This window comes from Dryobates pubescens, chromosome 6 (genome assembly GCF_014839835.1).
Source record: "Dryobates pubescens isolate bDryPub1 chromosome 6, bDryPub1.pri, whole genome shotgun sequence".
NCBI lineage: Eukaryota > Metazoa > Chordata > Aves > Piciformes > Picidae > Dryobates > Dryobates pubescens.
Genome location: NC_071617.1, coordinates 44,920,268 through 44,992,356, shown reverse-complemented (window position 1 = coordinate 44,992,356; position 72,089 = coordinate 44,920,268).

The window sequence follows — 72,089 nt, the reverse complement described above, 5'->3', positions numbered from 1 at the left end:
GAGGAGCTGTACCATAACAATTCTCCCCCTTTCTCTTCTCTTCTGATCTCGTCTGTTTTTGCTTCGCTTGGGAGAGATAATCTGCTTGTTGGCTGGCCTTGGCTAAGTCTAACCCACTGCTTCTCTCTCCACTGCTCTTTCTCTTTGGGAACAGGGGGGAAGGGGCATTGGAATGGCTTCCCTGGTCTTTTGGCCAGGGTGGGTTTTGTGTTGTTTGCTGATTTTAAATATCTGTATAATATTGTAACTCCTGTATATTTTGTACATATTCATTGCATTCCAGTGTAGAGTGTAGACTTTGCTTGTAAATACAGCTTCATTTGCTTCTAACTGAGTTGGTTTGGCAAAGTTAATGTTGAGGGGGAAACTTCAACCCACCACAACTGTGTTTTACTGAATCATTCCTTCAGCATCCCTGGTTTCAGCTTTTGCCATTTGTCAATGCACATGCCTAGCTCCTGCACTCAAAATAAATGTATAGCCGTCCATCTTAAGTGGCTGTCTGTCATCATGAAAGATAGCTTGCAGGATTTAGATCCCTGTGGTACTTTGTCCTGATCTGTTCTTGTTACAGTAAACATTAAAGGATGTCAGACTAGCAGATTTTCCAATCTGCACAATTTCTAGGAAGCTTAAAACAACACAGACTGCTGCACGAATCCCATTAGGAGAAGAAATAAAACAGTAAAAGAAAGGCAAAAATGTCTGCAGACCTCAGCTAAGGAAATCTGAACAAACAAGTTTCCAAACAACAATTAAGAAGAAAAAAAAATCAAGAGGTAGTGGTTTCCCAGCTGACAAGTGCTAAATACTATCCAGGGGTTATTGACTATCTGATTAGAATGAAATGGAGCTGAAGTGCAATTGATTCAGTAATAAACAATGCATCTATTTAGGGTGATGGCCACAGAAAGCATAAATGGTGAAAGAGTCCCCACTCAATTTATCAGGTGTTTCTACAGCAGTTACTTATCATAGAATCATAGAATCAATAAGGTTGGAAAAGACAGTATCACAGTATCACAGACCTCAGAGATCATCAAGTTCAACCTGTCACCCAACACCTCATGACTACTAAACCATGGCACCAAGTGCCACATCCAAGCCTTTTTTGAACAGCTCCAGGGATGGTGACTCCACCACCTCCCTGGGCAGCACATTTCAATGGCAAATTACTCTTTTCTGTGAAGAACTTTCTCCTCATCTCAAGCCTAAACTTCTCCTGGTGCAGCTTGAGACTCTGTCCCCTTGTTCTGGTGCTGGTTGCCTGGGAGAAGAGACCAGCCCCCGCCTGGCTACAACCTCCCTTCAGGTAGTTGTAGAGAGCAATAAGGTCTTCCCTGAGACTCCTCTTCTACAGGCTAAACAATCCCAGCTCCCTCAGCCTCTCGTCATATGACTTGTGCTCAAGACCTCTCACCAGCTTTGTTGCCCTTCTCTGGACATGTTCAAGAGTCTCAATGTCCTTCTTAAATTGAGGGCCCAGAACTGGACACAGGACTCAAGGGGTGGCCTAACCAGTGCTGAGTACAGGGGCAGAATGACTTCCCTGCTCCTGCTGGCCACACTATTACTGATGCAGGCCAGGATGCCCTTGGCCTTCTTGGCCACCTGGGCACACTGCTGGCTCATGTTCAGTCATCTGTCAGCCAGTACCCCCAGGTCCTTTCTGTTTGGCAGCTTTCCAGCCACTCTGACCCCAGCTTGTAGCACTGCATGGGGTTGTTGTGGCCAAATTGTAGCATCTGGCGCTTGGACTTGTTAAATACCATCATGTTGGACTCTGCTCGCCTGTCCAGCCTGTCAAGGTCCCTCTGGAGTGCCCACCTACCCTCTAACAGATCAACACCTGCTCCCAGCTTGGTGTCATCTACAGACTTACTTATGGTGGACTCAATCTCCTCATCCAGATCATCAATAAAGATATTGAGTAGGATATAGGAATACTTATATATATTCAGTACCTTCTCTATACCAAAATGCAGCTTCCTACTCATATGCAACAAGGACTCAGAGCAAGGCAAACAACGTTAGCCTGAAAGCTAGTTTGCCTTTTTCCTCTGTGCCTCTGGCTGGCTAAGGCAGCATTTTCTTGCTCCACTCAACATTCAGTTTACTTCTCCTTGCATATTCATCTTTTTCTTCTCTGCAAACAAAATGAGAAAATAGAGGGAATCGAAGGATCCATGCGAGACAGCTCTTTCTTGCAACTCATATTCTTTGTCTGCAAGACTTTTTAATTATTTTTTTTTAAATTATTTTTATTTTTATTTTTTATTTCTTGTATTAAGACTCCTGTGTCCTCTTTCCTGTGTTCACAACCCTTGTGCCAACACCCTGGACTCGCACAGTTGAAGTAGCAGCCAAGTGACCTGGCAGGTCCCACAGGAAAACAGTTTCACCAAAGCGTGTTTTCAGCTGTATTAGCTGTGCGATATGGCTCATTGTTTAGCTAATGGAGTGCTCATGACAGGTCAAGGGCTGAGCAGGGGCAGGAACCACAGAACTGTCTTTTTCAGCATCAGTGATTGGGTTAAGCCGTTTAAGGTAACTGCAGCTTAAGACTACCAGGAATACCATTGCTACCTGATTATCCAGAGACATACGCAGTATCTAAATGGTGTAGGTGTATTATGCTTCATTTAGTAACGACAGGTCCTACTGCCCTATATTTTCCCTACCCATTTTTATCTGAGGCTTTGTATCTATCGAGCTGTAATTGAACAGTTAAAGGAGAGAAAGGTCTTTTGCTGAGGTGTTTCTTAGCTTTACATTGCCGCATTTATATTTATCTTTAAATTGATTGATATTCTCATCTGCTGGCCCATAAGCTCCTGGGTTTAGTTTATGCTAATGACTGACAAGTTTTGCAATTCATCAAGAGCTAAGAACAGATTGTATTTGGTGAAGAGTTCTGCTAGCAATCTGTATTACTCTCTCTCTGGTCTGTTTTCTTTTGGGTAGGAGAGAATTGGAAAAAATTATGCTTAAAATCTTAACACATCCCAGTAGTTTAGAAAAGGCTCTGTGCTGCCATTGTTGATAGTATTTTCTTCCAGAGAAACAAGATGGAAAAGAAAAAATAATGCAAAGAAGAAGAAGATGCATTTTGCCTTGAATACCTTGACCTTTTGGCTTGTGGTTTGAATGAAAAAATAGGAATCTTATCAACAATAACACAATCTAGCTTTGCCCATAAAAAATAAAGATTAAAAAAACAAGTCGAGCACAGCTTTTATGAAACTGGTTTAGAAAAGAAGATTTTAGCAGACAACTAGCTGGGTGACCAGCTGGTTAGTTACAAAGCAAGCATAAGACATATTTGGGTAGTAGAATTATAAACAGAAGTAAGACCTAGGTTTTACTATCTTTTCACAGAATCACCAAGGTTGGAAGAGACCTCAAAGATCATCAAAGCCAACCTGTCACCACAGACCTCATGACTACTAAACAAAGTGCCACTGTCCAATCCCCTCTTGAACACCTCCAGGGATGGTGACTCCACTACCTCCCTGGGCAGCACGTTCCAATGCCCAATCACTCTTTCTCACCAGCCTCGTTGCCCTTCTCTGGGTTAGGAAGTGTCTGGAGGGCTGAGCCCAGAGAGTGGTGGTGAATGGTGCCACATCCAGCTGGCAGCCAGTCACTAGTGGTGACCCCCAGGGATCAGTGCTGGGTCCCATCCTCTTTAATATCTTCATTGATGATCTGGATGAGGGGATTTGCAGATGACACCAAGTTGGGAGCAGATGTTGATCTGCTAGAGGGTTGAAGGGCTCTGCAGAGGGACCTCGACCGACTGGACAGAATGGCAGAGTCCAACATGATGGCATTCAACAAGTCCAAGTGCTGGGCGCTGCACTTTGTCCACAGCATCCCCATGCAGAGCTACAGGCTGGGGTCAGAGTGGCTGGAAAGCTCCCAAACAGAAAGGGACCTTGGAGTGCAGATTGACAGCTGGCTGAACACAAGCCAGCAGTGTGCCCAGGTGGCCAAGAGGGCCAATGGCATCCTGGCCTGCATCAAGAATAGTGTGGCCAGCAGGAGCAGGGAAGTCATTGTGCCCCTGTACTCGGCACTCGTTAGGCCATACCTTGAGTCCTGTGTCCAGTTCTGGGCCCCTCAATTTAAGAAGGACATTGAGACACTTGAACGTGTCTTTTGTGGCATTAAGGAGGTTAAGATAATCTTAGAGGGTGACAGTAGAGGATTATTTTTATCCAACACAGGGAGGAGCATGCATATTTGCACTTAAAAGATAAAATTAATCAAATTCAAACTACAAAGTGCCTTTTTTCTTTATTTTTTTATTTTTCTTTTCTTTTTTTAAAATTTTTCTTTCCCTTTTCTTTTGGACTGGAAGTTCTATGATGTAATCAGTATTTCTTGAAGTCTTTACATGAAAAGCTCTCTAAAATATAGGCAATTAAATAAAAGCTATGAGACCTGTAAAAGAACTGATTGATAAAATTTTACAGCAATCCTAAGTCAGACTACAGATTCACAGTGGTGGCTTTGAGCCTTTAAGTTTGGGCTATGAAACTGCAGTTAGACTGAAAGAACTGACTTCATTTAGTCTGAAGCGTTGTTCTCAGAACCACAGATATTGTCATAAATGGAATCCTCTCAGTGTCGAATGGAACAGAAAGAAATTGATGTTTCTGGGACTTTTTAGACGTTAGGTTAATGGCAAGATGACAGGGAATTATACATTTTCTGTCTATATAATTTAGGAAAATATCTATAAGCCTGAGGATCTTGCAGCTTTCAATCTTCATTCTGATTTCTTGACCTCATCCCGTGGAGGGATCTGCTGAATTCCGAAGCTACAAACGGAACCATTAGAGCAGCAAGCCGATTTCTCCCTGGATAAACCAATTGATCTTCTATATGTGCAAAACGTACTGCATCTGTGAGCTCCTCACCAGAGTTCTCTCTGCTGGTTTCTGCATTGTGATTTACAAGAACAGGCAAGTTTGGGGTCAGCTCAGCTCCATGAGCAATATGCTGTGAGACTCCAGGGAAGTCTGAGGCTTTGGCCTGTGAGAATGTTGACTTGCTAGAACGTGTCCAGAGAAGGGCAACAAAGCTGGGGAGGGGTTTGGAGCACAGCCCTATGAGGAGAGGCTGAGGGAGCTGGGGTTGCTTAGCCTGGAGAAGAGGAGGCTCAGGGGAGACCTTGTTGCTCTCTACAACTACCTGAAGGCTGTAGCCAGGTGGGGGTTGGTCTCTTGTCCCAGGCAACCAGCACCAGAACAAGAGGACACAGTCTCAAGCTGCACCAGTGGAAGTTTAAGCTGGATGTTAGGAAGAAGTTCTACACAGAAAGAGTGATTGGCCATTGGAATGTGCTGCCCAGGGAGGTGGTGGAGTCACCATCACTGGAGGTGTTTAGGAAGAGACTGGATGGGGTGCTTGGTGCCATGGTTTAGTTGATTAGATGGTGTATGGTGATAGCTTGATGATCTCTGGACTTGATGATCTCTGAGGTCTTTTCCAACCTGGTTAATTATTCTAATGAGGACCTAAAGGGGTACAATCATGCTGAGAAAGTATCATGTTGAAAAAACACAAGGCGGAATGAGAGGGTGGGCCCCATCTGTCAGTGATTTTTTCTGTGCATGTCAATGGCATGTAGCAATTATCCTAGTGACACAGAATATAGAATTTTTTTGGTTGGAAAATCCTTTAAGATCATTGAGTCAAACAGTTACATAACTCCACCACTTCTGCTGCTAGACTATGTCCCTTGGCACCACATCTATGCATCTTTTAAACACCTCCAGGGATGATGATTCAACCACCTAACCCTTTCAGTCGAGAAATTTCTTCTAATATCCAGTTTAAATCTCCCCAGCTGAAACTTGAGGACATTTCCTCTCATCCTTATCACTTGTTACTAGGGAGAAGAGACCAACACACAGCTTGCTACAACCTCCTCCCCCTGCTACAACTCATGAAGCTGAAGAGGCTGCTCAGAGAAGGGCTTGGACTTGGACTTTGGCATCTCTCCCTCCCCTCCTCCACTGGAGGACAGTGCAGCCAAGAAGGATGACCTCTCCTCTATGTCAAAGCTGCAGCAGCCTTCCTCCACAGACTCAAACTGTCTTGGGGGGTGAAGGGTGTGGTAATATAATTCTTTTCCTCTTCTCTCTCCCTCTTCTCTCTCCCTCTGTATTCTCTTCCTCTCTCCTTCTGATCCATTCACTTTATTCTGTTAATAAATAGTCTAGCTGTTGATATTTTGGGCTTGTTTTCTCTCTAGTTTCACACCATGGGATTATTCAAAAGAACTGAGTCTCTTTCCCTCTCTGGAGTGAGACAGAAGGAAAACAAAAGATTATTCTAAACAAATTCGTTGGGTAAATATCTGGAATAAGAGGAGCTGTACCATAACAGTTCTTCCCTTTTCTCTTCTCTTCTGATCTCAGCTGTTTTGCTTTGCTTAGGAGATAATAATGCGCTTCCCTGGTCTCTGACCAGAGGGCTTTATGTGTTGTTTGCTAGTTGTAAATATCTGTATAATATTGTAACTCCTGTATATTTTTGTACATATTCATCTCATTCCACTGTATATTGTAGACTTTGCTTGTAAATACAGCTTCATTTGCTTCTAACTGCATTGGTCTGGCAAAGTTAATGCTGGGGATGGAAACTTCAACCCACCACACTCATATTTCAGCACATTGGACAGCCTGTTCTTGTGCCTTTAAGACTTTCTTTCTGAAGAATGTCCAGCCTTCCTGGACATCTTGGGCCTCTAGGATAGGAAAACAAGATAAGACACATCACACTTTCCCTTATGTACATTATCTTGTATTTGTTTCCAGATCAGGAATTACCTTTAGTTGATTAGATAGTGTTGGATGATAGGTTGGCCTTGATGATCTCAAAGGTCTTTTCCAGCCTGGTTAATTCTATTCTATTCTATTCTATTCTATTCTATTCTATTCTATTCTATTCTATTCTATTCTATTCTATTCTATTCTATAATTCCTGAGCCTAAATCCAATAATTAATTAAACTGCTTACATCTGAGACATAGGTACTTTAAAAGATTTTTAGGAAAAGGGAGTCATTTAACTGGTCCTTAATATGCACTTCAGGCATTTTGTGCCTCATGAAACCCTCCTCTACTTCTCAAGCAGCATGAAAACTTTTCCTTCTAAATGACAATAGGTTATTTTGTTTTTAATGAGAAAAACTTCTGCCACCATGCAGAGACTTTTAAAGCATTATTCTCTCTGAAGGACTTTACTGGATGCAAATGAAAGAAAAAGGATCTTTTCTGAACTGGGAAAAAAAAATCACTTTTGAATTCCAAGTATTTTAATGTTTCTGGTTTTGCTTTTAATCTAAGCTTAATAATATCAGAAAGGATTTCTGTAATGTGGTTGCTATGGTAAAAGCAGACCTGTGTCCCATTACACAAACCTTGAACTGTGATTAACTGTTTCATGTTACTGGAGCAAAGGAAGGTATAAATAGCATGTTAACACCTTCAGAACTGGCAGCTTTTCATCCTAATGGTGCCAGGCAGAGATTTTTTGTTTCATTAGGCAGATCTAGGGATGTTCTTTAGTGCACATCAGGTAGAAGATGAACACTGACAATGCTTTTCAGGCCATCTTGCCGAATTCATAATTTCATCCTTTTAGGGCCAGAAAGATATCTATCCATTATTTTTAACAGAGGTTACACAGCTTAAGAGATTTAACACATCCAAGTGCTGGATTCTACACATTGGCCACAATGACCCCAGGCAGTGCTACAGGCTGGGATCAGAGTGGCTGGAGAGCAGCCAGGCAGAAAGGGACCTGGGCGTACTGGTTGATAGTAGGCTGAACATGAGCCGGCAGTGTGATCAGGTGGCCAAGAAGGCCAATAGCATCCTGGCCTGTATCAGGAACAGTGTGGCCAGCAGGAGCAGGGAAGTCATTCTGCCCCTGTACTCAGCACTGGTTAGGCCACACCTTGAGTCCTGTGTCCAGAGAAGGGCAGCAAAGCTGGTGAGAGGTTTGGAACACAAGCCCTATGAGGAGAGGCTGAGGGAGCTGGGGTTGCTTAGCCTGGAGGAGAAAAGGTTCAGAGGAGACCTTATTGCTGTCTCCAACTACCTGAAGGGAGGTTGTAGCCAGGAGGGGGTTGGTCTCTTCTCCCAGGCAACCAGCACCAGAACAAGAGGACACAGTCTCAGGCTGTGCCAGGGGAGGTTTAGGCTGGATGTTAGGAAGAAGTTCTTCATAGGAAGAATGAGTGGCCATTGGAATGTGCTGCCCAGGGAGGTGGTGGAGTCACCATCCCTGGAGGTGTTTAAGAGGAGACTGGATGAGGCACTTGGTGCTATGGTTTAGTTGATTAGATAGTGTTGGATGATAGGTTGGACTCAATGATCTCAAAGGTCTTTTCCAACCTGGTTAATCTCTATTCTATTCTATTCTATTCTATTCTATTCTATTCTATTCTATTCTATTCTATTCTAAAAATAATCATAAGCTATGTCTGAAGGATTGCTTTTCTCAAGAAATCTATCCAACCTAGTTTTGAAGACTTCAAATGTTGGAAAATTCATTGTGGCCCTTAGAAAAACAAAAACTCACAAAACATCTAAGGGAAAAAGTGAGCTACTATTGTGCTGATTAATTAACCTGAGACTTAAAGGAATGATAGTAGAATGTTTTTGGTTTTCTTATGGCAGTTTCTGCCAGTTGGTGTTTTTGAGCCTCTGTCACACAGCCTTGTTACCTGGAAAATCTAACTGCTTTTTCTCCCTGTTCTTTCTGGTTTCTTTTCTGTATACAAACCTGCAAAGGATATCAGTACAGTGGGAGCAGACTGGGACTTTGTTGCAGTAGATGGCTTCCTGCTATACAAAAAGAGATGGTCTCTGCCCTTGGATGCTTATACACCAGGGACAGTCATCAATCTTAGTCAGCAGAATAAATCACTATTGTCAGTTGCTGTATGTGGATGCTGACAATTGCTTTTGTGTGTTGATGACTTTTTTGTTCATTTGGCTTTAATATGTATATTGAATTTATTTAACAAAACCCAATGATCTAAGGAGAATAATTGATGCCATTTTTCCAGCTCTTATAGATCAGCACAGCTCTATAGATTGCAATGAAATGACATAAATTTCAGCTAAGAGTGTCAACTCTCCCCTCTTTGAGGAGGTAACATCTTTTGAAAGGGTAGGATGAAAGGCTTCTCAGAGTACTTTATTTAAAGTTAGTGTAAATTCACAGGAGCACCTGGCTGAGAGCTCACGAGTGACCAGACATTTTACATGGGTTTCGTGCTTTAACATAAGGTACGGGTTCTCCTAGTGTACAGCCAAATATCTCAATTTATGAGGTGTATATCGCATTTCTTTATACATTTAATCATCTTTAAATAGAACATTGATCTTGAATTGCATAAAAATTGCAGCCTCCACCAGTGATATCTTGCTTCACGTTCCACCCTTTGAAATGGAATTAATTGTTTAGTGTTGTAATCTCTGAAACAGTGCATTGAATTCCTTCTCTGATTATAGATTTCTATCTCTCTTCATATAACTCCTCCAGGTTTATTGCTTTTTTACACAGCTTTATTCTACTCCTTGTAGGAACTTTGCTTCAGGTGTGTTGAATGAGCTCCACTCTAGCTGTTTATTTCTGGGCAAGGTTTTAGCACTGCTTAACTGAAAACCATGTTCAACAGCCTGCAGCTGAAAGATCAACTGAAATAGCAGGTCTTAGACTGTATTTGCCAAAGACTGAAGAAATAGGAAAGGGACAAGGGAAAGGGAGGCATAACACAAATTCTATAAGGAACATGTAGAAACTGGGTAGGGAAACATGAAAACCAAGCACAAATGAACTGTGGTAGGATAGTAATTTTCTGACTGTTTTTTAGTTTTAAGAGGAAAAGTCTCTGGAGACTTTAAAATGATGGTGGTCCCTCTGAGTGAGCCCATCAAGTTGTGGTCTCACCAGCTCCATTTGCCCAGAGTGCTGGATTGATATTTTCAAGCAAGGGCAAAGCAAACTGCATAAAAGTATTATTTTCTGTCTTTCATTAGCAACTGGGTAGTGAATAGGGGCCCAGGTAGAGTGAGACAGTGAACATGACTATGTGTTTAGACCATCCATGTATATGAGCATAAGAAACACACCAGGGATTCTTAATAGGTTTATTTTATAGTACCTTTGGCACTTTTTTTTCTTTAAATAACAAGTAGTACTTGAGTGCTGGACATGGATTACCCAGGTTATTTCACTGCTAATACATGCCCTGGCAGTTTTGGCTTGTGCCAGTTTGCAGTCACTGCAGTAATACCAGGGCACAGGCTGTTGGTACAGGCTGTGCCAAAAGCTATTTCAGTAGCGTGGCCACAGCACTGTCCACTTTGGATCCTCCCTTTCTTTGCAAACATCCAACCTCAGGATGCTCTGTGCCTGCAGACCCCTGTATTTGCCTCCATGTTATAACCAGGGCATGTAAAACATATATTTCTTACTTACTAATGTAAGAAATATATTTGCATTTGATTCTTCTGATGTGCTCCCTGTGTTTCAGACTCTTTTAAGTTGGAAGAAAAGGAAATGAAGCAATAATTGTGTCTTGTGGATCCTATGTGGTGCTCTGAAGCCCTAGAAGAACCAAGATTCAGTGCCATGAAGTGTGGACATATACACACAGCCAGCCTAATTTATTTGTCCTCAGAAAACCTTTGTTTATCAGAATGGGCATAATCACTGCCTTAAATTTGGGTCCAAATTTGAGAAATACATGGGGAAGATCAATTTATTTTTCTTCTGGTTGTAGTACGATTTATTTTTCTTCTGAGCTGGGTTGTGCTGACAATTTGTCTGCTGATTAATCCACACCACGAAGTAGGAAGTTTAGTCCTGAAGTCATTTCAGAAATACCATAGTGGCCACATGACCAGCTAAGAGATGAAGGAAACTCCTGTACACATATGCTTGTATTCCTGCAGTCATATTCTCCCCAGCTGCACATAATGCCATTCTAATGTACCTTTTGCTCTGGGCTTGACAGTTAGGCAAGAGTTTGCTGAAAAGCCATAATGACATCAGCTTGTGACTGCAAGCATCTCCATTATGCCACTGTTAGAAGACCAGGGCTGGTGTAGCAATGTAGAAAGCAAAGATTTAGAGGAACACTTAAAGCAGTCCAGCAAAATATTGCAGGAATTCCTTCCTAGGTATTTCTCCTTGATTTTTTCAGTCATCCAAATGAAAGCAGCTACCCTTTGTACCCTGGAAAATACAGTTAGTTTTGCAAGAGAAAATAAGATTTGGGGAGGGACATTATTGTGGGAGCATGCTGTATAAATAAGCTTAGGCAGTAACAGGTGCACCACTGACAAAAGCCACGGGTGAAAGGCCTGCTAGCTAATGTTGGTGAATGAGCAGAAGGCCTATCTCATTCAGTTTGAATTTGGAGAATAGTTAAAGGGTGTTATTAAATGACCAAGGTGGAAAAGGGCCTGCAATAAAGGCCTGAGAACAGATGGGGATTTCATAAAAGGAGGAGGATGATGACATGATGAAAATTTGTTTGAAACTTTAATACTTGTGCAGCATTGCAGGGGAAAGCTGAATGAGAGATGAGAAATTGTTCACCACAAGATGGCAAACAGTCACAAATTCAAGACTATCTCAGATGGGGAAGGCTGTATCTTTCTTCCCTTCTCAGGCTAATCATGGATTTTTCAGAGTCAATTCCCATAAAACAATTAGGATAGTCAGACACTGCAGGGCTTGGTGATATTGATGCAGTGTGAAGCTCACTAAACAGCCCAGTATATGAGTCAGCATCAAGCAAGGACTCTGAATGTACTGAAACTTCTGCAGTCAGTGACGCTAAACTCAATAGGCTTTTGACTTGTAGCCTCAGTAGCCCAGCAAAGCATGTTTACCAGTCACTGTGTTGCTGGAGCAGTCTCAAGTGAGGTATATGTCTTGGCTAAGGGCACTCTTAGTCTGAAAATTGACCGTTAGCTTTTCTCACCATAAGGCTTTCATTTGAATCACAGTCTGTGCTGTTCCACAAGAAACGATGACCACAGCAGAAGAGGAGGCTTGGGGAGACCTTATTGCCCTCTATAACTTACCTGAAGGGAGGCTGTAGCCAGGTGGGGGTTGGTCTCTTCTCCCAGGCAACCAGCACCAGAACAAGATGACACAGTCTCAAGCTGCACCAGGGGAAGTTTAGGCTGGATGTTAGGAAGAAATTCTTCACAGAAAGAGAGATTGTCCATTGGAATGGGCTTCCCAGGGAGGTGGTAGTGTCACCATCACTGAAAGTGTTTAAAAAGAGCCTAGATGAGGTACTTAGTGCCATGGTTTAGTTGATTAGATAGTGTTGGGTGATAGGTTGGACTTGGTGATCTCAAAGGTCTTTTCCAACCTGGTCAATTCTGTATTCTGAAGAAAGGTCTTCACAGAGAGTAATTTGCCATTGGAATGTGCTGCCCAGGGAGGTGGTGGAGTCACCATCCCTCGAGGTGTTCAAAAAGGATTGGACGTGGCACTTGGAGCCATGGTTTAGTTGTCATGAGGTGTTGGGTGACAGGTTGGACTTGATGATCTTTGAGGTCTTGATTCCGTGATTCTATGATTGCCCCTCCTTGCGGAAGCGGAGGACTCGGCTATATGTTTTACAACCTGGTTACTTCTGGTTGCCAAAAAAAAGTATACTGTTCCTGAGAGGGACACATTTCAGCCCAGAGAAAACAATATGCAGTTATGAGCTCTGTGGGCTTGATATCATGTTGAGAAATACACGTTAAAACATGTGCAAGTAATGCAAGCTGGGATGTCTTCTTGTGCTCTGAAAGTCTCTGTTGAAGGATTAAAAAACCTCATCAACATGAGCCACACTGGAGAAAGTGAGATTCTCAGGTGAGGATAAAATACCTTACACTTAAGTTCAGTAATACTAGTAAATGAAAATAATAGTAAACAAACAAACAAACAAACAAAAACCCAAACAAATGTTGCCCTTACACTCTGCTCTTCCCAGCTGCAGAGCACAGCTGTCCATTCAGATCTTCTGCAAACTATTTTTTTCCTTAAATGAACTTACCGTCTGCCCAGTGTCTTTGCCTGGCCACTAAATCAGACACTAATGAGCATCTCCAAATCACACCATGAGATTAGAATGGTTCTCACTTGATGCCACCTCCACTGGGATTTCTTCTGTTCTGTAATGCTTGGCAACTGAGATGTGAAATTTGCTACTTAGCCAAGAAACCACCTCCTTGTATGCTGACCAAACAGACATCTGGTTTGCAGTGATGTAGTGGTTTTGATTTTGGTGTGTTTTTTCCCCAGCTTTTAATTTTATTATCCAGGGATTAGTAACCAGCTTTTATCCCACTGGCGTGGGTCATACTTCTAAACAGGTTTTGAAAGGAGCCCAGGGCAAGGGTTAAGGCACTTAACAAAAGAGAGGTTAGAAGGAAAATGAACTAGCTCAGGGATCCTCCAGAACCACTGCCTCACCACAGGATTATTAGTACAAACCCCCTGGGTACTTTATCAAGTCAGGAGGTCTTTTGCTTTCAAATAATGAGAAAGAACCCATGGAGCAAAGAAACAAAAGCTCCCTGTTTGCATTACTACAAGCAGTTAAATGTATTATGAGAGCTTCTGCTTGCCAATCTCTTTCCTACAGACCAGCGTGGTGACAGTGGTGGTGTCCAACTCTGAGGGAATGATCGATTCACAAACAAGGGCTAATTTTCTCTGCTACAGTTGGGGGATGCTAAAACTGTGCTTCTGATAATAAGGTTTGAGTGCAACAGGAGAGGCAAGATGTCAATAGCATTATAAAAACAGTGAGGCACTGCAGCAAGCAGGGCTTTTTGTCTGATAAAGTGCAGTTTCCTGGGAGAAGTTGGAAGCTCTGAAATAAGCGTGGTATGAGATTGCCACTGCAGACTGTCAATTTATTAACTCAGTGTGGCTTGCTAGAGAACTTAATTGTGCCTTGCAAAGCAGAATTTACACTTTAGTGCATATTACTGAAATATATAACATATTTACGTGATATCTTTCATTCTGAAGGGACTCTAAACTCTTTGCAGATTGTCTATAATTGAATCACTCAACCAGAGGTGACGTATCGTCGTTTCTGGGGCACAATGAAGCAACAGAACTCTCCTCATAGGGGGAAAAGCATAACTTCTGTTGAAAGCACAAGGCAATTCTAGGGGCTTAAAGGTAATTACGGCAAAATGAAGATGGTTGTAGACTGCAAAGAATACTTAGTACTTTGGGAACAAGAAGCCAAAGTGTCAGCTATGGCACACTTTATTGATGATCTGGACAAGGGGATTGAGTCCATCATCAGTAAGTTTACAGATGACACCAAGCTGGGAGCAGGTGTTAGAGGGTTGGAGATCTCTGCAGAGGAACCTTGACAGGCTGGACAGATAGGCACAGTCCAAGGGCATGAGATTGAACACATTTAAGTGCCAGGTTCTACACATTGGCTACAACAACCCCATGCAGTAATACAGGCTGGGGTCAGAGTGGCTGGAGAGCAGCCAGGCAGAAAGGAACTTGGGGGTACGGGTTGATAGAATAGAATAGAATAGAATAGAATAGAATAGAATAGAATAGAATAGAATAGACCAGGTTGGAAGAGACCTTCAAGATCATCATGTCCAACCTATCATCCGACACCACCTAATCAACTAAACCATGCAACCAAGCATCCTGTCAAGCCTCGTCCTGAACACCCCCAGTGACGGCGACCCCACCACCTCCTCGGGCAGCCCATTGCAATGGGCAATCACTCTCTCTGTGTAAAACTTCCTCCTAACCTCCAGCCTAAACCTCCCCTGGTGCAGCCTGAGACTGTGTCCTCTTGTTCTGGTACTGGTTGCCTGGGAGAAGAGACTAACACCTGCGTGACTACAACCCCCCTTCAGGTAGTTGTAGAGAGCAATAAGGTCACCCCTGAGTCTACTCTTCTCCAGGCTAAGCAACCCCAGCTCCCTCAGTCGCCCTTCATAAGGCTTGTGTTCCAAGCCCCTCACCCACTTTGTTGCTCTTCTCTGGACACGCTCCAGCAAGTCAACCTCCTTCCTAAACTGAGGGGCCCAGAACTGGACACAGGACTCGAGGTGCGGCCTAACCAGTGCAGTGTACAGGGGCAGAATGACCTCCTTGCTCCTGCTGGCCACACTGTTCCTGATGCAGGCCAGGATGCCATTGGCATTCTTGGCCACCTGGGCACATTACAGGCTCATGTTCAGCCTACCATCAACCAGCACCCCCAGGCCCCTTTCCACCTGGCTGCTCTCCAGCCACTCTGACCCCAGCCTGTAGCTCTGCATGGGGTTGTTGTGGCCAATGTGCAGAACCCGGCACTTGGATGTGTTCAATCTCATGCCCTTGGACTCTGCCCATCTGCCCAGCCTGTCGAGGTCCCTCTGCAGAGCCTCTCTACCCTCCAGCAGATCAACTCCTGTCCCCAGCTTGGTGTTGTCAGCAAATTTACTGATGATGGACTCGATGCCCTCATCCAGATCATCAATAAAGATGTTAAAGAGCATGGGGCCCAGCACTGATCCCTGGGGCACACCACTGGTGACTGGCTGCCAGCTGGATGTGGCACCATTCACCACCACTCTCTGGGCTCGGCCCTCCAGCCAGTTCCTAACCCATCGCAGTGTGCTCCCATCCAAGCCAGGGGCTGACAGCTTGGCCAGGATTTTGCTGTGGGGGATGGTGTCAAAGGCCTTGCTGAGGTCCAGGTAGACTACATCCACAGCCTGCCCCACATCCACCAGGCGGGTCACCTGATCATAGAAGGAGATCAGGTTGGTCAGGCAGGACCTGCCCTTCCTAAACCCATGCTGGCTGGGCCTGGTCCCTTGGCCATCCTCTAAGTGCTGTGTGATTGCACTCAGGATGACCTGTTCCATAATCTTTCCTGGCACTGAGGTCAGGCTGACAGGCCTGTAATTCCCTGGCTCATCCAACCGGCCCTTCTTGTGGATGGGCACCACGTTGGCCAGCTTCCAGTCATCTGGGATCTCTCCAGTGAGCCAGGACTGATGAAAAATGATGGAGAGTGGCTTGGCCAGCTCATCTGCCAGCTCTCTCAGCACCCTAGGATGGATCCCATCTGGTCCCATGGACTTGTGGGGATCCAAGTGGCTAAGCAGATCACCAACTACCCCATTCTGGAACAGAGGAAGACTATGCTGCTCCCTGACTCCTTCTGCCAGCTCTGCAGGCCAGCTGTCTGGAAGACATTCTGTCCTGCTAGAAAAAATTGAGGCAAAGAAGTTATTAAGTAACTCTGCCTTCTCCTCATCCTTTGTTACAACATTCCCCTCCGTGTCCACCAAGGAGTGGAGGTTGTCCCTGCCCTTCCTCTTGCTATTAATGTATTTATAGAAGGACTTTTTGTTGTCCTTCACAGCAGAGGCCAGTCTAAGCTCCAAATGTGCTTTTGCCTCCCTAATTGTCTTCCTACAAGACCTAGCAACATCCTTAAACTTTTCATGGGTTGCCTCACCTTTCTTCCAAAGATGATACACCCTCTTTTTTTCCCTTAGTTCTCTTAGAAGCTCATCCAGGCTGGCCGTCTGCCCCAGCGGCTCATCTTCTGGCACATTGGCACAGCCTGTTCCTGCACCTTCAAGAGTTCCTCCTTGAAGCAGCTCCAGCTCTCCTGGACCCCTTTGTTTCTAAGGGCTGTTTCCCAAGAAGCCTTCTGAGTTAGTTCCTTGAGTAACCTGAAGTCTGCCCTCTGGAAGTACAGAGTGGAGGTCTTCTTGCTGCCCCTCTTAGCTTGAACGAATACCAAAAATTCAATTCTCTCGTGGTCACTAGAGCCTAAACAGCCTCTGACCACCACATCCCCACCAGAACTTCTCTAGTGGTGAAGAGGAGGTCAAGCATAGCCTTACCCCTGGTAGGCTCACGCAGCACCTGGGATAAGAAGCTGTCCTCCATGCACTCTAAGAACCTCCTAGACTGTCTCCTCTCTGCTGTGTTGAGATCCCAGCAGATGTCAGGCAGGTTGAAGTCGCCCATGAGAACAAGGTCAGGAGATCTTGAGACAGCCTTAAGCTGCCTATAGAATGCTTCATCAACATCTTCCTTCTGGTTGGGTGGTCTATAACAGACTCCAACCAGGATGTCAGCCCTGTTGGCCTTCCCTCTAATTCTCACCCACAGGCACTCAACCTGATGATCCCTGCTCTCCAGCTCAATGGCATCTAGTGCCTCCCTGATGTACAGGGCCCCCCCTCCACCCCTTCTTCCTTGCCTGTCTCTCCTGAAGAGCCTGTAGCTGTCAATTGCAGCGCTCCAGTCATGTGAGTCGTCCCACCACGTCTCTGTGATGGCAACTACGTCATAACTTTCCTGCTGCAGCAAGGCTTCCAGCTCCTCTTGTTTGTTGCCCATGCTTCGTGCATTAGTGTACATGCACTTCAGCCGGGCTGCCGGTTTCACCTCTGGCTCAAGCTTATCACCCCCAGACTCCTGCCTGGGGGGACTGGTTTCAGCCCCTTCCCGCTTCGAATCTAGTTTAAAGCCCTATCTATGAGACCTGCCAATTCCCTTCCTAGAATCTTTTTCCCTTTGAGGGATAGGCCATTTTCATAGATAGTAGGCTGAATATGAGCCAGCAGTGTGCCCAGGTGGCCAAGAAGGGCAATGACATCCTGGCCTGGATCAGGAATAGTGTGGCCAGCAGGAGCTGGGAAGTCATTCTGCCCCTGTAATCAGCACTGGTTAGGCCACACCTTGAGTCCTGTGTCCAGTTCTGGGCCCCTCAATTTAGGAAAGATGTTGATTTGCTGGAAGGTGTCCAGAGAAGGGCAACAAAGCTGGGGAGGGGTCTATTCTATTCTAGTCTAGTCTAGTCTAGTCTAGTCTAGTCTAGTCTACTTTTTGCTGAGTGTGGTGGGTTGAAATTTTTCCTCCAGCATTTAACTTTGCCAGACCAACTCAGTTAGAAGCAAATGGAGCTGTATTTACAAGAGCTACACTCTACAGTGGAATGCAATGAATATGTACAAAATACACAGGAGTTACAATATTATACAGATATTTACAATTAGCAAACAACACAAACACACCCCACCCCGCTGGCTCAGAAACCAGGAGCAGAGAGAAAGCAGTAGGTTAGGCTTAACTAAACAACACAGCTACGGTCAGCCAAAAAGCAGATTAACCTCTCCAGAGCAAAGCAAGCAGAGAGAGATCAGAAAGAGAAAGAATTGCTTAGGTACAGCCCATTTTGTGGCAGATATTCCTCCAATGAATTTGTTTAGAACAATGTTTTGCTTTCCTTTTTACACCCAATAGTGATTTCTTTACATTTTTCTGATTTTCTGCTCAAAATCTGTAACTAATTTTTAAAGGCATAGCCTAAACCCACCTCACTGAGCCAGGAGAATAATGGTAGCAAAATCCACCACTGTAACTCTCATCTGGTATGAGCTCTTTCACCTCTGTAGTCCTCCAGGCCAAAGCCTTTTGCCCTTCTGGGGTTTGTTGACATAGTGTGCAGCAGTCAGCCAAACTTCCATCATTAGTAAAGCCTGAAAGAGCCAAGACTTTCTCAGGCATAGCTGGGTGGATTTATACAGTGAGGCAACAGCCTAAACCTAGGGATATAACTGCAGCCCTCAGAGGTCAGTGCAAATCCTGCCATCTCCCCCCCCAAAGCCAGAAGTCAGAGATCATGGCCTCTGGGATGCCCCTGCATCCACCAGCTCAGGACCCACGGCACATTATGCAGCAGAGTACTTTGTCATCTGCTGTGCTAAATTCAGCCCCTTAAAATGAGTTTGATAATGCAAGTGGTGACCTTAAATATGTGAGGTCAAAGCTGGGCAGGAATGCCATTTGTGAATTTCTGAATCCTGGAAATGACACCCAAGGCTGCCCAAATTACACACATCCATATCCTTGACACAAGTTGTGTTTTACAAAAGTGGTAATAACAGTTAGATGGTTTGGGGCAAAATAAATGTAACCGCATAGCTTTTCTGCTCCTATACTTCAAACTTCACACACACAGTTTGCTTCTCCTTTCTATACTCAGCACTGGTTAGGCCACACCTTGAGTCCTGTGTCCAGTTCTGGGCTCCTCAGTTTAAAAAGGACATTGAGACACTTGAATGAGTCCAGACGGCAACAAAGCTGGGGAGAGGCCTCGAGCACAAGCCGTATGAGGAGAGGCTGAGGGAGCTGGGGTTGTTTAGCCTGGAGAAGGGGAGGCTCAGGGGAGGCCTTGTTGCTCTCTGTAACTACCTGAAGGGAGGTTGTAGCCAGGTGGGGGTTGGTCTCTTCTCCCAGGCAACCAGCACCAGAACAAGAGGACACAGTCTCAAGCTGCACCAGGAAGGTTTAGGCTGGATGTTAGGAAGAAGTTCTTCACAGAAAGAGAGATTGGCCATTGGAATGTGCTGCCCAGGGAGGTGGTGGAGTCACCGTCCCTGGGGGTGTTCAAAAAAGGATTGGATGTGGCACTTGGTGCCATGGTTTAGCAGCCATGAGATGTTGGGGGACAGATTGGACTTGATGATCTTTGAGGACTTTTCCAACCTTATTGATTCTGTGATTCTATGATAAATACTGAAAGTGCACACTGCTGGAGCAAGGGTTTGTCCTTGTGGGTTTGAAGTACGTTGTCCTCAGGTTTCAGAGGCAGACAGTGCCGGTCTGACATTTAGTCTATCTTTGGCAGCAGAATTTTCAGCGTTTGAGGGGGGTGGGGGGCGGGAAAGGCTATCTGAATGAAGAGGATTTCTGTGATTTTGAGCCTTCAGAATTGCTAGAGAATGAATCAATGCTAGATGGGATTCACTTTTTCACAGGGATGGGAATTTTTTTTGCTGGGTTTCCCCCCCCCCCCCCCCCCCCAATTAAACATATTTATTTTAAATAAAAAATTTGCCCATTTGCTTTACTGCATTTTTTTTTGTGCTGTATCAATAGACACACTTTCATCTCCTTTCTGAAAAAAATCCAAACACTTGATACTTGTTTTGACATTTTAGAAATTAATCTTTCTGACATTTGCATTAAGAATCACTGTTAATTTTCCCTTCCGAATTTTACCTAAAATGTTTCATACAATCTCCAGAGTTAATTAAAAATTTGATTTGGTTTAACCTTAAATGAGTTTCTTGGATCAACTTTTCAGTTCAATGGAAAAATGAAAGTATGTCTCAGACTTAGCAAAGCAATTCCCCTGGTGTTTTAGGAGATACAAGAAATAGGGAAAAACAGGAATGTGCTAAGCAATATCAGAAATAAAAATTGTGACATATAGAATAGAATAGAATAGACTAGAATTAATCAGGTTGGAAGAAACCTTTCAGATCATTGAGTCCAACCTGTCACCCAACACCATCTAATCAACTAAACCATGGCACCAAGCACCCCATCCAGTCTCTTCCTACACAACTCCAGGGATGGTGACTCCACCACCTCCCTGGGCAGCACATTCCAATGGCCAATCACTCTTTCTGTGAAGAACTTCTTCCTAACATCCAGCCTAAACCTTCCTGGTGCAGCTTGAGACTGTGTCCTCTTGTTCTGATATGTAGCTTTCTGCATGATATTTCTGTCACAGACTTTTGGACTACTATGAATCTGTGATACTGAATGACTGAGCATCCAATTTTGAAGCTTGGAGCTATTTGTAATAAAAATTAATCTTTGTGGAAGAAAATCTATATCCCTCCTTGCTCCTGACTAATTTGTCATGCTAAACACCTCCTGACTATATCTAGTTGGGAGGAATAATCCTGTGATTGACAAAAAGATGCTAATTCCCTTTTGCTACGCCCAGAAATGCAACATGCTGAAATAATTCTGGGCCCCTCAGTTTAAGAAAGTTGTTGAGTTGCTGGAACATGTCCAGAGAAGGGCAACAAAGCCACTGAGGGGTTTGGAGCACAAGCTATGAGGAGAGGCTGAGGGAGCTGGGGTTGTTTAGCCTGGAGAAGAGGAGGCTCAAGGAAGACCCACAACTACCTGAAGGGAGGTTGTAGCCAGGTGGGGGTTGGTCTCTTCTCCCAGGCAACCAGCACCAGAACAAGAGGACATAATCTCAAGTTGTGCCAGGGGAGGTTTAGGCTGGATGTTAGGAGGAAGTTCTTCATAGAAAGAGTGATTTGCCATTGGAATGTGCTGCCCAGGGAGATGGTGGAGTCACCATCACTGAAGGTGTTTAAAGAGACTGGATGGGGTGCATGTTGCCATGGTTTAGCTGATTAGATGATGGTGTTGGGGGATAGGTTGGACTTGATGATCTCAAAGGTCTTTTCCAACTGTGTTAATTCTATCCTATCCTATCCTATCCTATCCTATCCTATCCTATCCTATCCTATCCTATGAGTTTATTGTGGCTAAAGGCATAAATTATTTATCATTTCATCACTTCTGGCTTCACCTTCAATAGTTTTTTCTGTTGTGGTTCCATGCCATATCTGGAATTTGTCTCTTTCTAATGCTCCATTCTCTAGCATTGCCTTTGACTGCTGCCAGCACTTGTTTCAGGGAAATCCATAGAAATACAAATGAACATGCAGGTCATTGATATACTGCTCTTGAATGTAAATTTATGTTTATGTCTCATTGTTCTTTTTCAAAATCTAGAGATAGGATAAAAAAAGATCCCCTGTCATTTCATCAATTCTACTTTGCCCTGGGCTGGAGGAGGTGAAGGACCCCATGGTATTGTTTTTAGTGTTTGGTTCATTCTGTTTTTAAGGATCCAAGTAATAGGTCTTCCATCACTCTCCCTAAGAGCCAATTCCAGCTCAGACATTTTAATGGGCTGTGTGCACTACAAGACACTGCAAGCCCTGCAGATGAGTTTTCCTGGATATCAGTGGGCACATGAGCTATAGCTGCTCACTGTTAGGAAGCATGCACAGGTGGCACTTCTTCTTTCCTTGTAATCACTCTTATACATTGCAAACACTTGAAGGAATTTTTTTCTCTTATGGTGCTTCCTTATAGTGTTCCCCCACCACTCTCCTTTGTTAAACAGCCATGCCACATGACAGAGCTCTGCTGGAGTGGATCCCTGACATAACACTGGGAGAGAGCGGTATTTACAACCATTCCCTATCCTTCTAAACAGCTGTTACTGCTCTAGTTCATAAAAACTAGCATGGCCAAAAAGAAGAAATAGAGAGGCTGCAGATCTGTAAGTCTCACTTTCTTTGAGGATCCTTATTTCCTGTGAGTTCTTGTAAATACCTGGGAAAGGGGAATTGAATAACTTTTTGTAGGAACAAAGCAACCAGGCACTTGGAGATTCCCACATTAGAAGCTGTAAAGAAATGAATAGCCATCTATTTCCAGTCCCATGGAGGTTAGTCAAGTCCTGTATTGACAGAGTCCTGGACATTTGGTGATGTCAAAATTTCATCTCAAACTGAGATAATGATGCTACTTGTACCCAAGGTCCAGTGTCAGTTTGTAATTTCACATTGTTTTTAGTATTGCCAAAAAGAATGGGTAAGTTCTGATACGGTGTTCTGGCTTTCCCCAGAATTTCAGGCAAATATTTCCAGTGGCTTTGCCACATAATACTAGATAAAGAGATTATTTTCCCCACATGACTGTTTTAGAATAGAATAGAACAGAATAGAATAGAATAGAAATAACCAGGGTGGAAAAGACCTTTGAGATCATTGAGTCAAACCTATCACCCAGCGCCATCTAATCAACTAAACCATGGTACCAAATGCCTCATCCAGTCTCTTCCTAAACACCTCCAGAGATGGTGACTCCACCACCTCCCTGGGCAGCACATTCCAATGGCCAATCTCTCTTTCTGTGAAGAACTTCTTCCTAACATCCAGCCTAAACCTCCCCTGGCACAGCTTGAGACTGTGTCCTCTTGTTCTGGTGCTGGTTGCCTGGAGAGGAGACCAACCCCCACCTGGCTACAATCTCCCTTCAGGTAGTTGTAGAGAGCAATAAGGTCTCCCCTGAGCCTCCTCTTCTCCAGGCTAAGGAACCCCAGCTCCTTCAGCCTCTGTACATAGGGATTGTGCTCCAGACCTCTCCTCAGCTTTTTTGCCCTTCTCTGGACACCTTCCAGCAACTCAACATCTTTCCTAAACTGAGGGAACTGGACACAGGACTCAAGGTGTGGCCTAACCAGGGCTGAGTCCAGGGGCACAATGACTTCCCTGCTCCTGCTGGCCACACTGTTCCCGATGCAGGCCAGGATGCCATTGGCCTTCTTGGCCACCTGGGCACACTGCTGGCTCATGTTCAGCCTACTATTAACCACTACCCCCAGTTTCCTTTCTGCCTGGCCACTGTCCAGCCACTGTAACCCCAGCCTGTAGCACTGCATGGGGTTGTTGTGGCCAATGTGCATAACCCAGCACTTCTAATTTTTTTTACTTTTTTAATTGGGTATTACCAATGGGACTGGAGATCTGTACTGTTGTCTTGACTAGAAACAAGGTTAGCTGATAACTGTCCTCTTCCTCAAAACTGACTGTGGCTGTGCGTGAGATTATTTGGGACTTTAGAGTTCCTCAGATTGAATGGATGGTGTAAATGCAAAAGAAGTTTGGTAAACAGAAGGCCTTCACCTAATATAATCTGGAAAGTGCTGTACTGATCATATTCAAACACTTCACTGAATCCACTTCTGGTAACAGGTGACTGTGAGAAACTAAATCTTGTCTCTTGATGTGACTCAACAAAACTAAAATCACTTTTGCTGCTTGCCCAGACAATAGCTGATTTTTATTGGGCAGACACCACTGGATAACGACTCTGGAAGGTGCATAGATAAAATTGCTCACCAGACTGCAGCTGCCCTGGAAATAATGGGCAGCAGCCACTGCTATCTATACTCTCTGGAACATACATACCTAAAAGACTGTATAAAAGATCTGAGCAACTACTGGCTCAGTAGAAGGAAAACATAGTAGAAGAAAAATGTGAGAGAAAAAAGACCTGGACAACGCTGCTGAGACCATGAGAGAAGGGGCAATGCTGCTCTGAAGAAAAATGGAGAGAATACCAGGAGAGAAAAATGACAGAGGCATCACCATGGAGCCTGGAAGAAGCAGACCAAGAGGAACCCCCTCTCTGTGTCCTAAGTTCTGCCTGCTGCAACTCATGGAGCAGAAGAGGCTGCTCAAAGGACAGCACAGCCAACAAGGACAACATCTCCTTTGTGCCAAAGCTGCAGTAGCCTTTTTTTCACAGATTCAAACTGTCTTGGGGGGTGAGGGGTGTGGTAATATAATTCCTTTCCTCTTCTCTCTCCCTATTATCTTTCTCTCCCCTTCTGATCCATCCACTGTATCCTGTTAATAAATAGCCTGGCTGTTGATATTTTGGCCTCTAGTTTCATAACATGGGAATATTCAAAAGAACTGAGTCTCTTTCCTTCTCTGGACCGAGACAGTGACACATCATTTCAAAAGTAGATTGCAATTTTTCATTCCCAGAAGCATGTGATTGGGATGTGGGTATGCCACTCTTACTGAAGGGAAGAGACAGGCTTCTTGGAAAGTGCAGTTTTCTCTTTGTATAGTCAGTGGAAGTTTGTCCTAGCTGTGCCCTTCACAATTTCTGCCTCTTTTATCTATGCTCCTTTAGCTCCAGTTTGACCAATAAGGAGACAAGAAGCCCAAATTTATGTTATGTTTGACAAGATGATATAATCTGTTATACAATTTAACAGAAGATGCATTAACTCTTCGGCCAACTCTTCAAAGATGGTTCAGAACAATTTAGTTTTTCTGCTGTATAGCTAATGCAATAGATTCAAAATCAGTTGCCTGCTGTCAGGTTGTTTTTAACTAAAAATAACCTGCTTACTACTACATTTCTGCTGTTGGGTACAAATATAGCAGCTTTGTGGCATCAACTCATCTTACAGGGTAGTTGAGTGCATTGTAAGAACAGTGCTTCCTGGGTATTTTGAAGTGTTTAGAATTAAAGGTTAAGTTCTTGCTCTTTTTCATTTTTTTAAATCTATTTTCAAATTCTGCTGAGTAGCTTGAATGATAATTACCAAATTTCAGTATTTATAGGAAAGTGTCAGTTTATAAATATGCAACTGTGCAGGTGATTTTGCCTCTGAAAACCTATCTAAGAAAAAAAAATAGTGATGTCATAATAAAAATACAGAAATTTGGCAATTTTCTCTAGCTTTGCTATTATTATTTAGAAGAAGGATAAATACCGTTCTCCAAACAGCTATCACAAAAGGGGCTTTGTTGAGAAGAAAAAGGCCAATGGCATCCTGGCCTGGATCAGGAATAGTGCAGCCAGCAGGAGCAGGGAAGTCATTATGCCCCTGTACTTTTTAGTCCACACCTTGAGTACTGTGTCCAGTACTGAGCCCCTCAGTTTAGGAAAGCTGTTGAGGTGCTGGAACATGTCCAGAGAAAGACAACAAAGCTGGGGAGGGGTTTGGAGCACAAGCCCTATGAGGAGAGGCTGAGGGAGCTGGGGTTGCTTAGCCTGGAGGAAAAAAGGCTCAGAGGAGACCTTATTGCTGTCTCCAACTACCTGAAGGGAGGTTGTAGCCAGGTGGGGGTTGGTCTCTTGTCCCAGGCAACCAGCACCAGAACAAGAGGACACAGTCTCAAGCTGCACCAGGAAGGTTTAGGCTGGATGTTAGGAAGAAGTTCTTCACAGAAAGAGAGATTGGCCATTGGAATGTGCTGCCCAGGGAGGTGGTGGAGTCACCGTCCCTGGGGGTGTTCAAAAAAGGATTGGATGTGGCACTTGGTGCCATGGTTTAGCAGCCATGAGATGTTGGGGGACAGATTGGACTTGATGATCTTTGAGGACTTTTCCAACCTTATTGATTCTGTGATTCTATGATAAATACTGAAAGTGCACACTGCTGGAGCAAGGGTTTGTCCTTGTGGGTTTGAAGTACGTTGTCCTCAGGTTTCAGAGGCAGACAGTGCCGGTCTGACATTTAGTCTATCTTTGGCAGCAGAATTTTCAGCGTTTGAGGGGGGTGGGGGGCGGGAAAGGCTATCTGAATGAAGAGGATTTCTGTGATTTTGAGCCTTCAGAATTGCTAGAGAATGAATCAATGCTAGATGGGATTCACTTTTTCACAGGGATGGGAATTTTTTTTGCTGGGGTTCCCCCCCCCCCCCCCCCCCAATTAAACATATTTATTTTAAATAAAAAATTTGCCCATTTGCTTTACTGCATTTTTTTTGTGCTGTATCAATAGACACACTTTCATCTCCTTTCTGAAAAAAAATCCAAACACTTGATACTTGTTTTGACATTTTAGAAATTAATCTTTCTGACATTTGCATTAAGAATCACTGTTAATTTTCCCTTCCGAATTTTACCTAAAATGTTTCATACAATCTCCAGAGTTAATTAAAAATTTGATTTGGTTTAACCTTAAATGAGTTTCTTGGATCAACTTTTCAGTTCAATGGAAAAATGAAAGTATGTCTCAGACTTAGCAAAGCAATTCCCCTGGTGTTTTAGGAGATACAAGAAATAGGGAAAAACAGGAATGTGCTAAGCAATATCAGAAATAAAAATTGTGACATATAGAATAGAATAGAATAGACTAGAATTAATCAGGTTGGAAGAAACCTTTCAGATCATTGAGTCCAACCTGTCACCCAACACCATCTAATCAACTAAACCATGGCACCAAGCACCCCATCCAGTCTCTTCCTACACAACTCCAGGGATGGTGACTCCACCACCTCCCTGGGCAGCACATTCCAATGGCCAATCACTCTTTCTGTGAAGAACTTCTTCCTAACATCCAGCCTAAACCTTCCTGGTGCAGCTTGAGACTGTGTCCTCTTGTTCTGATATGTAGCTTTCTGCATGATATTTCTGTCACAGACTTTTGGACTACTATGAATCTGTGATACTGAATGACTGAGCATCCAATTTTGAAGCTTGGAGCTATTTGTAATAAAAATTAATCTTTGTGGAAGAAAATCTATATCCCTCCTTGCTCCTGACTAATTTGTCATGCTAAACACCTCCTGACTATATCTAGTTGGGAGGAATAATCCTGTGATTGACAAAAAGATGCTAATTCCCTTTTGCTACGCCCAGAAATGCAACATGCTGAAATAATTCTGGGCCCCTCAGTTTAAGAAAGTTGTTGAGTTGCTGGAACATGTCCAGAGAAGGGCAACAAAGCCACTGAGGGGTTTGGAGCACAAGCTATGAGGAGAGGCTGAGGGAGCTGGGGTTGTTTAGCCTGGAGAAGAGGAGGCTCAAGGAAGACCCACAACTACCTGAAGGGAGGTTGTAGCCAGGTGGGGGTTGGTCTCTTCTCCCAGGCAACCAGCACCAGAACAAGAGGACATAATCTCAAGTTGTGCCAGGGGAGGTTTAGGCTGGATGTTAGGAGGAAGTTCTTCATAGAAAGAGTGATTTGCCATTGGAATGTGCTGCCCAGGGAGATGGTGGAGTCACCATCACTGAAGGTGTTTAAAGAGACTGGATGGGGTGCATGTTGCCATGGTTTAGCTGATTAGATGATGGTGTTGGGGGATAGGTTGGACTTGATGATCTCAAAGGTCTTTTCCAACTGTGTTAATTCTATCCTATCCTATCCTATCCTATCCTATCCTATCCTATCCTATCCTATCCTATCCTATGAGTTTATTGTGGCTAAAGGCATAAATTATTTATCATTTCATCACTTCTGGCTTCACCTTCAATAGTTTTTTCTGTTGTGGTTCCATGCCATATCTGGAATTTGTCTCTTTCTAATGCTCCATTCTCTAGCATTGCCTTTGACTGCTGCCAGCACTTGTTTCAGGGAAATCCATAGAAATACAAATGAACATGCAGGTCATTGATATACTGCTCTTGAATGTAAATTTATGTTTATGTCTCATTGTTCTTTTTCAAAATCTAGAGATAGGATAAAAAAAGATCCCCTGTCATTTCATCAATTCTACTTTGCCCTGGGCTGGAGGAGGTGAAGGACCCCATGGTATTGTTTTTAGTGTTTGGTTCATTCTGTTTTTAAGGATCCAAGTAATAGGTCTTCCATCACTCTCCCTAAGAGCCAATTCCAGCTCAGACATTTTAATGGGCTGTGTGCACTACAAGACACTGCAAGCCCTGCAGATGAGTTTTCCTGGATATCAGTGGGCACATGAGCTATAGCTGCTCACTGTTAGGAAGCATGCACAGGTGGCACTTCTTCTTTCCTTGTAATCACTCTTATACATTGCAAACACTTGAAGGAATTTTTTTCTCTTATGGTGCTTCCTTATAGTGTTCCCCCACCACTCTCCTTTGTTAAACAGCCATGCCACATGACAGAGCTCTGCTGGAGTGGATCCCTGACATAACACTGGGAGAGAGCGGTATTTACAACCATTCCCTATCCTTCTAAACAGCTGTTACTGCTCTAGTTCATAAAAACTAGCATGGCCAAAAAGAAGAAATAGAGAGGCTGCAGATCTGTAAGTCTCACTTTCTTTGAGGATCCTTATTTCCTGTGAGTTCTTGTAAATACCTGGGAAAGGGGAATTGAATAACTTTTTGTAGGAACAAAGCAACCAGGCACTTGGAGATTCCCACATTAGAAGCTGTAAAGAAATGAATAGCCATCTATTTCCAGTCCCATGGAGGTTAGTCAAGTCCTGTATTGACAGAGTCCTGGACATTTGGTGATGTCAAAATTTCATCTCAAACTGAGATAATGATGCTACTTGTACCCAAGGTCCAGTGTCAGTTTGTAATTTCACATTGTTTTTAGTATTGCCAAAAAGAATGGGTAAGTTCTGATACGGTGTTCTGGCTTTCCCCAGAATTTCAGGCAAATATTTCCAGTGGCTTTGCCACATAATACTAGATAAAGAGATTATTTTCCCCACATGACTGTTTTAGAATAGAATAGAACAGAATAGAATAGAATAGAAATAACCAGGGTGGAAAAGACCTTTGAGATCATTGAGTCAAACCTATCACCCAGCGCCATCTAATCAACTAAACCATGGTACCAAATGCCTCATCCAGTCTCTTCCTAAACACCTCCAGAGATGGTGACTCCACCACCTCCCTGGGCAGCACATTCCAATGGCCAATCTCTCTTTCTGTGAAGAACTTCTTCCTAACATCCAGCCTAAACCTCCCCTGGCACAGCTTGAGACTGTGTCCTCTTGTTCTGGTGCTGGTTGCCTGGAGAGGAGACCAACCCCCACCTGGCTACAATCTCCCTTCAGGTAGTTGTAGAGAGCAATAAGGTCTCCCCTGAGCCTCCTCTTCTCCAGGCTAAGGAACCCCAGCTCCTTCAGCCTCTGTACATAGGGATTGTGCTCCAGACCTCTCCTCAGCTTTTTTGCCCTTCTCTGGACACCTTCCAGCAACTCAACATCTTTCCTAAACTGAGGGAACTGGACACAGGACTCAAGGTGTGGCCTAACCAGGGCTGAGTCCAGGGGCACAATGACTTCCCTGCTCCTGCTGGCCACACTGTTCCCGATGCAGGCCAGGATGCCATTGGCCTTCTTGGCCACCTGGGCACACTGCTGGCTCATGTTCAGCCTACTATTAACCACTACCCCCAGTTTCCTTTCTGCCTGGCCACTGTCCAGCCACTGTAACCCCAGCCTGTAGCACTGCATGGGGTTGTTGTGGCCAATGTGCATAACCCAGCACTTCTAATTTTTTTTACTTTTTTAATTGGGTATTACCAATGGGACTGGAGATCTGTACTGTTGTCTTGACTAGAAACAAGGTTAGCTGATAACTGTCCTCTTCCTCAAAACTGACTGTGGCTGTGCGTGAGATTATTTGGGACTTTAGAGTTCCTCAGATTGAATGGATGGTGTAAATGCAAAAGAAGTTTGGTAAACAGAAGGCCTTCACCTAATATAATCTGGAAAGTGCTGTACTGATCATATTCAAACACTTCACTGAATCCACTTCTGGTAACAGGTGACTGTGAGAAACTAAATCTTGTCTCTTGATGTGACTCAACAAAACTAAAATCACTTTTGCTGCTTGCCCAGACAATAGCTGATTTTTATTGGGCAGACACCACTGGATAACGACTCTGGAAGGTGCATAGATAAAATTGCTCACCAGACTGCAGCTGCCCTGGAAATAATGGGCAGCAGCCACTGCTATCTATACTCTCTGGAACATACATACCTAAAAGACTGTATAAAAGATCTGAGCAACTACTGGCTCAGTAGAAGGAAAACATAGTAGAAGAAAAATGTGAGAGAAAAAAGACCTGGACAACGCTGCTGAGACCATGAGAGAAGGGGCAATGCTGCTCTGAAGAAAAATGGAGAGAATACCAGGAGAGAAAAATGACAGAGGCATCACCATGGAGCCTGGAAGAAGCAGACCAAGAGGAACCCCCCTCTCTGTGTCCTAAGTTCTGCCTGCTGCAACTCATGGAGCAGAAGAGGCTGCTCAAAGGACAGCACAGCCAACAAGGACAACATCTCCTTTGTGCCAAAGCTGCAGTAGCCTTTTTTTCACAGATTCAAACTGTCTTGGGGGGTGAGGGGTGTGGTAATATAATTCCTTTCCTCTTCTCTCTCCCTATTATCTTTCTCTCCCCTTCTGATCCATCCACTGTATCCTGTTAATAAATAGCCTGGCTGTTGATATTTTGGCCTCTAGTTTCATAACATGGGAATATTCAAAAGAACTGAGTCTCTTTCCTTCTCTGGACCGAGACAGTGACACATCATTTCAAAAGTAGATTGCAATTTTTCATTCCCAGAAGCATGTGATTGGGATGTGGGTATGCCACTCTTACTGAAGGGAAGAGACAGGCTTCTTGGAAAGTGCAGTTTTCTCTTTGTATAGTCAGTGGAAGTTTGTCCTAGCTGTGCCCTTCACAATTTCTGCCTCTTTTATCTATGCTCCTTTAGCTCCAGTTTGACCAATAAGGAGACAAGAAGCCCAAATTTATGTTATGTTTGACAAGATGATATAATCTGTTATACAATTTAACAGAAGATGCATTAACTCTTCGGCCAACTCTTCAAAGATGGTTCAGAACAATTTAGTTTTTCTGCTGTATAGCTAATGCAATAGATTCAAAATCAGTTGCCTGCTGTCAGGTTGTTTTTAACTAAAAATAACCTGCTTACTACTACATTTCTGCTGTTGGGTACAAATATAGCAGCTTTGTGGCATCAACTCATCTTACAGGGTAGTTGAGTGCATTGTAAGAACAGTGCTTCCTGGGTATTTTGAAGTGTTTAGAATTAAAGGTTAAGTTCTTGCTCTTTTTCATTTTTTTAAATCTATTTTCAAATTCTGCTGAGTAGCTTGAATGATAATTACCAAATTTCAGTATTTATAGGAAAGTGTCAGTTTATAAATATGCAACTGTGCAGGTGATTTTGCCTCTGAAAACCTATCTAAGAAAAAAAAATAGTGATGTCATAATAAAAATACAGAAATTTGGCAATTTTCTCTAGCTTTGCTATTATTATTTAGAAGAAGGATAAATACCGTTCTCCAAACAGCTATCACAAAAGGGGCTTTGTTGAGAAGAAAAAGGCCAATGGCATCCTGGCCTGGATCAGGAATAGTGCAGCCAGCAGGAGCAGGGAAGTCATTATGCCCCTGTACTTTTTAGTCCACACCTTGAGTACTGTGTCCAGTACTGAGCCCCTCAGTTTAGGAAAGCTGTTGAGGTGCTGGAACATGTCCAGAGAAAGACAACAAAGCTGGGGAGGGGTTTGGAGCACAAGCCCTATGAGGAGAGGCTGAGGGAGCTGGGGTTGCTTAGCCTGGAGGAAAAAAGGCTCAGAGGAGACCTTATTGCTGTCTCCAACTACCTGAAGGGAGGTTGTAGCCAGGTGGGGGTTGGTCTCTTGTCCCAGGCAACCAGCACCAGAACAAGAGGACACAGTCTCAAGCTGCACCAGGGGAGGTTTAGGCTGCATGTTAGGAGGAAGTTCTTCACAGAAAGAGTGATTGGCCATTGGAATGTGCTGCCCAGGGAGGTGGTGGAGTCACCATCCCTGGAGGTGTTTAGAAAGAGACTGGATGGGGTGCTTGGTGCCATGGTTTAGTTGATTAGATGGTGTTGGGTGGTAGCTTGGACTCAATGATCTCAAAGTTCTTTTCCAACCTGGTTAATTCTAATTCTATTTCCAGTTCTAATTCTAATTCTAAAAATAAAGAGAAAGGATTTGTGTTGCCAGGTACTGTAAGTTTTAACCCACATATGTAAGAAGACATAATTTATGCAAATAGATGAGGCTTAAAGTAAGGCATCATGGACTTTTAATAATACAATAATGATGTTACAGGAAAGTCTCCATGGTGCCACCTGGTTCTCACTGAAGGTGCTGGGAGAAGGGTAGATAGGAGCAGAGATACTCGGAGATGGATTGAGGTGACCAGGGTGGGGGGCAATTAACAGTGAAACATTAACATGTTTCCCACCTAGAGGATGGGCTGAATTAGCCTAATTAATTGCTAGTATAATTTTATTGACTAGAGGTAGTTCTCCAAGAGTAACCTCAGAGATAAATATAGATCTTTGTGGCAAATTTGTACAAGAATATCATCTGAGGGTTATACATGACACAGGAGCAGTGTGACACGTGAGCAGAGCAAATGAGCATACAAGAAAATTTCTCTGTCCAGTCACTCTGATTTTTCGCTTCTGATAAATGGAAAGAACTTGCATTAACCAAGAAAAAGAGTAATGATCTGTGGGTTTGTTTTGCTAGTTTTAGTCTCCTATTCCTCTGTCCAGAGGTGAGGATGCAGATGGTTTCACTCTCTTTTCCAACCTCTGTGAAAATTCCTGAGCTCAGGGTGGCTCTTCTCCATGCAAGACACCACCTAATCAACTAAACCATGGCACCAAGCACCCTACCATGTCTCCTCCTAAACACCTCCAATGATGGTGACTCCACCACCTACCTGGGTAGCACATTCCAATGGGCAATCACTCTCTGTGAAGAATTTCTTCCTAACATCCAGTCTGAACCTCCCCTGGTGCAGCTTGAGACTGTGTCCTCTTGTTCTGGTGCTGGTTGCCTGGGAGAAGAGACCAACCACCTGTCCACAACCTCCATGTTGTGGAGCCAGCCAGAATTTGTGTGGCCTGCCCTCCTCAGGTTTCTCAGTAATGATGCTGCTACAGCTGTGGCTGTCTCTCTCATGGCTGAACAGACGCACAGTGGCTGTGAAATGTATTTAGAAGCAGACAGAATGATTTATGTTATGAATCATGACAAGTATGATGAGTTGCCTTTCTGTATTATAACATCACTTATGCAGTACAAGCGTCAGCTTCCCACTACAGTGACAGTGGCTCAGCAATGTGATGCTCTGTTTCAAGATCTTAATGGTCTGTGAGCAGTGTGCTGGGCACCTACAGTATCACTGTCTCCAGAAGGTAAACGCCTACACTGAACTACTCTTCACTTGCTTTTCTTCTTCCCTGAAATCTGAGATTGGTCTCTGTCCAGGTGCTTTCATTGCCCACCCCAGGTTTGTCAAGTTAGGCCAGATTTCTGCCTTGGACAATCTGTATCCCTCCTTCTCTCTCTGTACTTAAAGCTAAATGGCTGAAGCTAGAGGATTTTTTCTTAATGGGCTGCTCAGAGAGTGAGACTTTACTAGCTTCAGATAGGTAAGGGTTTGGTTCAGCTCTGAAAATCACGTCATTTTTAATTTTTCTAATTGATTTAGTTTGTTGTGGTATGCTTTCTGTTTGGTTGGTTGGTTTTTATTTGTGATCTACTGTCTCACCACTTTTGGAATGCAGCTAAATTCAGTGAAATCTCATGGAAAGGCATTTGCAAACCAATTCCAGGAACCTGAGAAAATAAGAAGAGCATTTCAAGGTACAGAAGGTTAACTCATCAGGGCATTTTCTTCCACAACACAAGGTGGGGGAAACTATCTGAAGGCAAATCTGAAATGAAAATTAACAACTGTATAATCATTACTTTTACGAACAAGTATTCCTTCTCACATTGTGATGGGTAACACCCATCCTGAAAACAAAGCTGGGAAGGGCTTGAGAGTGCTTTGCCCTCCCTGCAGGGCATTTTCCCCTGGGAAACTGAGTCTGTTCCACTCCCCCCTCCCTGCCCAGCTAGGGTATAACAGGGAGGACATTGCAGCCGTTAGCTCTCTTTTTGGCTCCTGCCTTCCTGGATGAGAGCTACTGCAGCTGCCTTCCTGCTCCTCTGCCACGTGGTCAGGCCTGATCCTTCTCCCTGCTGCCTCCATGCCTCTTCAAAGAAACTGGTTTTGTATTCCTGTTTGGTTTGTTTTTTTCCCTTCCATCCATCCTTGTTCCTTGCCCTTGTGAACCTTATCTGTTATTGTTATACATATTGTTTAAAGAAAATCTCTTTACCTCTCTCCTTCCAAGCTGACTCCAAATTATTTCTTGGTGAATTTGCTCCTTCCCTTTTTTTTTTTCCCTCTCTATTGGGAGGGAGGAGGGGAGAGCGGGGTAGGGAGTCAGCCTTGCCCCCATCTGAGCTCTTAAGTCCTAGTTAAGGCTCAAACCACTACACACATTTAGGCTCCTATTATACGTGTAAAATAAGTTGGCAATTTGCCTTGCAACTGAAACACCTTGTGGCAATGAAAGGGATCCATTCCTCAACTGTTGAGCATGACTTCAGTGAAATCAGTCACTGCCACCAAGGAACACGAGCTCTCCTAGTGCTTATTTCTGCCCCAGTTAGGGAGCAGCGAGAGTACATTGTGGGACACATATAGTTCCTGCCTCTGCTCTTAGCTGGAGGTCTCACTTGTAAATTCTTACTGGATTCCCCCTGGTTGCTTTATTCTATATTTTCAATCATTTTCCCTAATGAAACAATATAGCAGAACTAATCCAAACATGGGCTTAATTAATCAACATTTGGCAGTCTATAACTCCACTCTCTAGTCCAAATTACTTGTGACAGTTTTCTTAATACACAAACAAAGCATCTACTGGGAGTCTCTGCCTCAATCAGCTGGCTGGATACCACATCTTTAATTTATTTAATATATTCTAATAAAGCTGCAATAAGCCTTTACTTCCTACCTGTCCATAGAACATTTTACAGCAGAAAGAGACATTATGCCATCTAACTACATTTAAAATGAAACACAACATAGCAAAACAACAGTCTTTTATAACACAGTGATTTCTTGCATGAAGGCAGAAAAGGGAGCCACTGAACTGAAAAGCATGCAGGTGCTGCTCATAAGAAAGGGCTGAAACAGAGCACCTCACAAATAAATGCTCCTTGATTTGTTTAGTGCTCAACGTGACCCAGTTGTAAGATTGCAGATAAAACCCAACTCACTTGCAACCTGAGCCTGCTGTTTTCTGGCAGCCTGAGAGAACAAGGGAAGGAAAAAAAAATATATATCTCTTCTTGATCAGTTAGACATTCAATTCTGCTGTCATGCTTCAGGAGAAGAAATTTGGTCTGCTGCAAGTTTTATGAACATTCAGCCTTCCTTTCATTTGCAAGCCATGTTGTTGTTGTTGTTTTGTTCCCCCCTCCCAGTTCTGGATGTGTTTTGTTAAGGTGAAGACACAGTTGTCTCATCATATAGTGTGAGTTATTTGCATTCTAAACTCTCTGGCAGATAAATACTTCAGAAACAGAATCACAGAATCACCAAGATTGGAAGAGACCTCAAAGATCATGAAGTCCAACCTGTCACCACAGACCTCATGACTTAACCAAGGCACCAAGTGCCACGTCCAATCCCCTCTTGAACACCTACAGTGATGGTGACTCCACCACCTCTCTGGGCAGCACATTCTAATGGCTAACATCTCTCTCTGTGAAGAACTTTCTCCTCACCTCCAGCCTAAAATTCCCCTGGTGCAGTTGGAGACTGTGTCCTCTTGTTCTGCTGCTCGTTGCCTGGGAGACGAGACCAACCCCCACCTGGCTACAACCTCCCTTCAGGTAGTTGTAGACAGCAATAAGGTCTCCTCTGAGCCTTCTCTTCTCCAGGCTAAGCAACCCCAGCTCCCTCAGCCTCTCCTCACAGGGCTGTGCTTGAGGCCTGTCCCCAGCCTCATTGCCCTTCTCTGGACACATTCAAGTGTCTCAATGTCCTTCTTAAATTGAAGGGCCCACAACTGGACCCAAGCGAAGCAAAACCAGCGGAGAATCAGAAGAGAAGAGAGATAATTATTATGGCACAAGTTGTCTTATTCTAAATATTTATCCAATGAATTTGTTTAGAATAATCTTTTGTTTTCCTTTTTACACCCAGTAGCGATTTGTTTATATTTTTCTACTTTTCTACTCAAAATCTGTAACTAAATTTTAAAGGCATAGCCTAAAACCCACAACAAGTCTGCAGAGGTTCTGCAGGAGGACAAAGATGGGAACTCGTCAGCTCTGTGTTCCACAGCTGAAGAAATCATAATGTGAACTCTGAAGAAAATGTCATATGTGCCATCATACCAGTCACAAATAATTTCTACCCTTCTATATCTGTGAAATTGAATTCCTAGCTATTCCTCTTCATAATAAGGACTTCCATGACTTTCTGCAGTGCTGAGATTGATGGAGGTTATTTACGTAGACAAGAAGATTGTTATTTGATTCAGAAAGTGTTCTGTATGTAATTTCAATGTGTTTCTATGTTCATGTTCTTTGACGTGGATTTCAGCTGGACCTCCACCTCCCTGCACAAGTTTGGGAATAGAGATAGTTGACAACATAACTGCATTTTCTCAGACATCCAAGAACTTGATATCTTAATTAATACAAGTAATGTAGGATCTGAAAATCCAAAGATGTGAAGAGTTTGCAGAGAAAGACATAGCCCAGAAGCTGCAAGTGTGGCCTTATTGCTGTCTACAGCTACCTGAAGGGAGGTTGTAACCAGGTGGGGATTGGACTCTTCTCCCAGGCAACCAGCACCAGAACAAGAGGATGCAGTCTCAAGCTGCACCAGGGAAGGTTTAGTCTGGATGTTAGGAAGAAGTTCTTCCCAGAAAGAGTGATTGACCATTGGATTGGGCTGCCCAGGGAGGTGGTGGAGTCATCATCACTGGAGGTGTTTAGGAAGAGGCTTCATGAGGCACTTGTTGCCATGGTTTAGTTGATTAGATGGTGTTGGGTGATAGGTTGGACTCAATGATCTCAAAGGTCTTTTCCAACCTGGTTAATTCTATTGTATTGTATTGTATTGTATTGTATTCTATTCTACTCTACTCTACTCTACTCTACTCTAGTCTAATCTAGTCTACTCCATTCTATTCTAATATAAGTATGTCACTAAGATTCCTAAAGCATGAAAGCCTGTTAATGCCACGCCAATATGCAGAAAGGGCAAATGTGATAATTAAGATAAGCATGGCACAATTAACCTGATAAGATTCCTTGGCACAAACAATGAAGAAATTGATACAAGAATCAGTTGATGCAAGACTACACGTGGTAACAGAATTAATAACAGTCAATATATTTCTCATGGAAAACAGATCTTGTCAAGGAAATGCAATTTAATTCTTTGATGGGATTATAAGTTTAGTCGATGACAGAAACAGCACAGACATAATAGACTTTTGTATGGCATTTAATGCAATATGCCATGAAACAATTTTAATGCAAAGCACTATTCAATATCATAAAGTTAACACTGAATAGATAAAAGCTGCCTATAGGACAATTTAAAATATTAGCTGTCAGCAAGGAAGTATCACTGAATGCAGACGTTTCTAAGTGGGGTACAGGAAAGATCAAACTGCTGTGACAACAAATAATGATTTTAAAAACAATAACGAAACCCCCAAAGAACCCCTCCCCCCCAAAAAAAACCCCAAACAACAACAATAATAATTAAAAAAACCCCAACCAAACCCAAAAACCCAAACCACATAAAAAATATGTACTGTTGAGTGGAGCAGCGAAAATTACAACATGATAGCCATGCAGGGAGATTGACTTCTGTTGGACTGAGTGGGAATGTTCCCAGCCCAGGACAAAGCCGGATGTATATCAGAAGTGGAAAGGTGATCACTACTTCAGACAGCATACACTCCACAGGGTAGCTGGGGGCCCTGCTCAGTGGGGGTCTAGTGGTGCTGTGGAGAGCAAGGGTGACACAACCTTTGGTGTATGAACGGGAAAGCTGGGGGAGGATTGGCTTAGACAAGATGGGGGATAGAATCCCAGGCACAAACAGCATATTTTGGAGAGCATATAAATGAACTGCAAAGACTACATGCAGGCTGGAGAAAATGCTGTGGGGGAAGAGCTGGAGCTGTTCAGCTTGTTGAGAAGCAGAAAGTGAGGTGGGATTGTTAAAGACCATATTTTTGTGGGGATATGTCTGGGTCTGAGAGGGCACTTAGTTTAGCAGAGAAAAATATTTCAAGGACTATTGTCTAGAAATAGAAACCAGACAAATTCCAACGAGAAATAAGGGAAAAAATACATGAAAGTATACAAAATTCATCAGTGGAAGAAATGGTGAGGGAGAAGATGTATTTCTCTTCCACAGTATATTCAAATCAAGAATTGATACCTTCCTGAAAGATACCTTTCTACTGAGCATGTGATATTGGTTCTAATACTGGTATAAATCAGTGAAACTGAATGGCCTGTTACATGCAGAAGGTCAGGCAAACTGAGATATTCCCTGTTTCTGTCCTTAATCATAGAAACATAGAATCATAGAATCAATAAGGTTGGAAAAGACCTCAAAGATCATCAAGTCCAACCTGTCACCCAACACCTCATGACTACTAAATCATGGCACCAAGTGCCACGTCCAATCCCCTCTTGAACACCTCCAGGGACGGTGACTCCACTACCTCCCTGGGCAGCACATTCCAATGGCCAACAACTCTCTCTGTGAAGAACTTTCTCCTCACCTTGAGCCTAAACTTCCCCTGGTGCAGTTTGAGACTGTGTCGTCTTGTTCTGGTGCTGATTGCCTGGGAGAAGAGACCAACCCCCTCCTGGCTACAACCTCCTGTAATCTCTCTGAGTCTATGAATATTTGTGTGGGATACAGGAAGTATTTCTGTATCTAGTTAACATGCATCTCGGATGCGATTCATTAAAGCTTTCCATCTCTTCAGTGCCACGTGTCGGCCACTTGGAGGTCAGAAACAGTGGCACACAATTACTCACCCAATATGAGTAATGGCTTAGTGATAGTGTTTGTCTCTAAGCAGTGGTTGCAGTGGATAACACACATTCAGCTGTTATGATAAATTATTTCTGCAGAACATATTGCTTGTATCAGAGCCCCACAACAGTTCACAACAACAAAGGCTTAGACTTGTCAAACCATTTCTTTCCCCTTTTTATTTTTTTTTGGGTAGTTTTGACATCAAAGAGCTCATTCCTTCCTACTACCCAAGTAGGGTAAAGCACTCCAACAGAGAAGGTGAAACTTCATCTGTTTATTGTGCTACACAGCAATTTGCTTCTAAAAGATGCTGCATAGTAAGGGGCTGTTAACACTTTTCCTTTGCTTTTATCACTGTCTTCCATTTTACGGTTTATAGACCAGTGCAGTTATTAGTACTGTGTATAGATAATTGTTCCTTATTCAGCACACTCACATGAATGATCATTGCCATTGTAAGTCATTATTTCAGTGACTCAAACATTTACTTACCTATTAGAGTGCTCAACAAACACTGTTTTCTTCTTATTCACCAAACTGAAAGGCAAAATATATTCAGTAGGTAGAAGATAATTACTGGACTGATTTTGCATGACGTTTAGCATTGTCTTTAGCCCTCCATCAAAAGACATTGGTCTTAAATCATGGAAGTATACACATTACACCTTCATGCATGATGATTGTTTGCTCAATGATATTATATCAAAACCACTTTTTATTCATACCTTAAAAAAAAATTGTAATCAATGCATTTTGCCCTTAGTAAAATACCTCAGTCTATGCACATGTGAATTGAATGCTTGTAGCATAGCAAATTGCTTCTCCTGAATTGTCTTTGGTGAGTTTGAAAAATTAGAATCATAGAATCATAGAATGAATAAGGTTTTAAAAGACCTCAAAGATCATCAAGTCCAACCTGTCACCCAACACCTCATGACTACTAAACCATGGCATCAAGTGCCACGTCCAATCCCCTCTTGAACACCTCCAGGGACGGTGGCTCCACCACCTCCCTGGGCAGCACATTCCAATGGCTAACAACTCTGTGAAGAACTTTCTCCTCACCTCCAGCCTAAACTTCCCCTGGCACAGCTTGAGACTGTGTCCTCTTGTTATAGAATCACAGAATCATTACGGTTAGAAAAGACCTCAAAGAGTAATGTGTTTCCTTAATGTTTTGTGAGCTTCATGATGCAAGGAAAACAGTTCACCACACCTCAGGAACTTCAGCATATTGCCTGAGGTCCTGGAGGGACTGTGATCTTCTACAAAAGTTCATTGTTTTGTTTAACCAGACCCCTTATTAACTTGCTTTTTGGACCACCGTAGTGAGAAGTGCATTTTCCTTCCACTTTCCCACCATCTGACTCAAAGCTGATGTGTTTTTTGTCAGGTGCTGAATCTGCACTATGTCAGAAATCCAGTCCTTCAAAGTGCAGAAAGGCTACCTTACTGTCATTTTCCAAGAAAAATCTTCATACACTGCAAATATAAAATGCAAAGAAAGCCATTTTCCAAGAAACAAATAGGTAGTCCTGACTTGCCATCCTTGCCAGAGGATTCACCCAGAATTCACCCAGAAACCTCCCAGCACTCCCCTTCTCCCTACCTGAGGATACACCCAAACCCCCCAGGGCTCTTTCCTCCCCCCCTCAACTGTTAGGCTATCTCAGCTGGCTATACCTGAGAATGCCCTTCCCCCTTCTCCTCCTGGCATTAGCCCTAACCAGGCTTAAGAAGCCTTGAGAAAGCTCCCCTCCCATTACCAGATAGGGAACATCTCCCACAGGGGCAGCGAGGGAAAAAAGAAGTGTGAGAGCTTGTTGATAGATTCATAGGGAGCAGGATATTATGGGTGTGAAATACGCAGCTTCCCGTGTCCACCCACTGGGCTGGACACCCGGGGCACCAGCAGCAGGATGCACCCAGCCCAAATTGCCACACAGGGATCTTCCATTGAGAGGGATTTGATTTATCACTCTTTGCACAGGATCCTGTTTGGGCAACATGAACTTCCATCTCTCAGACGTGGCAGAAGGTCTGTGATACCTGTGATATTCAGTGATGGGTACAGGCAGCAAGGTTTCTCAGCAGCCTTTTCAATGCCCCAGAGAGAAGATTTATAGCTATAGCACCTTGTAACATTGTAGTACAATACACAACGACCTTACCTTTTGTTTTCTTTAGTGTATTTAGCCTTTGTCTCACTACCTGGCTGGCAAGGATGGAGTTAAGTCTAGAGAATGATGATGGTTTCTCAAACTTCAGGGTTGGATGGTGTCTTTTTATTCCCTGCTGCTACTGAGAAAAACAGCTACACATGCAATAGCTATTTTCCACCCTGAGCTCTATTTGAGACTTCTGCATGTAACTTGAAGTAGAAACCAGGGTGAATCATGCTCTTACTCCTTTAACCCAACCCCCTACATAAGATGCTTCTGTGAGTCATTGCCCAATCTATATGCCAGATGATAGTCTCCGTAGCTGATTTTCATGTAATTGGGCTGAATCCAGATCTAGAGGGTTCTCAGTAGAATTCTTGCCCCCCCATTTTAATTTTTTTTCTCCTTGATTGTTGGTGTTTGGTTGGGTGGCCAAGAAGGCCAATGGCATCCTGGCCTGGATCAGAAATAGAGTTGCCAGCAGGAGCAGGGAAGTCATTGTGCACCCCGACTGAGCACTGGTTAGGACACACCTTGAGTCCTGTGTCCAGTTCTGGGCCCCTCGGTTCAGGAAAGATGTTGAGTTGCTGGAACATGTCCAGAGAAGGGCAACAAAGCTGGGGAGAGGTTTGGAGCACAGCCCTGTGAGGAGAGGCTGAGGGACCTGGGGTTGCTTAGCCTGGAGAAGAGGAGGCTGAGGGGAGACCTCATTGCTGTCTACAGCTATCTGAAGGGAGGTTGTAGCCAAGTGGGGGTTGGTCTCTTCTCCCAGGCAACCAGCACCAGAACAAGAGGACACAGTCTCAAGCTGCACCAAGGGAGGTTTAGGCTAGATGTTAGGAAGAAGTTCTTCATAGAAAGAGTGATTGGCCGTTGGAATGTGCTGCCCAGGGAGGTGGTGGAGTCACCATCACTGGAGGTGTTTAGGAGAAGACTGGATGAGGCACTTGGTGCCATGGTTTAGTTGATAAGATGGTGTTGGATGATAGGTTGGACTCAATGATCTCAAAGGTCTTTTCCAACCTGGTCTGGTCTGGTCTGGTCTGGTCTGGTCTATTCTATTCTATTCTGTTCTGTTCTGTTCTGTTCTGTTCTGTTCTATTCTATCCTGCTTTGGTTTTCCCTTTGCTGGTTATGGGGTGGGTCGTCCTTTGTGTGTGCTACCTTGCCTGCTATACTTCCTGGCCAGGCTGGGCAGTCTACCATAGTGATACCATCAATCTATTTCACAGTCAAATACATGTAACAGATGGGAAACAATGTGCTTGAATGTGAGATTGAGATACACAAAATATGAATGTCATTGGTTAGAATTGCAGGCCACCAAATCCATGGAGTGTCTCACTGACAGTATGGGTTGTGCTAGCAGCATGCAAACACCATTCTAGTTTTGGCTGTCTGGGTTTTCTTGGTGCATAAATAACATAATCAAATCATTTTATCAGAGATTTTTTTATCTCTACATTCTGTTCCCACCAGATTCATTTCTCAAAGAGGCAGGTTTTTGCTCTCTTCTACCAGCAGCTTTCTTATCTCAGCCATGGCTTTTATTTAGAAACATGCACACCATAAGGTGTTTTAATTACTCTCATTACTATACTGCCTATATTGACTGGTTAAGTAGTATCCCATGCTGGGATGATCTCCTTGTTAAAACCAGGATATAAGCTGCAAAACAGAGTCAGGACAATCCTCATGGGAAGATACAATTTTTAATATTTTCCTCTGTTCATAAAATAGTTGCATAAGATCTTACTGCTGGGCTGACAAATGCTGCACAATCTATCCCTTCACAACCCCATCCAACACACCTTTCTTCACAGAAAGAGTGATTGGCCATTGGAATGGGCTGCCCAGGGAGGTGGTGGAGTCAGCATCACTGGAAGTGTTTAAAAAGAGCCTGGATGAAACATTTGGTGCCATGGTTTAGTTGATTAGCTGATGTTGGGTGATAGGTTGGACTCGATGATCTTGAAGGTCTTTACCAACCTGGTTAATTCTGTATTCTGTTAATTCTATTCTCCTGAGCTCCTCAGATTTCTTTGGGAAATTTATACTCCCTATCATCACTTGGTACTTAGATGCTCCATTCTTTTCCCAGCCATCCTGTCTACATTGTTAGACATCTGGATTTGGAGCTAGTGTAAATGCATGTAACACCCCCAGATTCAAAGAAGCTATTTTGATCTACTCCAAAGGAAAATTTAGTGATCTGATTTAAGAAAGATTTGCAGGCACCTAGGGAGCAACTTTTCATTATTATTCCTTCTGAGTGGTTGTGTTGTGTATTTATACCAGTATAAAAAGAAATCCTGCAAACTTGTTGCTCAGTGAGGAAAATAATAGTCCAAGAAGTGCTAGTTGTTCTGAGATTCTTTTTATTTTCTATTAATAGCCACAATGATAGCCTCATTGTCTTGAGTAACTCTCTGAAGTAATGAAAGAAATAGGGAGCAAATAGGAAAGGCAGCAGGGGCAATTTCAGATAAACCCACAGAGAAGAACATATTCAGGAAGGATGAATACAGAATACAGTATTAACCAGGTTTGAAAAGACCTTCAAGATCATCAAGTCCAACCCATCATCCAACACCACCTAATCAACTAAACCATGGCAACAAGTGCTCCATCCAGACTCTTCCTAAACACCTCCAGTGATGGGGAGTCCACCACCTCCCTGGGCAGCACATTCCAAAGGCCAATCACTCTTTCCGTGAAGAATTTCTTCCTAACATCCAGCCTAAACCTCCGCTGGTGCAGCTTGAGACTGTGTCCTCTTGTTCTGGTGCTGGTTGCCTGGGAGAAGAGGCCAGCCCCCTCCTGGCTACATCCTCCCTTCAGGTAGTTGTAGAGGGCAATAAGGTCTCCCCTGAGCCTCCTTTTCTCCAAGCTAAATGGTCTCCTGGAAAATGAAAAGAACATCAAAGTTCTGATATTTGGTGTTATAATAATGGGGAGAGGGGCAGGAAGTGGAGGTAGGGCTGGTCCATGAATATAATTCCTCAGTTAAAAATAAATAATTCAGTGAATGACTCCTTAGAGTCATGTGAAAAATATTTCAAATCTTATTATTTTTGTGTGTCCTGACTCATCATCATCACTATTTGCATAGAGTTAGAAGACTGATAGCCGGTGAAGCAGGTTACTTCAGTGGTCTGGAGGATGAAGAAAATGCAAGACTCATGGTATTTTGTGTTGGGCTTCACCACAGATATATTACTTCAGTGCCTTTCAATTTGTCACAAATACATTAACACGTTGCACAATGGAATTTTAACTTTCCAAAAAGAAATATGTGCCATTTGTCATCTCCATATTTTCTCTCTGAGCTTTGATTCCACTTGTCAAATAACCAGCAAATGAGCTGTCTTAGTGTGAAGACCTAGCAAGCTGCCTGTGTGCACTGGTCTCTTGAGTGGAAGATTTACACAGAGAGTTCAGCTGTGACTGACATCTGTGCATGAGATGGAGCCTGAGACTGCAGTAGACCAAGATTTTGGACTGCATTTCAGTTTGCTGAATTTTCACAAGCAGTGGGTTTGTGAGGTGTTTTCCAAGATCAACTTATTTTGAAGGACAACAGTTGTACTTTCTTGATCCTCCACACTGAAAAAGATATTTATTTATTTATTTATTTATTTTATTTTTAACTACACTTATTGCTAGAACTTTTAGTATCTGTCTCTTGTTTTGTGGTCTGAAATCTCCAGGGAGTGATATTATCCTAACATTTCATTATGCCTGAACGGGCTTTTCCACTTTTGAATGCAATAGGTATAAAATCTAATTCAGATCTGGGGAATTCATTAAAATTATAGGTGACCAGCCATGTATGGGTGCATGCACATAAACACACATGAACAGGGCATTTAAGTTTATTTAAAGTCATTGACAAATCCAGGCAGATTTCACTAGGCAAACTGGTCCTGCCTCACCAACCTATCTCCTTCTGCAATCAGGTGACTACCTGGTGGATGTAGTTTACCTGGACTTCAGCAAGGCCTTTAGCACTGTTCCCCACAGCAAACTCCTGGCCAAGCTGTCAGCCCCTGGCTTGCAGAGCAGCACTCTGTGCTGGGTTAGGAACTGGCTGGAGGATGAGCCCAGAGACTGGTGGCAAAGGGTGCCACATCCAGCTGGCGGCCAGGCACTCGTGGTGTCCCCCAGGGATCAGTGCTGGGCCCCATCCTGTTCAATATCTTTATTGATGATCTGGATGAAGGGAGCAGGTAATGATCTATTAGAAGGTAGAAGGGCTCTGCAGAGGGACCTTGACAGGGTGGACAGATGGACATGAGTCCAACATGATGGCATTCAACAAGTCCAAGTGCCAGGTGCTGCACTTTGGTCTCAACAACCCCATGCAGCGCTACATACCGCGATTGAGAGATGGGACGAAGCTTGATGCAAGCAAAGTGTCTACTTTATTGTGCAAAGTCATTTCTTTATATAGACTAACATAATCAAAAGCAACTCGTGCTTGGTGATTAGATGTGTCCGTGCAACAGTTACAGACTCATGATTGGCTGCCGAGAAAATGCCAGGGAACACACATCCCTTGGCAAGGCCCAGACAGGTGTTAGACAAAAGGCAAATGATCGCACATCTCTTATCTAAGTTCAGAGAGAAGACAAAAGACTCTCTTGCAATGTTTACCAGCTCTTATTCTCAGGTCATTGTGTAGCTTCCTGAGTCACAATGGTCGTTGGTAATCAGCTAAATGCTTTATTCTCTCTACACAGCTGCAGTTTGGTCCCAAGGTTTGTGGCCCACAAGAGCTAAAACATTTCCTTCTATCAGCTGAGCATTGCTTGAGGTTCTACTCCCTAAAGTCAGTGCGTCACTACCGGCTGGGGTCAGAGTGGCTGGAGAGCAGCCAGGCAGAAAGGGACCTGGGAGTACTGATAGACAGCTGGCTGAACATGAGCCAGCAGTGTGCCCAGGTGACCAAGAAGGCCAAGGGCATCCTGGACTGCATCAGGAACAGTGTGGCCAGTAGGAGCAGGGAAATCATTCTGCCCCTGTACTCAGCACTGGTTAGGCCACACCTTGAGTCCTGTGTCCAGTTCTGGGCCTCTCAGTTTAGAAAAGATGTTGAGTTGCTGGAATGTGTCCAGAGAAGGGCAACAAAGCTGGGGAGGGGTTTGGAGCACAAGCCCTATGAGGAGAGGCAGAGGGAGCTGGGGTTGTTTAGCCTGGAGAAGAGGAGACTCAGGGGAGACCTTCTTGCTGTCTACAACTGCCTGAAGGGAGGTTGTAGCCAGGAGGGTGTTGGTCTCTTCTCCCAGGCAACCAGCACCAGAACAAGAGGACATAGTCTCAAGCTGTGCTGGGGAAGTTTAGTCTGGCTTTTAGGAAGAAGTTCTTCATAGAAAGAGTGATTGACCATTGGAAGGTGTTGCCCAGGGAGGTGGTGGAGTCCATATCCCTGGAGCTATTCAAAAAAGGATTGGATGTGGCCCTTGGAGCCATGGTTTTGTTAGTCATGAGGTGCTGGGTGTTAGGTTGGGCTTCATCTCTGAGGTCTTTTCCAACCTTATTGCTAGGTGGTCTCAGGAGCAGCAAAGACATCATGGATGTGCACAGGGAGTTGGATGAGGCTTTTAGTAACCTGATCTAGTGGAAGGTGACCCTGCCAGTGCCAGTGGGGTTGGATCTAGATGATCTTGGAGTAAGCATGAACCCTGTTCCTACCTAACCAGGGGGGACCACCAGGCCACCCGGCCTCTGTTGTCGCTGCCGCTGCCACCACCACCATCTCTTTGTGTACCATAGGCACTCACTAGTGATGAGAGGAAGATCCCTCAGCTCAGATGGGCTTAGCTTGGGGCTTCTGCTCTTCCTGGGGGGGAGATTAAAAAGGGGAGTGGGTGGGAAGGGCAAAGTGGTCACACCTGGGGTGGGAGGAGATTCCAACAGAGCCTAGGTGCTCTGGGATTTTCAAATTGGACATTAGGGAAAACATTTTCACAGCAAGAGTGGTCTGTCATTGGAATGTGCTGCCCAGAGAGGCGGTGGAGTCACAAGACCTGGATATGTTTGAAGGCGGTTTGGATGTGGTGCTTGGGGATATGGTTTACCAGTGAGCCTTGTAGAGTAGGGTTCTGGGTTGGACTTGGTGATCCTGAGGGTCTTTTCCAACATGAATGTTTCTGTGATTCTGTGATAAGGTAGGAATAACTGTTCTTTTGTCCTTTTACAAGATATCTGGGGAGGCTGTTGGGGTTGTAAGAGTTGTTCATATCTCTCCTTATCTGAGAATGTCATGAGACATGAGTCTTCTGTCCCTCAGGAGAGTGACCCAACTGCTAGCTATTGTGTATTCTGAATTGAGCTGTCCTTTTGAAGCTCACAGTAGAACCACTTCGTATCTACCTTCAATATTCACAGACACAAAGGGAAAAACTGACTTCAGCCAGGAGGTTAGAGTTATTTATATGGTTTCAGGTCTCTGTGCCAGTGAATATTTAAAGAACTGCTACATCAGCTTCAAAAGACAAGAGAGAGATAGGGCGTGTCTTCAACCGTTATTCAGTTTAGTGGCTAAAGCAAGCTGCTGTGAACAGGAGTCTTTGGTTAAAACCCTTGATTTGAACATTGTTAGAGGAATTCTCAACCCCATTCAAATCCAGAGGTGCAGCAGCCATGCTGTACTGCACTGCTTCCTGTTCATTCACTTTCTGAATCTACTCCTCTGTTTAATCAAATGCATTGCGAAGGGCTTTATTGTCACTTTGGACAAAATTTACTATTGGAACTCAAATGAGGTTATAATTTCAACCTTCAAAAAACAAACAAACCAACCCATGTAGCTGTTATTAATTTATATTAATTTATACTTCAGCCAGGCATCAAAACTTGCCATCTCTCTACATCCTTAAATGTAATCCCCCCACTTCCAAATCTGAAGTGGTAATAAAGCGCTCCTCTTCACACCAATGCACCCTCCACTCTACTATAATGTTCCTACTGTGTCCACTTCTGGGCCCCCTCAGTTTAAGAAGGACTATGAGACACTTGAACATGTCTAGAGAAGAGCAATGAGGCTGGGGATAGGCCTCAAGCACAGCCCTATGAGGAGAGGCTGAGGGAGCTGGGGTTGCTTAGCCTGGAGAAGAGGAGGCTCAGGGGAGACCTTCTTGCTGTCTACAACTACCTGAAAGGAGGTTGTAGCCAGGTGGGGGTTGGTCTCTTCTCCCAGGCACCCAGCACCAGAACAAGAGGACACAGTCTCAAGCTGTGCTAGGGGAAGTTTAGGCTCGAGGTGAGGAGAAAGTTCTTCACAGAGAGAGTTGTTTGCCATTGGAATGTGCTGCACAGGGAGGTTCAAGAGGGGATTGGATGTGGCACTTGGTGCCATGGTTTAGTCATGAGGTCCGTGGTGACAGGTTGGACTTGATGATCTTTGAGGTCTCTTCCAACCTTGGTGATTCTGTGAATCCTCTCCTGTGTTTACCATTTGGGGGCCTTTGAGAGGACAGCAGCTCTTTCAGTTTATTTCTTTTACTGCCACTTAGCTATTTTTGGAGAACTGACTTTGTGAAGGATTGCAAATACCACAATAATGTTGACGACTGTAAAGAAAGGTATGGAAGAGGCAGACAGTTGGTGGATTTATGATGCCGTTTCACTGATTGCCCCCAGTTGCTTTCTGGCTTTCCCTATCATCTTGCACTAATTTAGGAAGTTGAGTTACCAGGCTGAGGAAAGTTCAAAGCAGCATATTCCAAGTTTTCTTTTTTTTGTTTTTAATTAGTCTCATTCCATCATCCTTAGCTCCCTTTCTCCTCTAGGAGGAAGCAATATGACAGTTACTAGACAGCTGCATAACCAGCTGTTTGGAGGTCTGCAGGCTACTGACTGCCCTGGTAAGATCTACAGGAAAGATGCTGTACTGTATCCTAATGTACAGGCAAGGCATTTGCCAGCTCTGCCCTCACTCTGAATGCATGGAATGGAAGCTATCAACCTGTCATTCTTAGGAATTCAAAATATCCAGAGAACTGGGCTTTACAACAGCTATAAAAGAGAGCATTCTCTCTATATCTCATTTCTAAAGCACCTGCCAGTTTAGTATTTAAATTGCTGGCCTAGATCCATTCCACATCAGCTTGTGGAATGCTGAAGCAGCCTGGTCCTAGCACAGCACCACAAATCAGGGTACACCCAAACAGTTGGGCTTTGTGGGTTTCCCTTTGTAATCTTCGGCTCCATGGCTGTTATTTTGCTCATACTGAAAGAGAGCATGGGCAGGCTGGGGGCAGAGGCACTGGAAAACTCTCCAGTAACAAAAGAAAGTGGTATGGTCCATAGGTGACTTCTGAGTAAGTGGTGAGAGGGATCTAATTTGGTAAATGACAGGAAAACGTATGGAGAGAAAGATAAACAGAAAGAGCATGCTGTGGCTAATTTAGGAAGTGGTCAAAGGAGTCAATGTCTCTCTTCTTCATAAGATGCTTAATGTTAAATCTTTCAGTTTGCTGAGTGGTGGACAGAGTACAGTCAAGCTGTAAACACGTTGAGGCAGTTTGGGCTAGGTGCCTTCTGCTGTTGCCATACAGGTTGCACTTCTGGTGCTCCAGGTGTCCAGCCCAGTGGGTGGACACGGGAAGCTGCATATTTCATTCCCATAATGTCCTGATCCCTATGAATCTATCAGCAAGGTCTCACACTTCCTCTTCCCTCGCTGCTCCTGTGGGAGATGCTCCCTATCTGGTAATGGAAGGGGAGTTATCTCAAGGCCTCTTGGGCGTGGCTAAACCAGGAGGAGAAGGGGGAAGGGCAATCTGAGATCTGGCCAGCTGAGATTAGCCTAACAGTTGAGGGGGGGTGGGAAGAAAGAGCCCTGGGGGTTTTGGGTGTACCCTCAGGTAGGGAGAAGGGAAGTCTTGGGAGGCTTTCTGGGTATGCTTTGGGTTTCTTTTGTCACTGTGCTTGCAGCTCTCTGTAGAACGCTCACTGCTTTCCCATTTAAATTCTCCATCACTTCTGCAATCCATTCGTGTGAGTCCCGTTATTTTTCTGCCCTGGTGGGAGGCAAAAGAGGATCTGCCTTCAACTTGGCACACGTGTTGCTGAACCTCCTCAAGTGTGCACAAATGCCTGGTGTCTGATATGTGAGCTCAGTTCTTGGATGGGTGCTGGGCTGGGGAAGAGTAAAGGAAGCTTGTGGATAATTAACTACAAACACAGAAGAGTCTTCTTATTTTTTTTTTCTCATTTCAGAATGTACTGGTAATACTCATTGTGTGCCTCATGCACCTTAACAAACAGAAGTCACAGGCTAAATAAGGGGCATACCTTTGAATGGATTCGACACCCCTCAGTGTAGTTGTAGAGAAAGTAGAAAATTGATGTCTTGCACAGAATAATAACAAAACCAGGGGTCTGACACACCACGTGGGTGCAGATCCCCTGAGAGATGGCATCAGCATCTGACAGGGGGAGAGAGCAGATTTCTGAGCTAAAAAAGGTCTCAAAGCAGTGATGGCTTTGTAGGTTAAAACCATCACCTTGAATTCCACCTGGGAGCTCAGTAGAGGTTAAGAGTAATGCACAGAACAAGGTCTAAATTGCTCCCATCGTGCAGCCTGTCAGGCTTCTGCATGCTGTGCTGGCTTCAGGATGAATATTTTGAAGGTGTAGCTGCATAGAGAGAGCATTAAAGTAATCTAATCCTCTGTCCTGTACAGTTGTGGCACGGCCGCAGCAGGCAGGAAAAGATGCTTACATTATGTGGGTTGTAGATGGAAAGAGGAGTCCTTGTTCACGGTAGCTATTTGGCATTAAGGACCAAGCCCTGGCTTGAACAGTGTCCCCAGGCTGCACACTTGTTTCACTGGCATTTGTGTTGCACCACCTGGTTCCCCTCAAGTCTTTATCATCCTGTGAACCATGGCCATCCTGTCAGTAGCCTCTCTTCCTCTGTTGGTGAGGTAGTGAGTGCCTTGTGCTCTGGAGCCAGTGAGGCTGATCCCCCAGATTAATTAGTCTGTTCCAAAATATGTGCAGCTTTTTCTTTTTTTTCCCCCCACATGGTATGCCCAAATTTGGAGCCTAGTTGCTCTGTTGGACTGTATAGAGAGAAAAAAGGGAAGCTCTGACATGTGCTTCAGACCTTAGGCAAGCTGGAGCACTCTTGTGATTATGCCTATTGCTCTTCATTGACTGCGGTGAAGGTACTGGGCTTTTATGTCTTATGCATAGTGAGCCTGGGTCTAACATTTTTGATGTCATAGCTGTTTCCTTGGTGACTCCTGTGCATTGCCAGCATCGCTAGTACCATGGAGCTGTGAGATGCTAAATTCAGTACCAACCATGACAATGCACAAGTGATAACAGCACAAAAGCAGTCAGCTTTTAAAGCTTTCCACCATGTTCCTCAATACTTTCTTTTTCACCCTCTTTTTCCACCTTCTGTTTGACTTCAGTATGAGGAGGTGCACAGAATTGCAAGTGAATTAACATGAAAGGCCTTGTAAGGTTTATTGCTAGGTTTACATGTTGTTTCACCTTCATGGGGTTTATGGCCAGAGGTAATCCAGAGAACAACGTGTTATGGCTTCCTGAAGTGATTCTTTGGCTGAGATTCTATAGCTCTCTGTCTCTTAAGGTTAGCATTGAATTGTACTGTTTGATGGTCCAGTGTCAGCAACTGATAATACTGTCATTTCCAGAGCCTGCTGTCTTATGTTTTCTTTCTTTGAAACCACAATCTTCAAAAAACCTTTCTTTTTTATGTTTCCAGTCTCTTTATCTTTTCCTGCTGCAGATCCTGAGGGTGCAAGTAAGCGCTAGACACCCCAGGATTTAAAAAAATAAATAAATAAAACCTGCAGAAAAGATTAAAGTTTACCTTTTCCAGAAAAAATAAATAAAATCAGATGCCTATAACTTCTGGCTTACTTGTGTATTCTGAGGATCTCTATCTGGAGATAAACTGGTAGACACGATAAGCCATTAGGTCTCCATCTTATATGCTTATATGGTCATCTGTTTTTATTTGCACCCCTATAGATAGACAGAGCTTCAGGGGGGACCATTTGCAGCAAACAATTTATTTGATTGATTAGGCACTCTCTTAGCTGTGTGTTTACAGACAGTTTTTTTTCTCATTGTTTGAAATGATTAAATCAATGGTTGGGGTGCAGATGTTTCGGCAGCGTGTTTCTCACCAGCCAGTCCCTGCCTGGTGAAAGATCACTGTAGTTGCACTGCATTTTTGCTGCATGCTGCTTGGTTTATTTCCAAGCAGAATTCATGGTGGCAGCACCCAAAGAGGTGTCACAATCATATGGCACTCTGGCTTTCTTATGGGCCCAAGTGTTCTGTTAATGTTGAGAAGATTCAAATAAAATCATTAAAAGCCAAAACAAAACAAAAGGGGAAAAAATACCCCAAAACACCTACCTGAAAACTTTATTGTGTAGTAAATTTACCAAAAACAATCGTAGATTTTAGGGAGACCAAAGTTATTTCCTAATTTGGGTCCAAAATAGTGAATAAAAAGCAAGCATAGAAATGTAACTTCCTTTTATCATTTTCAAAGAGATTAATTTCCTTTTTACTTTGAAAGTAACTTTCATTTTTTAAAAAAACATCTATAAAGAAAATATTAGAAACTGTGCTGGTTTAACATAGTCTTTCTTTTTACAGAAGTGAGGGAAAGTAACATGCAAAAAATAGAATCACAGAATCATAGAATCAATGAGGTTGGAAAAGACCTCAAAGATCATTGAGTCCAACCTGTCACCCAACACCTCATGACTACTAAAGCATGGCACCAAGTGCCACATCCAATCCCTTTTTGAACACCTCCAGGGATGGTGACTGAACCACCTCCCTGGGCAGCACATTCCAATGGCCAACAACTCTTTCTGTGAGGAACTTTCTCCTCACCTCCAGCCTAAACTTCCCCTGGGCTGAGATAAAAAGTTGAGATAAAAAGAGAATAGAATAGAATAGAATAGAATTGAAATAACCAGGTTGGAAGAGACCTTTGAGATCATCAATTCCAACCTATCACCCAACACCATATAATCAACTAAACATAGCACCAAGCACCCCATCCAATCTCTTCCTAAACACCTGCAGTGCTCCACCACCTCCCTGGGCAGTCCATTCCAATGGCCAATCTCTCTTTCTATGAAGAACTTCTTCCTAATATCCAGCCTAAACCTCCCCTGGTGCAGTTTGAGACTGTGTCTTCTTGTTCTGGTACTTTAATATGAATGTGATAACATATTGCACAATTAGAATCATAGAATCAAGAAGGTTGGAAAGGACCTCAGAGATTATCAGGTCCAACCTATCTATTATCTTGACCTATTTGAAGAAAAAATACAGCAGAAAGGAGGAGCAAGCAAGACCCAGTGAGCTAAAAACCCAAGCCAGGAAGACAGCACCCCATCACTCCCCATCCAGCTCAGTGGAAGAGGGCCAATATCCCAAACCCGGAAGCCAAAAGCAGCAAGCAGAACAGGAAGCCTCTCATGTTACAATCTGAACTTCCAACCCCATATTACATTGCTCCAGCCAGCACTTTCATTTTGAGGCTGGCATGAAGCAGGATGCTTTCGACTAAGAACTAACCCAGAAAGGCAAAATTTACTCAGAAAGCTAAATCTACCCAAGGACAAAACAATATTTTGCACTGAATTGGAAAGTGCTTTTGTAGCATACTCAAGTCAAAACCAGAGAGTTATACTTCAAATTAAGCCAAACCACTGAGGAGCTTCCTAATTTGATTGACTTCTTTTTCTTTTGTTCAGCTACTAAACCCAGGAGAAAAAATAATCCTTTACTCCAACCTGGAATACCTATGGTGGTTATTACTCAGCAGCATATAGTTATCCTTTAAACCCATTTCAATTCAGCAGATTATTTACATTCACTACTTACATTCATTTTAAGGTTAACACTTTAGGGCTTGCTAAAGCATGAGGGATCATGAGACTGAAATGCAATTGAATTATTAAGACTTACATTTTTTTTTATATTTATACTAATGTTTTTTCCAGGGTGCTGACTCAGGATTAGGTCACTAGTATGTAGCTGATGTGTTAACTACACAGAGTACAAATATGTGGGACAGTTGATGGTCGATAGTAGGCTGAACATGAGCCAGCAGTGTACCCAGTAGGCCAAGAAGGCCAATGGCATCGTGGCCTGTATCAGGAAGTGTGGCCAGCAGGAGCAGGGAAGTCATTGTGCCCCTGTACTCAGCAGTGGTTAGGCCACACCTTGAGTCCTGTGTCCAGTTCTGGGCCCTTCAGTTTGGGAAAGATGTTGAGCTGCTGGAACATGTCCAGAGAAGGGCAACAAAGCTGGGGAGGGGTTTGGAGCACAAGCCTTATGAGGAGAGGCTGAGGGAGCTGGGGTTGCTTAGCCTGGAGAAGAGGAGGCTCAGGGCAGGCCTTATTGCTGTTTCCAACTACCTGAAGGGAGGTTGTAGCCAGGTGGGGGTTGGTCTCTTCTCCCAGGCAACCAGCAACAGAACAAGAGGGCACAGTCTTAAGCTGTGCCAGGGGAGGTTTAGGCTGGATGTTAGGAAGAAGTTCATCACAGAAATAGTGATTGGCCATTGGAATGTGCTACCCAGGGAGGTGGTGGAGTCACCATCACTGAAGGTGTTTAGGAATAGACTGGATGGGGTGCTTGGTGCCATGGTTTAGTTGATTAGATGGTGTTGGGTGACAGGTTGGACTCGATGGTCTCAAAGGTCTTTTCCCACCTAGTTAACTTCTATTCTATTCTATCCTATTCTATCCTATTCTATTCTATTCTGTTCTGTTCTGTTCTGTTCTGTTCTGTTCTGTTCATCATTGTCCTAGGACTTAAAACAAAAAGTAAGTGGTAAAAAAATAATAGAAAGAGTGAAATGTGGAAAATACATATATGTGTGTTGGTTTAGAACAAGAAGTCTTTTGTCATCATGTGCCTTAACCCATTGTCACTGAAAGGCATCATGGAAGAAGCAGGACATAAGGAGTCACCGTCCCTGGAGGTGTTCAAGAGGGAATTGGATGTGGCACTTGGTGCCATGTTTCAGTAGTCATGAGGTGTTGGGTGACAGGTTGGACTTGATGATCTTTGAGGTCAACCTTGTTGATTCTATGATTCTATGACAAGGTTCAGGAAGGGACAGTGGTAGTGTTACAGATTAGAATGGACAGATTCTTAAAAGTAATGTTTCAAAATCAAGGTCCAAAATCTGCTCAGTCGGATTTAACTATGCTTCTCTGTTTTCAGAGATGCTGAGCAAGCAAAAACTCCCATCAGCATCTGGAGTTTGGTCAGACTGAAAGTCTCTTTAGCTGAATGCCTGCATCAGCAGGTACTTTTGATTACCTGGAAAGTAGAAAAGGGTGAATGTAGAGTTGGGTTACAGCTCCAGTTTCAGGGGCTTCCTGAACAAGCAGGGTGTCTTTATGTTTAAGAACCTGTGAAGAATCTGACTGCTTTGGGGTTTATTTGTGCAGATGTTGTTCTCCATACACTGGGCTACTAGGGAAAACACAGAAATGCCACAAGTTTTTAAATGAAGCAAAGGATATGACTCAGTGTTGTCATCTCAAATAGAGCTGAGATAGAGGAGAAGCAAAAATAGCAGTTGTGAGCTCATGTTCTCTAATACTCATCATTTACAGTTGTCTTGTAATCAGAAGAGATTCCTTAGACAATTTGTGATACGTAGATATAATCCATGATCAATACATCGTACAGTCATCAAATGCCTGTAACATTCCCATTGATCTGTTGCAGAATATTTAACCCTTGATTAATTTATTCTTTGAATGTTTTCTTGGACGTTTCAAAATACTCCAGCCCCATCATAGAATGAGATCCATTGTTACATGCCTTTGAATGGAGTGGCTGCTGACAGGCACTCCAAGACATGCCTCTGATAACAGAACTGCTGTAATCCCCAGGTTTGAGCTACTTCGAAATAAAATGAACCAGAAGGGATTTTTGCATTTATTTCAGAAAATGATTTCAATTATTAAATAGCTTTGGATTCCTCTTTTTGACACCTAAGGTGGTGGAGAAAGCTGGAGAAGAGGAGGCTCAGGGGAGACCTTATTGCTGTCTACAACTATCTGAAGGGAGGTTGTAGCCAGGAAGGGGTTGCTCTCTTCACCCAGGCAATCAGCACCAGAACAAGAGGACACAGTCTCAAACTGCACCAGGGGAAGTTTACGCTGGAGGTGAGGAGAAAGTTCTTCACAGAGAGAGTTGTTAGCCTTTGGAATGTGCTATTCAGGGAGGTGGTGGAGTCACCATCCCTGGAGGTGTTCAAGAGTTTAGCCAGATATGGCGACAATGGAGGTTCTTGGAATCAATACGGCTGACCAATATGATCGGCACTGATCCTTTATTGTTCCAGTATTGCAGGCCTATGGCTCAGGCCTATGGTGAAAGCATGGCACAGCAAAGCATGGAAGGAGAGGAGATAGGACAGGCAGGAAAAGAATAAGAAGAAGTGCGTAGCAAGGGAACTGCTACAATTTATATAACCTTGGTATGCCTTGTTGGCATGGACTCATTGGTCCCCTAGGAGTGACCACACATCACACTATTGGAGATTATTGGTCCAACTATGGATGACACGCGAGGTTTGTTGATGCAGGTGCATGTCCTGTTGTCCTGAGATAACTCACTATGTTTCTAGCTACCAGCGTCTTGTTTTAGTTATAGTGCTGCAGGCACAGCAGTGTTTTGGCATACTGGTAGCTGGCTCTGCACTTATGCTGAGCATGGCCTACCACCATGTCAGGCTCTAGGCCTGCACTGCCAGATTGCTCACACCGCTCGTAACTGGTGTTCCCGCACAAGAGGGGATGGGACATGGCACTTGGTGCCATGGTTTAGTAGTCATGAGGTGTTGGCTGACAGGTTGGACTTGATGATCTTTGAGGTCTTTTCCAATCTTATTAATTCTGTGATTCTATGGATGGTACTTTCTCAGTCTCATTGTCACATTGCATGAGCAGATGTTTGTTTTTCATACAAGTCATGACTTCATGAAACTTATGCTATTTTTGAACCATCTTCTCTGTTCATACAATGGTCAGAACTTGTTTTCAGTAGGTTATGTTATTCAGCCTTCTCCACTTTGCCTGTTGGGGGTTGTCAGCTTAGGTACAGTTAGGTAGTGGATTTATGCCATATGCTGCAACTACAGATTGTGCACTGAAATATGAATATCCTCTCAAGTGATGTGGTGAGACAAGAATAGTAGGTTTGGGAGATGGGATGTAAACTGGAAAAGTGAAAAAAGTCTCACAGGTAGAGGCTTCTCAATTATTTTGTTCATTTTTTTTTTTTTGTTTCTGCAAGAAAAATAGAAATAAGCTGTCAGGATTCTGGGGTTAAGGTCGCCCTTAGACTCAGTTTACAGTGCATATGTAGCCATTGTATTTCTTCTGCTCACAGAGCAGAGGATGGCAAAGGTATTAAAAACAAGCAAGCAAACAAACCTGAATAAATGGCAGCAACAAAAAGCCCCAAACAAACCAGAGTGAAGAAGTCCCTTGAATGGATGAGAAATTACTAGTGCTATCAACTTTAGCATCAACAGTCACGCAGTTACCTTCCTGCTTTTTGAATGGTGAACAGCTTAGTCTAAATGAACCAAATTGGATACTTTCTTTCGCAAATATAGTTGCATATACTTACATATCAAGATATTCTGTGTGTCCAAACTGATGTGATGGTAGCAACAACTGGAAATGTTTATGGATATTCTAATTGAAGAAAGTGAAAGGAACCTGGTTTCACAAAGTCTGTTCTCGTGTGGACGGGTATGAGTATGCAATGTTCTGTGCAGTGCAGTCTGTCTTGGCCCAGGGAGGAAAGGAGACTCAGTTCTTTTGAATATTCCCGTGTTATGAAACTAGAGGCACAAACGAGGCCAAAATATCAACAGCCCTTGAGGCTATTTATTAGCAGAATAAAGTGGATGGATCAAAATGGGAGAGAAAGAGAATAGAGAGTGAGAAAGAGAAGAGGGAGAGAGAAGAGGAAAGGAATTATATTACCACACCCCTCACTCCCCATGACAGTTTGGGTCTGTGGAGGAAGGCTGCTGCAGCTTTGGAAGGGTACTGCAGCTTTGGCATGGAGGAGAGGTCATCCTTGTTGGCTGTGCTGTCCTCTGAGCAGCCTCTTCAGCTCCATGAGTTGTAGTAGGTGGAACTTAGGACACGGAGAGAGAGTTCCTCTTGGTCTGCTTCTTCCAGGGTCTGTCACTTTTCTCTCCTGGTATTCTCTCCGTTTTTCTTCAGAGCAGCATTGCCTCTGGCTTTTCCTTCTCTTGTTTTCCTTCCCAGCAGCATTGTCCTGGTCTTTTCCTTCTATGTTTTCCTTCTCCTGAGCCAGTAGTTGCTCAGATCTTTTATACAGTTTTTAGGTACGTATATTCCAGAGAGTATGGATAGCAGTGGCCTCTGCCCATTATTTCCAGGGCAGCTGCAGTCTGATGAGCAACCTTTATCTATGCACCTTCCATAGAGTTGTTATCCAGTGGCTCTGCCCAATACACATCCGCTATTGTCTGGGCAAGCAGCAAAGGTGATTTTATCTTTGTTGTATCACATCAAGAGAGACAAGATGTAGCCTCTTACTCAGTCTTACTGCCTCAGATTCTCTCTCTCTGTAGTTACATCACTCAGTTGTTCAGTGCCATGCACAAATTACCATTACAAGCATGTTTATATGTTCTATAAACAAAAAAACCCTATAGATTTGATAAAACAGCACTTTTCTGGAGAGTCCTGAGAGTCCCTGCAATCATAGGGCATATGTCAATTCTATAAACACACACCCGGAAGCATAATCTTTCCTTCCTTGAATGGAATGGATATAACTCACTCCTAACAGGGCCCTTAGGGCAACAAGGGTTAACTGCACACTACCATGACAGCTATTTGAAGGACCTGCTAAAACCTTGAAAACCTCAGTTAGATTAACTGTTCAGGGGGTTGAAACAGGTTGACACAATTCTGCCCTTGTGCAATCTATAAGGCATGAGTGGGAGGACTGGTTAAGGCACTGATACTATGACAATACATAGCAACTCAAGGGTTCATGTCTAAGTTGGAGCTGATCTAAATTGTTACCTGTGAAAGCAGCAGTACCATCTTATACAGCATCACAGGATGTTAGGGGTTGGAAGGGACCTCTGAAGGTCATCAAGTCCAACTCCCCTGCCAGAGCAGGACCATAGAATCTAGCACAGGTCTTGCACAGGAATGCATCCAGATGGGTCCCAAAGTCTCCAGGGAAGGAGACTCTACAACCTATTTGGGCAGCCTGTTCCAGTGCTCTGTGACCCTCACAGTGAAGAAGTTCCTCATCGTGTTGAGGTGGAATCTCCTGTGCTGTAGTTTATATCCATTGCCCCTTGTCCTATCACAGGTTGCAACTGAGCAGAGCCTGTCCCCTCCCTCTTGACACCCAGCCTTCAGATATTTATAAACATTTATTAAATCTCCTCTAAGTCTTCTCCAGACTAAATGGCCCCAGGTCTCTCAGCATCTCCTTATAGGGCACATGGTCCAGTCCCTTAATCATCCTAGCAGCTCTCTGTTGGACTTTCTCCAGCAGATCCCTGTCCCTCTTGAACTGAGCAGCCCAAAACTGGACTAAATATTCCAGGTGAGGTCTCACCAAGGCAGAGTGGAGGGGGAGAAGAACCTCCCTTGATCTGGTAGACACACTTTTAATGCACCCCAGGATCTTATTGGCCTTGGCTACAAGGACACACTGCTGACCCATGGATAACTTATTGTCCACTAGGACTCTGAGATCCTTCTCTGAAGGGCTGCTCTCCAGCAGATCACCTCCCAGCCTGTACTGGTGCAGTTTATTATTCCTTCCCAGATGAAGGACTCTGCATTTATCCTTGTTGAACATCATTAGGTTCCCCTTTGCCCAGCTCTCAGTCTGTCCAGGTCTCGCCACACAGCCTTCAGGCACCTCAGCCAAGCCTCCCAGTTTGGTATCATCAGCAAACTTGCTGAGCAGACACTCTGTCCCCTCATCAATATCATTGATGAAGATCTTGAACAGGACTGGATCCAACACTGATCTAGGGGAGGCTCCACTAGTTACAGGTCTCCAGCTGGACTTGGTGCAGTTGATTACCACTCTTTGGACTCATGCTATAGCAGCCACGGCCTCCTGGGCTAGGCAGCCTGAAGGAACAATGGGAAGTTTTCACATGATATTTCCAGGGCATGCTTTCTTTTCCATTCACTTGAATCCAGCCTGTGCTTATTTCTCTTTCTGAACATGTAAGTCTGAATAGAATAGAATAAAGCATCTTGGAAGAGACATTCAAGATCATCGCGTCCAACCTGTCATCCAACACCACCTAATCAACTCAACCATGCAACCAAGCACCCTATCAAGTCTCCTCCTGGACACCTCCAATGATGGTGACTCCACCACCTCCCTGGGCAGCCCATTCCAATGGCCAATCTCTCTTTCTATGAAGAACTTCTTCCTAACATCCAGCCTAAGCCTCCCCTGGCACAGCTTGAGACTGTGTCCTCTTGTTCTGGTGCTGGTTGCCTGGGAGAAGAGACCAACCAGATAGTGGTAGAGAGCAATAAGGTCACCCCTGAGTCTCCTCTTCTCCAGGCTAAGCAAACTCAGCTCCCTCAGCCTCTCCTCATAGGGCTTGTGCTCCAAACCCCTCACCAACTTTGTTGCCCTTCTCTGGACTCGTTCCAGCAAGTTAACCTCCTTCCTAAACTGAGGGGCCCAGAACTGGATACAATACACAAGGTGCGGCCTAACCAGTGCAGTGTACATGGGGAGAATGACCTCCCTGCTCCTGCTGGCCACACTGTTCCTGATGCAGGCCAGGATGCCATTGGCTTTCTTGGCCATCTGGGCACACTACAGGCTCATGTTCAGCCTACCATCAACCAGTACCCCCAGGTCCCTTTCTGCCTGGCTGCTCTCCAGCCAATCTGACCCCAGCCTGTAGAACTGCATGGGGTTGTTGTGGCCAATGTGCAGAACCCGGCACTTGGATGTGTTAAATCTCATGCCGTTGGACTCTGCCCATCTGTCCAGCCTGTCGAGGTCCCTCTGCAGAGCCTCTCTACCCTCCAGCAGATCAACTCCTGCCCCCAGCTTGATGTCATCTGCAAACTCACTGATGATCTACTCAATTCCCTCATCCAGATCATCAATAAAGATGTTAAAGAGCATGGGGCCCAGCACTGATCCCTGGGGCACACCACTGGTGACTAGCTGCCAGCTGGATGTGGCACCATTCACCACCACTCTCTGGGCTCAGCCCTCCAGTCACTTCCTAACCCAACTCCTGTCCAAGCCATGGGCTGACAGCTTGGCCAGGAGTTTGCTGAAGTCCAGGTAGACTACATCCACAGCCTTGCCCACATCCACCAGGCAGTCACCTGATCATAGAAGGAGATCAGGTTGGTCAGGCAGGACCTGCCCTTCCTAAATCCATGCTAGCTGGGCCTGATCCTTTGGCCATCCTGTAAGTGCTGTGTGATTGCACTCAAGATTACCTGTTCCATAATCTTGCCTGGCTTGAGGTCAGGCTGACAGGCCTGTAATTCCCTGGCTCATCCAACCGGCCCTTATTGTGGATGGGCACCACGTTGGCCAGCTTCCAGTCCTCTTGGATGTCTCCATTGAGCCAGGACTGCTGAAAAATGATGGAGAGTGGCTTGGCCAGCTCATCTGCCAGCTCCCTCAGCACCCTAGGATGGATCCCATCTGGTCCCATGGACTTGTGGGGATCCAAGCAGCTGAGGAGATCTCTATCTACCCCATTCTGGAACAGAGGGAAACTACACTGCTCCCTGTCTCCATCTGCCAGCTCTGCAGGTCAGCTGTCTGGAAGACATTCTGTCCTGCTAGTAAAAATTGAGGCAAAGAAGGTGTTAAGTACCTCTGCCTTTTTCTCACCTTTTGTTACAACATTCTCCTCTGTGTCCATCAAGGAGTGGAGGTTGTCCTTGCCCTTCCTCTTGCTATTAATGTATTTATAGAAGGACTTTTTGTTGTCCTTCACAGCACAGGCCAGTCTAAGCTCTAAATGGGCTTTTGCCTCCCTAATTTTCTTCCTACAAAACCTAGCAACATCCTTAAACTTTTCATGGGTTGCCTCACCTTTCTTCCAAAGATGATACACCCTCTTTTTCCCCCTTAGTTCTTTCAGAAGTTCACTACCCACCCAGGCTGGCCGTCTGCCCCAGTGGCTCATCTTCTGGCACATTGGCACAGAATGCGCCTTCAAGAGTTCCTCCTTGAAGTAGTCCCAGCTCTCCTGGACCCCTTTGTTTTTAAGGACTGTTTCCCAAGGAACCTTCTGAGTTAGTTCCTTCAGTAACCTGAAGTCTGCCCTCCGGAAGTCCAGAGTGAAGGTCTTCTTGCTGCCCCTCTCGGAATGACTGAGTACTGAAAATTCAATTATTTCAATATACGCCTAGTCTCACTCATGTGGACACCTTACTTTGACTTAATGACCCCTGTGCACAGAACAATTCTTTGTTCTTACCTGCTGTGCTGTCAAAGGCAGCCTCTGTCAGAAGCCATTTCTATCCTGTGTTACCATAGTTTATTTTCAAAAGCTGAGGTAATTATGAGCATTACTTCAAATGCATTTTTGTGTGTGTGTTTGAAAAACAGAGCAAGAGAAGCAATGGGACAAATTTGTATTTGTTGGTGTCCTGAAGGAATGGTGAACTCATCAGTCTCTACCAAGGAAAATAAACCACTCCCACCATTCCCAGAGAAGAATCATAGAATCATGGAATCAACAAGGTTGGAAAAGCCCTCAAAGATCATCAAGTCCCACCTGTCACCCAACACCACATGACTGCTAGACCAGGCATGCTGCGAGCACAGAAGCTGAGCTCCAGTTTGGCAGCTTAATTTACTCTGTCTCTTTGTCTGAAATTGTTTGTTAGAATTTGGCCCAAAGTATTCACTTTTTAGTTTGGACCTTTGATCCAGTCCCTTCTTCCTGGCTGCATTTTGACCCACAAACTGTCTGCTGCAACACCTTCAGAAATTTTTCTTTAGCCTGAGCAAACTGATCCCAGTTACTAAGGTGCTCAGCTTCTTGTAGTGTTTTTTTTTCATTAGTGTGTATACTTTGGCTTCCTAGCACTTCAATGCAGTATGTTAAATAGATACAGATTGTTAACCTGGTTAAAGCTGCTGCGCAAAGAAACCCCCAAGAAGTCCTCAGCCATATAATGCACAAGACTCTTGTTTGGGTTGTTGTTATTTTTTGCTTTTTCTTTTTCTTTTTTTTTTTTTTTTCCAGAGCATATGACTGGGAGACATAAATGAATTTTATTATTGCCCTGACAGGACAAGTTCAATACAATACATTCCCAAATACCAGTGTTCGGTGACCACAAAGTTACTCACAAATTAAACCTGCCAGTGCCTGTCACATAAGATGAAATTAATCTTGTTTGGTTTAGGGAAGGGAAAATATAGGTGGGTTGCATCCAAAGTAACCTTAAACTGTGCAGCATAAATACTGCCATCATTAACTGAGTCTTGGGTATCTCTAGAGAAACATGAAAACTAGTGGCCCAATGGGGGAATCCAGATCTTGATTACCATCTCTAGGGCACTAAAGTCCACTGAATTAAGTGAGGACCCACTGATGGTGTTGGGCTTTTCTTCCAGCCACCCAGCACAGAAGAGAGGGCACAGCCTCAAGCTGTGCAGGGGAGGTTTAGGCTTTGGACTTGGTGATCCTGCAGGTCACTTCCAGCCTGGTTGGTTCTGTGATTCTGTGATTCTATCTAACCCTTTCTATGAAGGCAGTTTCTCCCATAAATAACCTGCAGTCTTGATAAGGGAGATCTCAAGCCAAATGACAACTCTTGCTTCATTTGGAACAAATTCCATCTGAAGATGCTTCCAGTGTTGTGTAAAGACCAGTGCCATGTGCCAGGAACTGTGGCGTTCATGGTGCTGTGAGCATCTAATCACAGGATTCAGCAGAGAAGCAGGTGAAAGGAGTACCAGCTGACATCAAACCAGAAGCCAGATAGTGAAGGACTCAATGAGGGAAAGAGATGACTGTGGTATTCAGCAGGCAGACACTGGCCTGATCTACCCATGCTTTGTATCAGTCAGAACCCCATGTCTGAAAATAGTGCTAAGCATGATCCAGATCTACAGACATCCAACAGGGCTCACTGGCTGGTGCTCAGCTCTGTGCTCACTGCAGTCAGAGGGCTGCCAGCCAGATTCACATGTAGGACAAGGGACCTCCTTTCCCTCATAGTAGGGCCAAAATAGAATTATGTCACCTGCAAAATACAAAAGCCTTCCCCATGTGAGTGCTTTTCAATAAAGATATCAATGAACTAATTCTACGAGGTCTGTGTAAAGTAAGAAAGAAAAGTAGATTTTACACATGCTTGCAGCAATCTCTGCATGTGAGCTTTCTAAAGCATCTCCACCTTCTCTGACAAATTTGTATGGGCACACAAATGAAGAGGTTGAATTCCTTCTAGGTTTAATCATTATCACCAGGCAGCCACCCTTCCCTGAATACATGGCTTAGAGAAACAAAGACAATGCCCTCCAGAAATAGCATTTACTTCTGATTAAACATTTTCCTGTGAATTTCTGTACCAATGCCCCCACCAGAATCAAAGGGCAGTAGTCTTGGCTCCTGCAGAGACATTCCTAGCATTACAATTTCCTCTTACTAATATCAGTCTTTTGTGTTGTAACATTAGTTTTGGTTGTTTTATTTCTGAGAGTTCAAACTGATCTGGATATGATGGAAAGGTTTCAGAGCTAGAGGCAGCAGGTCCAAGATGTTGCTGTTTTTTATGGAACTCAGTGGTACACCCTAAAATATTAAAAAGCTTTACTGAAATCAGTGGCAGTGCTGCTGATTTTAATCACATGGTTTTGATACAGGTTTTTTCCAACACTATTTTTCCAGGACACATATGTGATGAGACCTTTAAGAACGCTTTTCTTCATACTTATCTCCAGATCCTAGATCGCTGAGGGTTTTCATTACAGGAGGATTATAACAGTTTTATTGGTTTTAATGCCTTGAGACATTTTGCTAAAGTGCTGTACTGCAACAGAAGAAGGCTGTATTTTTAACCCTATAAGAAAGGAGTCTGCTCATCAGCGTACTTTGGGTTTTCAGCAGAAGCAACTGAGTTACTAGTGAGTAGAATCATAGAATCAATAATGTTGGAAAAGACCTCAAGGATCATCAAGTCCAACCTGTCACCCAACACCTCATGACCACTAAACCATGGCACCAAGTGCCACGTCCAATCCCCTCTTGAACACATCCAGGGACAGTGACTCCACCACCTCCCTGGGCAGCACATTCCAATGACAAACGACTCACTCAGTGAAGAACTTTCTCCTCATCTCAAGCCTAAACCTCCCCTGGCACAGCTTGAGACTGTGTCCTCTTGTTCTGGTGCTGGTTGCCAGGGAGAAGAGAACCAACCCCCACCTGGCTACAGCCTCTCTTCAGGTAGTTGTAGAGAGCAGTAAGGTCACCCCTGAGCCTCCTCTTCTCCAGGCTAAACAATCCCAGCTCCCTCAGCCTCTCCTCACAGGGCTGTGCTCCAGGCCTCTCCTCAGCCTTGTTGCCCTTCTCTGGACACGTTCAAGTGTTTCAATGTCCTTCTTAAATTGAGGGCCCCAGAATTGGACACAGTACTCAAGGAGTACTGAGTTAGTAGTGGGAATTTCCTGTTATGTTCTGCTTCAAAGTATTAATAATGAATTAATAATTCACATGAAACTTAAACTGACCCTTCTTCTGAAGTCTGACAGATTGCGGTGAAGTCACAAGCAAATCCACCCAGTTCTTTTATCTTAAAAACTTACCCAGCTCAGCAGTCTTTTGCCAGTCTGAGTTGAGCAAAGAAAGAGTATAAATACTTGCATTTTGAATGAAGTAATAGTCTTGAGATTACTGTTAGATGGTTCCTGTAATTAATAGTGTGGGACACATTTTTGCAACCATTGTCATGAAATGGCCATTTAGTCAAGACCTTAGGATGCCAGTCACAAGATGTACATAACTAGGAAGTCTTTCAAACCTCAAGGTTAGTGAGAAGTCCTGAGGGACTTTCAGAAATTGTAGATTCTTGGAGCTGTTTTACAGACTTGAGACAAGCTAGATGTTCAGAGTAACCTGATGGAGCTCAATTTGAAGTCTCTATAGTCTTTAGAGCTTTTCTAGCAGGCACCGATTGCTAAATCTCCCCATGTGCCTCTGTCCTTGTGGGGTTGTAAATATGAATTCACAGAATCACAGAATCTTAGGGGTTGGAAGGGATCTCCAGAGATCATTGACTACCTGCCAAAGCAGGATCACCTAGGACAGGCCACACAGGAACACATCCATGTGGGGTTTGAAAGTCTTCAGAGAAGGAGACTCCACAATCAGGCTAGATGTTAGGAAAAAGTTCTGTACAGAGAGAGAGAGCCCATTGGAATGGGCTGCCTGGGGAGGTGGTGGAGTCGCCATCACTGGAGGTTTTCAGGAGGAGACTTGATGGTGTGCTTGGTGCCGTGGGTTAGTTGTTTGGGTGGTGTTTGATTGGTTGATGGGTTGGACGTGGTGATCTTGAAGGTCTCTTCCAACCTGGTTTATTCTATGTATTCTATGTATTCTATATTCACAATCTCTCTGGGCGTCCTCTTCCTATGCACCATCACCCTCACTGTAAAGAAATGTCTCCATGTGTTGAGGTGGAACCTCCTGTGTTCTAGCTTGTACCTGTTGTTGTGTTTCAGTGAAGTTGTGGCTGAGAGATGGTCCCTTCTGAAAATTTATACCTATGACTCCATCCATGAAGGGAGCAAACCACATTTTGATGTTACAGTAGGTTTTAAACCTAGGACCTCTGATTTAAATATATCCATTAGCTGAGCTAAAAGGACTATCCTCTGTTATGCAAGACTTTAGTGTGTTCATCAGCATGGAAGTGTGGCCCAGATGCCATCAGAGGGAGACACAGTACCATGCTGAGGAGGAGGAGTAAGGTGTTTGGCTTTCTTAAAGTAGGAAACCTTATACCTATTGGCAAGCCTACTCTGTGCAAGAGGTGAATGTGCCTGAAAAGGGTTAGCTCTTCTTTTCCAATGGGAATTCCTTTCTTCATTGGGCCTGAGGTAGTAATCTTGTTCAGCTTCATGCTCCACCAGAGACCAAGATAAATGGAGGCTCAAAGTATAGTTACACAATTAATTTCCATTTATTCAGACCTAGCTTGGTATTTGCATAGCTCTACTTAATTCATTGCACACATTTTCAATAATTACTTAACCAAGGTCATGGGAGATGAATAAATAAAGCCATAACAATAGTACACAAAAAGGATAGAAAATAGGAAAAATGTATATTTTTCTTTAGTTTATCATTGTCATAGTTTGGGCTGGGTGCCCTCTGCTACAGGGGTGTTTCCTGTGTCCAGAAGTCCATCCCAGTGGGTGGACTCAGGAAATTAGGTATTTCTACCATAATCTCTTGCACCACTATAAATTTTGCGGTGGGGTCTGGCACTTCCTCTTTCCTTCCCTCTCCGAGACTTGGTAACTGGGAGAGAGATCTCCCGGCCATGGGCCTGATTGGGCCCAAGGCCACAGGGGGATGGGCAGTCTCAGATCTGGCCAGCTGAGGCCAGCCTAGCAGTAAAGCGGGGGGAAGGAGGAGCCCTGGGGGTTTTAGATGCACCCTCAGGTGGGGTTTGGGGTCTTTCTGGGTTTACTTTGGTTCCTTTCTTGTCACCATGTTTCCTTTGGTCCACACTCACTGTTCTCTATTTAAACTCTCCACTACTTTTGCAATCAGTTTGTCTGAGTCGTTATTTCTGCGCCTGGTGGGGAGGGGGTTTGCCCCAACCCATTACAATCATTTTCCTACTTCTCTATGTTTTCCTTGGGCTGTCCATATGATAGGAGGACATCCACAGGTTGAGAAATTGCACAGTGTGAAATGCAAGAATATTTTTTGTACAAAGTGAATAGAAAATACATTTTTTCCTGGTATTGCGAAAAAATACTCCTCCAAGTGGAAGAATCTCAACAGGAAATAAGCACTGAAAATATCTGGCCTTATCCCAAAACTGGATACTAGACTAACATCTTCCAGAGGCTGACGTTTATTTGTTTAAATGGGTGTGGCGGTTTTACATCACATAGAGTTTGGAGATTTACCTCAAATTGAGTAAATAAGCACACTTACTCAGAATATGGAAATTGAATGAAAGAATATTTACAAAAGCAGATTCAATAGAAAAGTAAACTAAATATAAAAGGTAATAAACATATACAAATACATACGTGCAACTAGACAGTAGCTCAGCTATCCCCCCCATACAGACCCCACCCTGGGCAAAAGTCAGGGGACTGTGTACCAGCACCAGGGGAGGTTTAGGCTGGATGTTAGCAAGAAGCTCTTCTGCCCAGGGATGTGGTGTAGTCACCATCACTGGAGGTGTTCAGGAAGAGACTGGATGGGGTGCTTGTGCCATGGTTTAGTTGATTAGATAGTGTTGGATGATAGGTTGTGCTCAATGATCTCAAAGGTCTTTTCCAGCCTGGTTAATTCTCCTCTCCTCTCCTCTCCTCTCCTCTCCTCTCCTCTCCTCTCCTCTCCTCTCCTCTCCGAACCTCTCCTCTCCGAACCTCTCCTCTCCTCTCCTCTCCTCTCCTCTCCGAACCTCTCCTCTCCTCTCCTCTCCTCTCCGAACCTCTCCTCTCCTCTCCTCTCCTCTCCTCTCCGAACCGAACCTCTCCGAACCTCTCCGAACCTCTCCTCTCCTCTCCGAACCTTTCCTCTCCGAACCTCTCCTCTCCGAACCTCTCCTCTCCTCTCCTCTCCGAACCTCTCCTCTCCGAACCTCTCCGAACCTCTCCGAATCTCTCCTCTCCTCTCCGAACCTCTCCGAACCTCTCCGAACCTCTCCGAACCTCTCCTCTCCGAACCTCTCCTCTCCTCTCCGAACCTCTCCGAACCTCTCCTCTCCGAACCTCTCCGAACCTCTCCTCTCCTCTCCCCAGATAGTATTACCAATAACCCAAACAAGGACAAGCAAGAGCAAGAATCATAGCATCAATAAGGTTTGAAAAGACCTCAAAGTACATCAAGTCCAAGCTATCACCCAACACCTCATGGCTACTTATCCATGGCTTCAAGTGCCACATCCAATCCTTTTTTTTAACACCTCCAGGGACTGTGACTCCACCACCTCCCTGGGCAGCACATTCCAATAGCCAACAACTCTTTCCAGCCTAAACTTCCCCTGATGCAGCTTGAGACTGTGTCCTCTTGGAGCTAAAACAAGCTGTGCTTTCACAATTTGCAGACCAATGGAATGGGATAAATTTCTCTCTTTTATTGTGTTCAGCCCCTTGCAGAATCCATCCTCCTGGACTCTCTGGAATTCTCTGGAAAAGCTCATTTGCCATTAGAAGACTAGGGAATTAGTGCTAAAACTTTAACAATGGTGTAGCTCATACTTGTGCATTTTTGCCTCTTTTTCCATGCTTTCGGATTCTCAATGAAATCAAGAGCAGAAGCAATGCAAAACATATGTAAGTGGGGTTCTTGAATTATTTTTGGCTTAAGCTGAAGCAGCAGGTGGTTTATGTCAGTCAAGGAAGCCTGCTCAAGAGAACTGGGGAAATGCTCAGACTTCTAACTACTTTTGGAACTAAAACTTGAATTTTTGGCTTTTCTGAGTTCACACATCATGGCATCCATCTGCCATATTGCTAACCTTTTGAAATCAATGCCTGTAAATTTATGCAGGTAGATGTTTATGTTCCAGATTTATACTAATCTCATTTAATTTACAGGGAGTCTCCCTATGTAATTCCTACACAAGAAAAAAAATGAGAGATGAGTTTATGTCTATCATTAAAATGTAAACCTGACTACTGAACAATCCACAAGCAAGGAGACACTTCATCTCCAATGCAATGAAAAAAACAACAAACAACCACAGATAAAATCCTTTCAGAAGCATATTTCACATTTACTGAAGATAACAGGATCTTCTGAAGACCTGACAATTTAGAGTAGATGTTTTGGCCAGCTGTGGAAAATGCATCTCTCCTAGGCCACTTGCCTAGGCTGTCAAAAATGCAGTGATTTTTCTGTCACAAAATGAAGGGTCTAAATCTTTCAAATATTTACTCTGTTGTTACTCTTATGCATGTGAAATGACCATTTACTTATCAGCTCGTAGGCACCCTAGGTAGGAGGGGAACTGGCTGAAAAATAATTCAAAATGCAAAAAATAACATACTGCTTCAAGCTGGATTTGCCTAATTGTGCTGTTCTGATAAGGATGCAGGCTTTGTTATCTCTTCTTACTTCATTAAGATTGCAAGGAATGTTTTCAATGGATGTTTTTTTACCACTTCTCTGGACTCCACTGAGTAAAATGTTTTTCATGACAGAGTGTGTTGGTATCCCTTGGCCAGGTAATAGAAAAGAATATACTGACCTTTCTGCAACCAACCTTGTGATTCATTAAGTAAATGAATTATTTGCTATGTGTTTCTCATTTATGACAATGCCTCTTTCTGGAACAACTCAGTTTAGGAAAGATGTTGAATTGCTGGAATGTGTCCAGAGAAGGGCAACAAAGCTGGTGAGGGGTTTGGAGCACAAGCCCTGAGGAGAGGCTGAGGGAGCTGGGGTTGCTTAGCCTGGAGAAGAGGAGACTCAGGGGAGACCTTGCTGACTCCAGCTACCTGAAGGGAGGTTGTAGCCAGGATATGGCTGGTCTCTTCTCCCAGGCAACCAGCACCAGAACAAGAGGACACAGTCTCAAGCTGCACCAGGGGAGGTTCAGGTTGGATGTTAGGATGAAATTCTTCACAGAAAGAGTGATTGGCCATTGGAATGTGCTGCCCAGGGAGGTGGTGGAGTCACCATCACTGGAGGTGTTTAGGAGGAGACTGGATGGGGTGCTTGGTTGTATGGTTTAGTTGATTAGGTGGTGTTGGATGATGGGTCAGACAAGATGATCTCGAAGGTCTCTTCCAACCTGGTCTGGTCTATTCTATTCTATTCTATTCTATTCTATTCTAAACTGTGGGATCTGAACACAAAAAAAGTTGTTCATCTCTAGACCTATGAGAAATATTGGAATGCAGTACACTGTAATGTGTAGGTACAAAGCTAGGCAAGTGTTTATTATTTTCTGCTTTCTGTGTACCAGAGTTTTTAAATTTTAATGATGTGTTATCTGCAGAGACAACTGTCATTTGGTGTGGTGAAACTCAGGCTGTTTGTGATAAAAACCACTTGTGGATCACATACTTGCTGTTGTATTTCCCTTCATCTCTTTTCTTCATTATAGTTTTTCAATGATCTAAAGAAAAGGCATTTGTATTGGGGTTATAAATTGCTCTCTGTAGGTAGCAACCATTAACACTAATGAAACTTAGTGATCCATCTGTATTTGAAGAATATCGTGGGTGTCACTCACACATCCTACATATCACTCTCTGCAGTATTCCTATTGCTCCAAGCAGTCTAATTGGGCTCTGCACACACTGTGCCAGACCCTGTGCAGACATTGCAGGAGAATCATTCTTGCCCTGAAAGCTTCCTTGCTCCAGACATCATCTGCTTATGAAACATGCAGCACCTTCAACACAGCAAAGAAAGCCACGTTGTTTTTTTTTCATTCTCTGCAGCCCCCCAAATCTCAAAATAGCAATGGGAGCAGAATCACTAATGCAGATCTCATACAGACAAAGGCATCAGTATGGT